This window comes from Adiantum capillus-veneris, chromosome 24 (genome assembly GCF_014529385.1).
Source record: "Adiantum capillus-veneris isolate H3 chromosome 24, ASM1452938v2, whole genome shotgun sequence".
In the NCBI taxonomy this organism is placed as follows: Eukaryota; Viridiplantae; Streptophyta; class Polypodiopsida; order Polypodiales; family Pteridaceae; genus Adiantum; species Adiantum capillus-veneris.
The window spans coordinates 140,862,077-140,934,165 of NC_140954.1; the positions used below are offsets into that span (position 1 = coordinate 140,862,077).

A 72,089-nucleotide genomic window follows, 5' to 3' on the forward strand; every position below is an offset into this window, starting at 1 on the left:
AAATTTACATTTCCACTCCATATATCGGCAACATATGTTGTGAGCATAATCCCACTCTTTTCCAGGAGCTTTTTTATTCTTTGGCTTCTTCGTACCACTTGTGCCCACATTTTGCTCCATTGCTTTTAAATTAAAACTGAAGACAAAAGAACAAGATGTTCAGTTTTTGAAAGATTTTTCTTATTTTCAATATATATCATAATTTAAAAACCATTCAATATGAAAGTAACCATGATGCACAACATGAGATTTTCAATGCACGCTAGTCAATTCACATATCGACCACCTATATTGTGAGCAACCATACACATTGCAATGTAGTCTATGCATGGCATAATAACTATAACAATGCTATGAATCTCTCTATGCAATTATTATTATAATGATTATTTATATGTCCACTTTGATTTGCAAACAATAAGACACATCTAATTTCATTTTCCACAAAAAAAACAAACAAAATCAATAAAATATATGATTGGTCATTTCATGCACTAATAATCTATCGTAATACATAATGCACTCTCTATATAAACCAATGCATGAACTAATGCAAATAAATCTTCAATATAAATACTCAATTGAGGACTAATTGTACCCAGTGAAGGATATTAGCCCACCCATGCAACCAATTCAATAAATAAAAGCTATTTTAACCCAATCAAGGATTATAACTCTTATATTGTGGAGTGACAAGTGTAAATCAACTCAAATGCAAGACTTCATGGATCTTTATATGCCCGTACACTAGTAGAGAACATCCAACCCTTAACTATTGACTCGTCATTTACATATGCTCGTCTTCTAAAACCAATTACAGCCCTCATTTGGACCAATGGCTTCTTCGCAATGAGCATGACTTTCCAAGTTTTCAGTTGTTTTGGTTTCGTACCTTTATGTCGGTAAACGAATTAAATTTTTTTTGAAGTGGTTACCGAATTAAGAATCACGTTCGGTCCAAAAAAAGGACCCGTGACTCTGTAACCTTAGGTTAATTCACAAGGAGATGACTATACCCGGCACTCGGATACACTCCCCAAAGATTTTCCTAGCTAATAGACCGGGGTTAGCACACTATTTACTATATATAATTACGCACTCCGGGCTTTTTCATTTTCCCGGCGGTCCCGCCGGGCTACTGCATATACCCGGCGGGCCCGCCGAGAAAATGAAAAAGCTCGTAGGGCTAACTGGCTCTATAGGTTTTTGCAGGTCAAAATCAAAGTCACGTTAACAATTAAGGTGATCACGTGATTTTTTCGTGTAAATACTAGAGTTATTGACGTAATCATACGATCTTGATTACGTTAATAAAATCCCTGGAACTTACAATACAATCTTTGTGTTCCTTGTGACCTAGATGATACAATGAAGATGGAAAGCTTCATGCATCACAAGCATAACATAAACTTTGAAGAAAGCTATAACTATCCCAAGCCTCAGTCCCAAGACCTCAAACACCTTCGAAGGTGGAGAGAGCTAGCAGGGAATGAGGATATGGAAGAGGAAGAAGAAACATTTCATAGGACAAAGAATTAGTCCCTCACTTATCATCACTCTTATTGATTGCATACATAATAGCATAATAATGAAGATGGGGAAGATGGCAAGCTTAAGCATTGAAGCATGGCTCTTGGTTGGATTTTCACTCCATAGCCAAGAGTGTTGGTGTAGGATCTCAACCTCTACTTGCTTGGAGAAAGAGAGGGAGCAGGAGCTCTTGCACTTTGCACAATGCACAATGAGAGTGTGTGTGGGAGAATATATCCCTCAAGCAACCCCCTAGCTTGCTTTGTTCAACGCCCCCTTGTAGCTAATGCTTGAAGCTCATTGGACCCCTCTAGGCCTAGCCAATCACAAGCAGGAGGTAGTACAAGTAACAAGGGTAGCCTTGGGATAAGTGTCCCCCTTTTCCCTTTGAGAGAGAAAGGACTTGATAAATGCAAAGAAAATTAATTAAATCTCCTAAAATATCATTGGAGCCTTTGGGTGGCCAACCAATAGGCTTCAAGCACACCATGAGGGAAACATGAGGAGGAACTTGACAAGTGTCCCTTTTGCTTTCTTTGTACCAAGCATACCTTGTTTGAGTGTAAGGGTGTTCTCTCTCATCCCCCACTCTTGTAGGGCTTGTCCCCTCCTTGTAGGGATTGACTCTTGTCTTTTTGACACCTCAAGCCCCTAAAGCTTAGGCCTGGTTCCCACTACAAGCTTGGCCCTTAAGCACTTCAAGCTTGGGCTGTGTTATCACCTCAAGTACAACCCTAGCATCTCAAGCATCTCAATCATCAAGCACCTCAAGCATCTAAGCATCTCAGTCATCGGGCACCTCAAGAACCTCAGTCATCAAGCATGACAAGCACCTCAAGCACCTTAAGATTGGGCCGGGTTCCCACCTCAAGCTCAGGCCTAGCTTACCTAAGGTCAAAAGACTTTTACACTAGTTATTGGAGGTCTCAGAATGAAGCTAGCCCTAAGGTCTTATGCTCCATTGGTTAGCCTTGCTCTTTGATAGACCATCTCTCATTTGGCCCCGTGTTGAGATAGATCTATAAGCACATGTCTATATCTTAACCCTTGCCCCGTTTATTCTTCCACATTAAGTGATCAGTTTAATATGAGAAAATCATTTGGATTGGTTAGATATTAGATTTTATGACATTACCTCTCTCTTGAAATCATAGTCGTCCTCGACTATGAGGTAGAAGAGATAAAGCCTTAATCAGTAGTCAATGTTACTTAGTGGGTAGAGGATCCCCTTTTACCCTATGACATCTTTCCAAGATGGATGACTAATCCATTTGGCTACATAGCTACCACAAGCATGTCTACTCTTTAGTCATTTTAATTCTTCCAAAGTAGAGTTACAAATTCTACTTGGTGTTTGAGAGACGTTGTCCTCACAAACATGATTCTAAGCATGCATACTATTTAAATTTGTGCACAATAAAACGATAACTAGTCTTATAAGACAAAAACATGGGTCATTTAAAAGAAATTTGTACATTTGCTTACGCTAATGTAGCATTGTAAGCATTGACAAGGTTTATACTATCCTTAAGATGTATTCCTTGAATCCATCTAGCATCTTCAAAAGGATAACTTTTGAACTTAATAAGATACCGTTCGATAATCTTACCATGTCGTAGTACCTTGTCTTCATGCCAAAGGAGCTTTGAGTTGTAGCATCTCTTCTTGGTCTTCAACTTTGGGAGGGTCTTCAGTAATTGATTCACTTGGTGGCTCTCCTTTATAGGCCTTAAGTAGGCTCACATAAGGCATTGCGTATGAGCCAATGGTTGGGCAACTTGAGTTGGTAAGCCGTTTCATTGATGGGCTTCAAGATTTGGAAAGGACCATAGTGTCTTTTTGCTAACTTAGCATAATACTTTTGATGGACCGTAGGATTTTTGCCCATCGTTTGCCTTAATCGAGCCTTAGGAAACTGAAGACCAATCATTTTCTTTGAATGTTAACTTGTAAGGCCCTTATGGGCTTGTAAGCAGAGCAGCTTTTTGCCTTTTTTGAGAGATGGATATATCCTCCTTAATCTTTTGAAAATATTCTTGTAGGTCATGGCTATAATCATGGGCGGCAAAGATCTTCCCATGTACTTTGAGTAGCAAGGGACTTTTAGGTCTACCCTCAATGATCTCATAAGGTGCTTTTCCCACAGAAGTATGTACAATATTATTGTAAGCATACTCTACAAGAGGTAATTACTTTTCCCATTGTGAGCGTTGATCTACTTCGATAACATAAGTCTTGAGTAGATCGAATATCGCAAGATTGGCTATCTCACTTTGGCCATCCGCTTATGGGTGGGTGATAGGCAGAAGAGAAATTCAATCTTGTTCCTATAGCTAGATTTCCAAAGAGACCTTTCCAAAAATTACTGGTCATTCTAAGATCTCTATTTGACATGATGGATGTTGGTAATCCATGGTGATTGAAAATCTGAGATATGAAGAGAGTTGCCATTGGTGTGCCTTAGTAGTCTTTGTGACAAGAATAAAGTGTGCTTGCTTGATAAACCTGTCGACTATTATCCATATTCCCGTATTCCCATGGATAGACTTGGGTAATCCAAAGATGAAATCCATGCCATATACTCTCCCATGGTGAATTTGGGCTATGCAATGGCTAGAGTAATCCAGGTTGCTTCCCTCTATCACACTTTGTCTTTTGGCATACTACACATTTTAAAACATACTCTTATATGTCCACTTTCATGGTAGGCCAATAGAAATATGTCTCTACTCCTCAAAGAGTAGGTTGAATACCTCTATGCTCTGCATAAGGAGGAGCATGGGATTCATACATAACTTTCTCACAAAGGGAATGGGTAACACATAGCCGATTGCCGTGGAGAAGATAACCATCGTGCAAGGTGAATGGTTCCTCTTTCTTCCCCAAAGCAAGGTCTGAAATTATGTCTCTAAAGTCAGGGTCAATAGCATACTCATCTATCAGAGAGGATAAATCATTGTGAGTAGCTATAGACACCACAGTAACTTTTGGTCGTCGTGAAAGTGCATTGACCACTTGATTGTGCTTACCAGAAATGTGAGCAATATGAAAATTAAATTGCAAAAGAAAATTTTCCACCTCATTTGTTTGTCGGAGAGCTTGGTTTGCATCATGAAATACTTGAGACGTTGGTGATCGGTTTGTAGAATGAATGGAGTCCCCAATAAGTAGTGCTTCCATGTGTCTAGGGCAAATGCCCAAGACTCGTTCATTAGCATTGAGCCTTCGGATCTCATATGCTATGGCATGCCCTTCTTGAAGAAAATCTACTCTAAGGCAATCACCACAAGCATCACATTGAACCTCAAATGGTTTTGAGATCTCGGGAAGCATGAGGACTGGTTGAAAGGTAAGCTTCTCCTTGAGCTTGTCGAAAGCATTTTTCTCCTTAGCAGTCCATGCATACTTAACACTAGAATGGTAACAGGACACTTTTATGTCCTTGGACACTTTTGTGCCCTGTTAAGTGACCATTTTTCTTGAATTATTTGAAGAGTATGAAAATGAATTTCTAGGTGCTATATATCCACAAAATTGCCTTATGAGCTGAAAAAAACTTAGCATTTTTTTTTGAGTATCGATCTCACCATTAACCTTACTCTTGCACAACATTTTTGAACCTAAACTGTGTGAAAAAACGGGTCCTATTTTTGGCTTTTTTTCAATTTTTGGCAACTATACCACTCTAAACTTCATGTTTGTGAGGTTTAGATGGCTAGAGGTTAGGCCTTCATAGTTCTGAACATGTTTTGATGCTTGTAGGGAGAGCTAAGTGTTAAAATTGAAAGTTATGACCAATTTACAAGAATTGTATAATCCTGTTTTTTGGCCGAAATTAGCACTTTTATGATTTTTTTGGTGGATTTCTTGATATCCAAATTTGATTGTGTAAGTGTAATGTATAACATAAAGCTAATCTTCCTTGAGTTTTGGGGGACCTAATATGCTATATAGCATAGTATATGATGATGGTTGAGATTTTTGATTGCTGAAGAATACGATACATTTTAGAGTAGCAAGTATAACTTTCTCAATATTACTAGTTTCTTAGGCCAATTGTGTGTATTTTGTAGGTAGTGACCATATCTAATTATAGACCATATCTTATTTATATGCAATCAACCTTAAGAAATTGCTGTTTTGGGCAAAATGCACTGGTCCATCAACTTTGGAGACTTGTAGTGACCAAGGGATGAGAAAAATTACAAGTTTCTCATTTTTTCCATATGTAGTAGTTATTGAACTATAAGCTCATGAAAGGATTTTTCAAAATGAGTGGATCTACTATGGTTTTGGAATTTTTTTCCAAAACCCTGAAAGGACACTTTTATGTCATGTTAGGTTACCATTCTAGTGTTAACGTTCTTCTTAGTTAAGTCATGTAGTGGTCCTGCTACTTGAGAGAATTTTTCTATGAAGCGTCTATAGTATGCACACATACCAATAAATCTTCTTAGATCATGTAGATTCCTTGGGTTAGGCCATACTTTTATTACCTCTAACTTTGATGAATCCATACAGATACCATCTTGAAAGATAATATGACCTAGGTATTGAATCTCTTGAAGGAAAAATTCGCTTTTCTTTTGATTGAGGAAAAAACTTATTCTCCCTCAATGCTTGAAAAATCACATGGAGATGCTGCTTATGTTCCTCCAAATCCTTGGAATAGATGATGATATCATCAAAGAACACTTCAATGAATTTGTGGTACGGATTAAAAATTTTCTCCATTAGACGATAGAACGTAGCTCGTGCATTAGTCAAGCCAAAATGCATGACTAGATATTCATAAAGACCAAACGTTGTGAAAAACGCGGTCTTTAAGATATCTTCATCCACTATCCTTATTTGATGATAGCCACTCTTAAGGTCAATCCTACTGAAGTAGATAGAACCTTGTAGCTTATAAAATAGATGTTCTACCCGAGGCACCGGAAATGTGATATGGTTTAGTGCTTGATAGTCCACACACATACGATATGTACCATCTTTCTTTTGCACTAAAAGGACTGGAGAACAAAAGGGAGAGAAACTAGGCCTCACCATCCCTTTGTCTACCAATTCCTGCACTTGCCTCATGGTCTCCTCTTGTTGATCTTGTGAGATTGATAAGGAGGTTAGCGGTGAGCTTCTTGGAAGGAGCTCAATGCGATGGTCATTATCCCCTCGTTTTGGTGGTAAGTCCATAGGGATATTATCTATGAAAAAATCTTGGAATCCTTTTAGAAAATTAGACAAGTCTAACTCTTCTTGATTCCTATCATTTACATTAATGAAACATTAGGATCTTTAGAGACTCTTTGACAAAAAGCATGTACGCAAAAACTGATCTCTTCATTGATTTATCAAAATCACGAGAATTTACAAGTGGAATGGTGCAACCACATTCACTAGCATCTATATACATGTTCTTTCCCCTGTAGGTGAAGTAGATTCAACTTTCAAGGAACTTCATATTGGCAGCCATGCAATCAAAGCATGGCGCCCCTAGGATAGCATCCTCATGTTGGAGAGGAGAGATTAAAAAGTCTTCTTTGTCGACATAGCTTTGAACATGAAGCCTCAACTTCCCAATCAAGGCAGTAATGGAGGATTGCTATCGCTTGAAAGCTGTGTCAGCCATTACCATATCTCCCATCTCAAAAGCTTGAATGCCCAACTTGGTGGCCAACTCATTGATATGAAGTTGTGAGTAGAGCCACGGTCAAACAAGATGAAGGCAGCATGCTCTCTTACCTTTCCCCAAGCATAGGAAAGTGATGATCCTTTGCAACAATGAGCATCCTCTTTTGGAGTTTTGATGGTGGAAGCCCTAGGAGTCTCACTACAAGCATTATTTTTGGAGCAAGAACGATAGCCATGTCCTTACTCCCCACACTTGAAACACTTATGGTCCTTGTGAAAAGCTTCAAGCTCTTCAGGAGAGAGTTTATTTTTGCCTTTGTAAACTCCCCTCTCCTTGGACCGATTGTTGTTGTTGTTGTTGGAAGTGCCTTGGGAAGAATTTTGAGCATTGGTTTTCCCCTTTGCATCATTTTTGTCTTTGTTTTCCATGGGATTGACATTCCGTCTAGCCCCTTGATGGAAATTGATGCGTGAAGCAACCATGGGTGGTGGATTACTTTGATGATAGAACCAGGCCGTTGAGAGTTGATGTATTCGGCCATCTCTTCAAGTAATCTCGCACATAATTGCTACCTTTGCTTGGCAAAGTCTATCTTTTGAAAGACAATAGCCTTGAGATGTAAATCCCAAAACTTGTCTGCATACTTGTGGATAGACTCATGAGAGAGAAGCTTCAAGATGCACCATTCGGTAAGCACTTTGTCCTTTGCATCGCTTGCAAGGAACTTCTTCATGATGGAAACTCGTAGCCTGTTTTCCATGTCTTTGGGGCTTCACCGTTGCCACGAAGTCTAGCCCACCATTGACGAGCTGATTTTTAGAAGTGCATAGCTACATGGTGTAGCTTGGAGGACTCTGTGAAGCCCTCATCTCCAAAGGCCGCATCAAATTGTTGGATGAAGCCAACACTTTGTCAGGAGCACTAAAGGTGCCATCATAGGTGAGAAAAGAGATACTCTTTCCTTACTACTTGAACTTCTTTGGCTTTTGTGAACTTAGCCATGCAGGATATGATTTGTGATGTCTCACCTCTTGTATTCTCTACAATAATAGCCATAGCTTTCATCGGAAGAGGAGAAGGGTGAAGAAGAAGGAGAAGAGGGTGACCTCTTTCTTGCCCTTTTCTTCCTTTGTTTCCTCTCTTCCCTTTCCGGAGTGACGAGGAGAAGGATTGTGTGTTGATCTTTTCCTCTTGGGAGGACTGGCGATCGTCTAGACCTCCATCTTCGTGGAGCCACATCTTCAGAGGAACTTACGGTTTCATTGATTTCTTGCTCTTTGGATTCTTCTTCTTGTATAAAAAAGAGTCTTCTTTTGGGGGTCTCTTCAAGAGGCCTCCTACGCTCTCTCTCCTCTTGGAGAGGAAGGGAAATCCTATAAGCGCGAAGTTGTTGAGTAAATTTGGCTTGCAAAGCAGGGTTGCACATAGCTTGCTGCAACCTAGTTATGAGATAATTCACAAACATGGAAGCATCATCATTAGCACCTTCATGTGCAAAATCAAAGCTATCAATGTTCATTCTGCTCTCTTGGTTATTGTCAGCCATGTTAACAAAATTTATGTATGTACTTAGTGTATGCTTTGGCAATTCAAAACCTTAGTTTCCACTCCTCTTAGCCTTTGAAAATCGACTCTTAAGTATCTACACCCACGGCTCGAAGTGCTTAATTATAGAGAGTAATGGAGTAAGTCTAACATAGTAGAGTTGCCGAGGGCTAGCTCCTTTTGGACTTCTAATGGCTCCATAATGGTAAAGCCGTAGGCAGCTCTAAAAAGACTCCATTATTAAGTCCAAAGCTCTCAAGGTGTGCACCATATCCCACAGAGTGGGCTCACCAAAACCGATAATAGATCCCAATTCCACTTACCCTAATATAATTAACAAAATCAACCATTTATAGGCTACTTAAGGACCTCTCTTCTTAAGCAAGAAAATAGAAAAAAAATGCTCTGATACCAATGTAATGGAATTGGTCTATTAACTTGAGAGTAGCAAAAATTAATGAGAGTACTTTTGAGAATTTACTTTGTGAGCATAGCAGATGAACATAATTGAAGATAACAACATAATCATAGCAATTAGTTAACTTGGCATAAACAATACTTTTGCAAGGGAGAGAATTTAGAGAACATGAAAACAGTTGAGGACCAGATTTATGTGGAGCCGATCCCACCTCCAATAGGCATTTGTATTATAATTTCTCCCATTAAGAGAGACTTGTTAAAATACAATCTTTGTGTACCTTGTGACCTAGGTGATGCAATGAAGATGGAAAGCTTCATGCATCACAAGCATAACATAAACTTTGTAGAAAGCTTTAACTATCCCAAGCCTCAGCCCCAAGACCTCAAACACCTTTGAAGGTGGAGAGAGCTAGCAGGGAATGAGGGTAGGGAAGAGGAAGAAGAAACATTTCAAAGGAGGTACAATTAGTCCCTCACTTATCATCACTCTTCTTGCTAGCATACATAATAGCATAGTAATGAAGATGGAGAAGATGGCAAGCTTAAGCATTGAATTATGGCCCTTGGTTGGATTTGCACTCCATAGCCAAGAGTGTTGGTGTAGGCTCTCAACCTCTACTTGCTTGGAGAAGGAGAGGGTGCTCTTGCAATTTGCACAATGCACAATGAGAGTGTGTGTGGGAGAGTATATCCCTCAAGCAACCCCCTAGCTTGCTTTGATCGATCTCCCTTGTAGCTCATTCTTGAAGCTCATTGGACCCCTCTAGGCCTAGCCAATCACAAGCAGGAGGCATTACAAGCAACAAGGGCAGCCTTGGGACAAGTGTCCCCCTTTCCCCTTTGAGAGAGAGGACTTGATAAATGCAAAGACAGTTAATTAAATCTCCTAAATTATCATTAGACCCCTTAGGTGGCCAACCAATAGGTTTCAGGCACACCATGAGGGCAACATGAGGAGGAACTTGACAAGTGTCCCTTTTGCTTTCTTTGTACCAAGCATACCTTCTGTGAGTGTGTGGGTGTTCTCTCTCATCCCCCCCCCCCCCCCCCCCCCCCTCTTGTAGGGCTCGCTCCCTCCTTGTAGGGATTGAATTTTGAATTTTTGAAACCTCAAGCCCCTCAAGCTTAAGCCTAATTCCCACCACAAGCTTGGCCCTTAGGCACTTCAAGCTTGGGCTAGGTTCTCACCTCAAGTACAACCCTAGCATCTCAAGCATGACAAGCACCTCAAGCATCTCAATCATCAAACACCTCAAGCATCTCAGTCAGGCACCTCAAGCACCTCGTTATCAAGCACGACAAGCACCTCAAGCACCTTAAGCTTGGGCCGGGTTCCCACCTCAAGCTCAGCCCTAGCTAACCTAAGGTCAAAGGACTTTTACACTAGTTATTGAAGGTCTTCAATGAAGCTAACCCTAAGGTCTTATGCTCCATTGGTTAGACTTGCTCTTTGATAGATTGTCTCTCATTTGGCCCCGTGTTGAGATAGATCTATAAGCACATGTCTATATCTTAACCCTTGGTCCCGTTTATTCTTCCACATTAAGTGATCAGTTCAATATGAGAAATCATTTGGGTTGGTTAGTATTAGATTTTATGACAAGATTTTTCAGGGGCTGGGTGTGTGCCCACTTGATAGCATTGGTATGCATGTCATCTGGTAATTTTTTGGGTTCAACCATATTTTAAAGGGCGGTATCCATTGTGGAAGGTCATTAAAAATTGACAGTATATCAATCGGAGCTGCAAAGACTCAAATATCTCGATTGGAAATTTGGTGACACTCGCTGGTAGAATAGTCTCAGGCAATTTTCTGAGTTTTTACGCCTCAATTTGCGACCTCGACAAAGTTCAAGTACGGAGGAGATGGGTAACCTCGGACTTCACCAACATTAACCTGTGATGATGATGTGGCAAATATCCCGGCAAGGCGGCTTCAGACAGGCAGTTGTGGCCTCGCAAACAAGGTTTTTGAAGGCAAACTTGATGAGGCACTAGCGTTTCTCGTCCTCGACAGCCTGATGGGTGGAATGTGAGAGAGAGTGAAAGAGAAGGAGGCCCACCTCAAATTTCACCAAAGTGGTCAAATTAAGCTACGAAGGGGTCCAATCACATGAAAACTTGCTTAAAGAGGGAGGGGCTCCCATATAAGCCCCATTTTTGCTCATTTTTATGGGCTTTTTGCCTTGTTTTGAAACAGGAGAGTACAAGAGAGCCAAGGATGAGTTTTGGAGGCTGTTTTTTTGTATAAGCTCACAATTGGTGGCGCTTGGGTGTTTGTTCAAGCCTTGACTAAGCAATTGAAGGCCATTGTCCCCTTGTTTCGGGTGCCGCTTTTCCCTTCCCTCCTCTTTTCGCTTGCTCTTTGCGTGTGTCGATGCTGGTGGAAACGTGTGTCTGCGGCCCATTTTGTGGTGCAAATAAATTGAAAATCCGAGTGGTGGTGTGTGTAGGGTGCGTTGAAGCGAGCATTGGTGGTGCGTGAGTTACATAGCGTTCTTGCTAGCGTGCGATCCAAGATAGGAGTACCTGTGTTAGAAGAAAAACAACATTATGAAAGCTCAAAGGCAACATGTGCAGGCGTGCAATAAGTGAGGTGCATACATATATTCTATGAAATACAAAAACAAATTCATGAATTGTAACATTGCCAACTAGAACAAGCGTAGTACCTGAATAAAATGCAATTGAGTTAAGGTCTATTAGGTTGACTCTAAAAGAAGTACACAAGAGCTAGGGTTAAAGTAAGTACTAGATTAACCAACGTTAATTAAAAAGTGTCGACTAAAGAGTAGTTAACCCTAAGAATGCTCGTCGAGGTCTAAAGATTAGTGATCTTGTCACTTATACAACTTAAATGTGATCAACATAAAATACAAGGAAGTTTGTGCTATTTGTTTTTTCTTTTCTTTTTTTTTTCTTTTTTCTTTTTTTTTTTCTTTTTTGTTGTTGTCATAGTTGATACAAGTAGCTGGAGGACTCGAGGTCTCAAATACCATCAGTTGAGAGACTCGAAGTCTCAAATACCAGCTTAACACATGGACTTCCACAACACAAGTCACACTTAATCATAGCTTGAACCTTTTAAGGCATGTCTACATGTTATCCCCTTTGGCTATCTGGACTACACCCTATGTGAGAAAAGATAAACACCTCTCACTCACTCTGTCTCTCCCTCCCTCCCTCCCCCCCTCCCCTCCCCACACACACACACACACACACACACACACAAACCCCTCTCTCTCTGTCTCTCACACACACACACACACACACACACACACACAAACCCCTCTCACTCTCTCTCTCACACACACACAATATATAAAAAGAGGAAATTGGAGTAACATTTCTATCACTCAAGTGTGATGGATTGGTTCTCCCAATTCCCTCTTCAATAGTAGGTCTTGAGTTCAACACTTTTTTTGAAATTGTTCTACTACGTCAAAGTCTCTCTCTCTCTCTCTCTCTCTCTCTCTCTGTGTGTGTGTGTGTGTGTGTGTCTCAAGTGATCATGCGACTCTGCAAGCTAGGCAAGTTATTTACGGTTGAGGCTTTGAGAAGTAAAGCCGAATGTAGATTTAGATACGAAGAGAGAATATTAAGAGCACTGTAGTCTAGCAAGAGCAAGAGCCATAGTGCCAGTACTCTTTCAAAAGGAAAAAAGTCAAGAGAGGGAGACAGGTAACGACTTGCAACACACGCTGGAGCACTCACCAAGGGTGACGCAACGTACTGCCATCAGTTGAGAGCGCGCGCATGGCAGGCCGGCGAGAAGGCACATCGAATTTGCACTCATTTTGGGCATTCTGCTTCTGCCGTCTCTATCTCTCTCTCTCTCTCTCTCTCTCTCTCTCTCTCTCTCACACACACACACACACACACACACACACACACACACACACACAGAGGCTGTTACACGTCTTGGGCGACTGCCTTGACCCGGGTATTGGACAACTAACCGCCCCCTAATGGGAATCATGCTCTCTTAAAATCTATCCAATGTCTTTGTTTGAATCTTGAGGTGGGAAAAAAGCTAAAAGCTATCCTTCAGTACATACACGACAGGCTAGTCAAATGTGGCACCACCATATTATTGTAGAGTCAAGCCAATGCATCATGATTCATTCTACAAGTTGCACATGCTTGAGCCTTCATTACTCTTGCTCGTAACTTTACATACACTTAGTTACTATGCTTGCAAAGGACAAATGCATGCTAGCTACTCATTCAAACTTGGTATTTCTTACAAAAACAACAAAAATTCCAATCTCTAAATAAGGTTCTCATATTTGTTGAAAGACCCTTCCATCTTAGTTTAATTAAGAATCTAGTGCTTACAAAATGAATCCCTTAAATGATCATTGCAAGAGCAAGTAGCGCTAGCCACCAATGGGGATGTCTAACGCCTACTAGTGACCCGACGTTAGAGTCCAGGTGGCGCGTGCATAGGGTCTGGGCTCGATTCTTAGTTGTGCTACTCAGCTTAGCTCACATGGGCAAAAAAAAAGTATCATGAAGTATATATATTTTGCAGGCAAATTTTATGGGAAAAGTTACATAAAGGCATTGTATATGGCTCATTGTCTCGTGAAGGAGGGTAAAGCTAGGTTGTGATTGTAGCCAACTTCCATTTATAAGCCTCACGAAGCCATGATCATGATTGGAAGGTAAGGAGTCCACACTAGAGATCTTTAAGAGGGAAGTGCGAGGTCTTGTAAGATTTACATGACGGGTTGGTGTTCACTTATGGGGAGCAAAGGATTCAATCTCGATCTCCACCTTCAGCCACCGTAGCCTGTGTATATATACGGGAGCGAGTGACCTGCAGCTTGATTGAGAGAGAGAGAGAGAGAGAGAGAGAGGATGGATGCAAACGACGACGTAGCTAACGAGCACGTCATAAACGCTCATGCGAATGTTGTTTCCGGCGAATCAGCAGCGCCCAGGTCAGAGGAGCACGCCCTCGTGGAGATCACGCCAGCGCGAGGGCTCATGATGACGAGCATCAGCGGCAACGCCGCAGCTGCAGCAGATGACATGGTGAGTACGTCGACGTGGGCGCCCAATCCAAGCACGACAGCTCGGCTGAAATGGTGTGGCTGTTTGGCCTCGTCACCGTGTTCTCACTTCGCAAATTACTACAACAGCAGCAGCAGTACTCAGCCTCAATATTGTCAGTACAGCTACAGCAGCTGGCTACCCAATTCGGGCATGCACCACCCCACGTCTAATTATACTGGTATGCGTCTAACTCACTCACTCCACGATACACCCTTCTTAACTAAGTTTGTGTTGTCAAGCAAACATGGTATGACCTTAATCTCTGCACTCTATATATTGGACTTTGGTAGAAAAATGTTCAAGCATCTACTAACATAATATGGCGGAGGCCGTGACCCTTTACACATGTCACGTTCTGCGAGATGAAGGCTATAAGCCAAAAGTGGGGGAGCGAAAAAGAGAGAGAGCTCAGAGGGGGAGCGAAGGAGAGAGAGAGCTGCATCATACAATAAATGGAGAATCGAAGGCTAGACATCCTCTTCTCCCATTAGCAACACATGCATACAATGCATTGCCCAAGGAAGCAAGTTGTGCTAGTAGTTATGAAGCACCGAAGGACCCAATCTATGTAACCACTCATATCAATCTCACATCAATACAATCCGTTTTCCTAACTTGGAAATTAAGATTCATCTTATGCTCTTGCACCGCTAAAGAAGCCTACTTGACCTATTTCTCTGGCCACACATCCTTGTCATTCCTATTTCTCATCGAGAGTGACATAATCAAGCGAATTGGGTGTCTATGCTAAGCACACTTTCTTAAACTTTAGCTAATACTAATTAACATTCTATAAAGCACCACCATCCTGCAAGAGTCCACTCCTATTCTATGACCCACTATCATACCATGCATACAAACCAACTCAAAAGGAGTCAATGGAGGTACCTAATAACCAGTTGTGAGGTGCATCAACCTAGTATGCCTCTTTAACCATATTTGAGTAATGAAAAGAAGCAACCAAGGGAATCATTTGAACCATGTATGCATATCATGCTCCTAGATATGTACACTTCAAAATAATTTTGAAAGAGTAGCTATTGATACGATCTTTGTGTGCGTGAATGTTTGTGTATACACACTTAAAATGCCTTTAGGCCTATTCAACGTCTTGCATGCAAATTAATCGTCGAGAAATTTTAGGGTTTCTAGGTTTCACAAGCACCTTGCTGAATCACCATATAATGCCCTGAGCTACCATACTAAAACTACGTAGAGTAAGCATACCTTTTAAGCTTCATCTTATGTGAGTATGGTAATACATGATCAATATGACGAACACAAGTTTTGTGACAAAGTTTTATGTCATAGGAGTAAGGTTACATCCCATTCAACAATACCTAAACTCACAACATGACCTCAAAAAACTCTCAAAATTGAAAGCTCAAATTGTGGCACATCCAATGTATGATCAACTATTATCAGCACATGTGGCATGCTTACGAGTGGCGACACCGGTTGATCATTTACAAACTATTGAAGCCCAATTAAGTACCAATGTCCATCTTGTAGCGGCAAGGTACAAATCCTTTCTTGGAAGCGATGAGCTTATACAATGTCCAGAGGATAAAGAGAAGCTCGATCGGTTCATGGTATATCTTTTACATCTTCTATATGCATTACATGTGTGTGCATGCATGCTCAGTTGTATGCACACATGCTAAAAAAATAAGTCAGCATAACAAATTATTTGATAGACTGATTTTCTATGTGTGCACTTACACAAGAAGCATCCATTCGCATGTGCAATCAAACAAGCAATTTGAGTTTTGTGACTTGAACAAGTGATAAGATCACAAGGCCTGCCTAGTGTGGAAGAAGTTAAAACTATCTCAAGTCCCATCTAATACGTTATAAAGTTTAATATATAAAATCAATTGCTTGAGGGCAATTGTTTTTTTTTTTGAGTTAATATAAACTCCCTCAACCCACAATTGTGAGTATGGAAAAAAAAAAATTGTGTTTCAACAAAAGAAACATCCTAACAAAGGAAATATCACGTGGAGGAAATCAAATCCTATGTTTTTTGCAAAGATTCTCAATAACTTATCCAAGAACGTGCTCCATGTGGGGCAGATAAGAGAGAGGATATACATGCTATCTACACACACACACACACACACACACACACACACACACACACACACACACACACACACACACACACACACACACACGAGTGCATTGTCACTAAGTGTGTGAATGAGCGACTTGTACCTCATGTAAAGTGCTAGAGAAACTTAAACTCTTGCAAGCACACATGCACACAACAAGAGACTACATGCCAAGATGGAGGCTTTGCTTCCTAGTCATTCCTACCCAAAAATGATAAGGTAAGTTTACAAATGATGTATCTAATGGGAGCCTCCTACACATTCCCAATATTCCTTGTTGGAATAAAATATTCTGTTAGGACAAGGATCCTATAGCTATGAGACGATGAGTGCAACCAAGAGTCTATAGTGTAGGCAAAGAGCCTAGTTTGGCTACGAACCTATGGGACTAGGGGCTAGAGAGCTTCCTCTTCCAGGAGATGCAAACTAGTAAAGGGGTCCTATATATAAGGACATCTTAGGGGGTTCACTCAAAAAAATGTACAATAGCATGAGAGTTCAATAGAAGGGGTTGATTTCTCTTATGAACTTACAGAAAATATACATACATAAGGGTATTTTAAATTGAAAAAGTAAAATTTTGGTATATAAGGGGTCGATTTATTAAGAAAAGTGGTACATAAGTGGTCTCTAAATACATCAAAAAAAGTAGAATAAGGGGTTCTATAAATACCTCTTGAACACACATGCTATACAAGATCTCTATATAGTGACCTCCATGAGAGGGACATGAGCCAGCTATAGCTTGGATGGTTATGTGGAGCTTCATGTGTGACTTTTAATTTCAAGATAAGGGCCCCATAGCTAAGAGCCTATGGATTGAGGCTAAGAGTCTACAACCTATCAACTTAGAGGCTAGTCCAGCTTCTAATTCTAGGAGATGTTGATGGTAAAGGGATCTTATTTATAGAGCTATACTAGGGATGTTTGGGTGGATAAGTTTAAGTTGTGTTTTCACGAGAGTAAAGTCAAGAAAAGCATCACCCGGCTAGGAGCATATGGTTTATAGCCTTTAATCTAGGAATCGAATCCAAATATGAGCAAGCTATAAACTTATGGGAATAGAGGCTAGCAAGCTATGCACTTATAGGAAAAGAGGCTAGAATGCTATGAACTTATCATGGGAATAAAGGCTAGCAAGCTATGAACTTATGGGAGTAGAGGCTAGAAAGCTATGAACTTATGAGAATAGAGGCTAGCAAGCTATGCACTTACAGGAATAGAGGCTAGAAAGCTATGAACTTATGGGAATAGAGGCTAGAAAGCTTCTAATTCTAGGAGATGCATACTAGTAAAGGGATCCTATATATAGGGGCATGGTTTGGCTATGTAAGGGACGGTTGGGTGGAGCTTTGTGTGTGCCTTTCCACCAAATGTAAAGTACACATCGCGCTTGGAGATGCAAGTTCCCTTACACATTCCTCATGCAACAAGTCTTAATCTTTAGAATATTTTGACTATGACCTATAATATTTTAACTACAACCTTAGAGACCCCCATTAGGATTGTGCAAACATTTGAGAATTCTTGCGATAGCTGGCATCAGGTCTCTGTGCTCAAGTGCAAGTGAGTAAAAAACTTGTTGGTAAGCAGTTCCACTGTAAGGAGGACCCTTCAAATAGTTAGGAATCCCCCATTAATTTGGGAAACTTCTTTGATGTACTTCAGGCCAAGAATCCAAAGGGCCTATTTACCTTGGAGTTGTCCTCTTCTTGGCTGATTGTTGTGGAGGTGGGCATCAATGCAAGCAAGAATAGTCCTCAAGGTGCTATGGAGGAGGACAACAATTTAAGAGAGTTAACAATGAATGGTTCTCCAAACGTGGAGGAGTTTGTCTCACTCTCCCCATAATGAACGACCTGCAATATATTCAATCCTAGAATGTGAAGGGCGTAAAGTCGGCCAAAAAGTACACACTTTTCTAGGAGGAGGTTAGAAAAACAGCCACAAATTGTTGGGTAATTCAGGAGCACCATCTTGATGCATCCAGTTGTAGGAAGCAGGAAATAGGGAATAAGTTGGTATATTACGGCGACGATGGCCCTCTTCGGTTTAGTGGGGTGCTCTTCATTATTGATAGGGAGTTGGAGCCACGGCCCACAAGTGGTACTCAACTAGGCCTCAGGGAGAGTCTTGGTGGTAAGAGTTAAGGGGGCAAGCAAACGTATTACCATTATTATCATTTATGCTCCTTGCGATACCAAGGGGAGAGCCAAAATCTAGGTGCATCTGAGGAATCAACATCTGGAAGGAGGCTGGTGCATCATGGGCGATTTCAATATGGTGGAGTCTTGAAAGAACAAGACGGGCTCGGCTAGCCTACTGGTAGGTTATGAAAACTTTCTGCAAAATCGGCGTTGCTTGACTTGTGGACTGCTTGTCCATGGAGCAGCTCTCTTGGCGTAGCATACACGAGCCTCCACTACGCCAACATGGATTCTCGTCTGGATAGGTGCTACGTCTCCCATCAAGCGGATTGGCTTCCCCTTCTGTGATGTTGTGTGTCAATACTTCCAAGAGTTTGTCAGATTACTTCCCCCTTAAGCTTCACATAGCCATGGCGAGTAATGATGCTTGCTTCCTAGAGGGGAAGAAGAAGAAACGAGTCTCCCAAGATCATATCTTTAAGGACCAATTCCTCAATGGCCACCAAACGATCTATTTGAGATAGAGGAAGGTCTTACTATGCAACTACCAAGGGGTATGACTCTTCTCCTTGATTGTCTCAATTGTTCTCTGCGAGCTCTTAGAGCCTCAAAAACGATCTCTTTAGAAATAAAGAGAGACTCAAAGTGGATTCTAGAAAATTCTAGATTATGCCCTTGATGGCATTAGAATTAAATAAGAAGAGAGGGATATTCTCTTTTGGCATTTTCCAGCAAAGAGATTTGAACATTTCCTTAGGGTAACCATAGGTGGGGCCATCCATCTTGCCCACCCACCATTATGTAGAGAAAAGTCTACCTCTAAGTCTACCTCTAGTTTGTGTGATTTTAGCTTGAGTGTCTTCATCCTGAAGGGAAACCTCAAGAGCTATAAGCTCATCATAGATTGTATCTCTCCTTGTTTTCTTTATCTTGACAAAACCTTTCCAAACTTAGACCAAGTAGTTCTAGATGTCTTGAATAGCCATGGACCAAGCCTTAGCTAGGCTTTGATGCACATCATGCAATTTGTTCTAGACAAGCTCTGAGTGATCTTGAACCTCCAGGACCTTGAGCATGAGAGGGATTGGTGTGAAAAAAAAATTCATAATTTAAGATGCTTTTTCATCAATATTGGTCCACAAAATGTAATGATCCAATAGCTACTGACTTCGAGTCTAGCCTTGAGTTCGTTGAAGTTGGATGCGAGGCAAAGAAAAATGTAGTATCTATATTGTATTGCTTTCTTTGCAAGACAGTCCTTGCTGTAATTTTCCCTAGTAAACTCTGCTTCTTGTCCAATGTCCCATACTTGGAGTAAAGACTTGAGCTTATTACATTTAATTTTTTGTGACCCTACAATAGTGGTGCCTTTGTTTAAGTACATATCCTCAATAGTTTTGACCGTGTTGAAGTCCCCCTACCACTATCTAATATTCTCGTAAAAATTGAAGCTCTTTCCACATCTTAGTAAGATCATTTACTAGACCACTAGAATATTCTGATATGCGAGGGTAATTGTGAAGGGTTTACAATTTTGTTTCACTCTAGTTGATCCCTTGGGCATGGTCAATGATCAAATGATCAAGGAACCTATTGTAGTGCCCCATTTCCCTAAAAATGTGAGGAGTAGGTTTGTGCGTGACCCTTGGAGACTTCACTCAATCTAGACTCTATCTCAAGACCTATACATTTGATCTCTTGCAATGCAATGCAATGATATCAACCTTATTAAGCTTGAGCTAGATGGCTATTTTCTTGCCTTGATGGGATCTATGAGCTATTGGAAATAGGGTTGCAAGGAGACACACACAGCTTGGAGAAGAAAAAGGAAGCTCAAGGCACACAACAGTAGAGAGTGTATTACTTAGTGTGCAATGGAAATATAAGATAGCCCTAGAGTGATTGGCGTATATACAAGTCATGGGGGAAAAAACCTCCTAGTGAGGGGAAAAATGCCTCGACAGTCCTAAGTGTGCTCACACACATCACTACCACATGTATATGGTAATAAATCCCCCATGGGAGTCATGTGGTGAACGAGAGCTAGAACATAGAATATAGGGAAGTGTCATACCCTAAGGACATGATCAATCCACAAAGGGGAGTAAGCCCAAGGCTTTGCAGAAAGATTTGAGCTTCTCACAAGACAATGCCTTTGTGAAAAGATCTGCAAGGTTGTCTTGTGTTGGCATATAAGACAAACTGATCTCTCTTGATGAGAGCCTCTCCCTGACATAGTGGTAATGCACCTCAATGTGATTTGTGCCAGCATGAAAACCTGGGTTCCTTGTCACTGCGAATGCGCTTTGACTGTCAATGTAGATAGTGTTGGCATTGTCCTATCCAACACCCAAATCAGCTATAAGGCGTCTGAGCCATACACACTCAACCATAGCTATGAAGACTGCCATGTACTCAATCGCACACTAGAATTAATGGCCACAGTAGGTGGATTCTTGTTCAACCATGATATGCATGAACTGATGAGCATGAAACAAAAACCACTTGTGGACAGTCGTGTGTCAACACAACCAGCCCAATCTGAGTCTTGCTGAATCTTGTAAATCTGGCGACAATGATCCCCCCTTGGGATAAAAAAAGCCAAGGTGTAAAGTGCCATTCAAGTAGCAAAAAATCCTCTTGCTAGCCTGCCAATGCTTAGACCTTGGGTTATGTATGAATCTACTGACCTGTGAGACTATAAACAAAACATTTGGCCTCATGTTACATACATAAATAAGGCAACCAACATCAGTTTAGTAAAGAATGACATGGGCAGGATCACCAACATAATGAAGACTCAATTTCAAACCTGTTTCCATGGGAGTGGCAATAGGTTTGCAATCCTCAAGTCCAAACTTACATAGCATTATCTCTATGTAACTTGTTTGACACAAGGCAATACCACCATCGCACTGCTTAAACTGTATACCCAAGTAATGATGCAACAACCCCAAAACTTTCATCTTGAAAGTAGCATTCAAATCAGTCTTAAATTCAACAATATGTCTCTCATTTGGTCCAATAATCAACATAACATCCACATAGAGAACGACAATGAGAAGTAAATTACCCTCACGCTTTACAACAACATTGTGCTTTCTATTGGACTATGACAAAAACCTCATTTGACCAAATGAATATCGGCTTTCTCATACCAAGCACGAGGAGAGTGCTTCAACCCATACAAAGCTTTCTTACATTTGCCCACTTTATTCTCTTGTCCTTTCTTGACAAAACTGCGATACTACGTTACATAAATTTCCTCACATATTTCACCATTCAAGAAAGCAGTAACAATGTCTGACTGATGTACATCCCAACCAAAATGAGATGCCAATGCACATAGAAAATGCATAGTAGTCATAGGACAAAGTGGGAGTAAAATTTTCTTCATAATCTATGCCTTGATGCTGTGCATAACCCTTTGCAACAAGTCGAGCCTTACAGCGATCAATCTCACCATCCGGCTTGCGTTTGAGCTTGAAAACCCACTTTGTACCAATGGCCTTTTTGCCAAGAGGCAAATCACATAAAGCCGATGTGTCATTTTCTATAAGTGCATCATATTCTGATTCATGGTACCCATCTAATTTTTTGAATTGTGTGCTTCATCAAAAGATAGAGGTTTCTCAACATCACATAAGCTAGACACAACCAAAGCATAACAATGTATGCATAAGATGCATGTCGAGAACTTGAAGGATTACGACTAGACAAAGGTGCATCATGCAAAGTATGCACCAACCATTTTGATGTACCTCTAGCCTACTCATTCTCACTCCTTTTCTCATCAAGTACATCATGTACTTTTGCATCAGTAATAGGTTGATCGGTAACATTTTTAGAAACACCTATAGGATGTACATTTGCCTCATTGGAATTTACATTCGAACTTCCACCACTTAAAAGAGGCAACAAAGTGTCATAAATGGATTGTGAGCTTATATTATTGTCTCTAGTACATGACAGTAAGGGCTGAACAGAATCTTCCACAAACACAACATACGATGAGACCAAGATACGCTTTGTTTGCAGATGATACATTATTGTCTCTTGTACATGACAGCAAGGGCTGAAAAGAATCTTAAACACAACATCCCGTGAGATACGCTTTGTTTACGGATGATACAACCTGTAACCTTTTCTTTCAACACTATAATCAACAAAAATGCATTTGACAACCTTATCGTCCAATTTTCTACGCTACGTTTGTGGCATCAAAGCATAATCCAAACAACCAAAAAATGCACATGTACCCAATAGAGGCTCTCTATCATGCCATTCTTCATAAGGAGTCATAGATTGAAAATCTTTTATAGGATACCTGTTAAGGACGTAAGTGGTACACATGATGGCATCAAGCCAAAATGAATGCGGCAAAGCTTGACTTTTGACCATACATTGTTCCATTTTCGTAAGTGACTGTTTCTTCTCTCAGCAACACCACTTTTCTGAGGCGTATATAGAAATGTACATTGGTGTTTTATCCCACAACTAGCCAAAAATGCATTCATGAAGCATATACTCCCCCCCTTGATCTAAAAGAAGGGTGCCCATAGTACATTTTGAGACATTTTCAGCCATAGCAAAAAATTGTTTGAAGCACATAAACACTTTGGACTTCACTTTAAGCGGATACACCCATGGATGCCTGGAGTAATCATCAATGAAAGTCACAAAGTAAAGGTAACTGCCCAAGGATGTATTTTGCATAGTCTCACAAACATCACTATGCACAAGCTACAACCTGCATGTGGCCCTAATTGAACCATCCTCTGGAAATTTTAAACACTGCATCTTACCAAAAATACAACCTTCACAAACATGTTTGGCTCGTGCCTCAAGAGGTGGCAAAGAAGCAACCATATCAAATTTCAGCAAACGCAACAAACTGGCAAAATTCAAACACCCAAAATGATGCCAAGGTTTTGTATTTGAAACAACCTTTGAATCCACAACAACATCTACAAAACTCTACCCACACTTGCCATACAAAGTGAGCTTATACAGCCCAAGGCATAAAATGCCAGATGCAACAATTTCATCACCAAAACTGAGATCATGTGTTGTACATCTGTCATCAACAAATTTGACTACAAGACCAAGTCTAGAAAGTGTAGATATAGAAAAAAGATTCTTCTTGATCCCAGGTACATACAATGCATCAACAAGTGTGAAAGAAATGCCCTTTGCAAAAGTAAGCACAACCTTTTCAACTCCGTTAACCGGATAAGACTCATTGTTGGCACAAGTGACTAAATTCCCATGAGGGACATCCTTGAGAGAGGTATACGTAAACAAGTCACGATGAGAGGTAATGTGCTTTGTAGCACCAATGTCAAGGTACCACACATGAGCATCTGCAGAAATCAACATACATGCATGATTGACATTCTACAACAAGCCCATTCTGCATCTACATCAACATCACAATCTCCTTTCATATAAGACTCAAAAATAGTTGCACTTGTAATGAAACCAACCTCTTTCTTTATAGCCTCTTTTGCCTTCAATTTTGGACAGTGCTTGATCAAGTGATCAATAGATTTACAATAATGGCAATGCATCTTCTTTTTTCCCTTTTCACTAGAATTTCTAGACAAAGTGTTACCAGTAGAAGCATTAGGAACATGTGCCTTTCCACTCGTCGAGAAGAACAATAAGAGTTGCTACATTACTGTTACCACTTTTTCTTTGAGCAACAATAAGGGCATGTTTAATTGCACACTGTTTAGAACTATTTTTTTTGGAAAGTGACTCTTGAAACAACAATGTGCATAATGCATCAAACTTGACAGCTTTTGGACTTCTGTGGGTCATAGTGTCTCCAAGTACTAGGAAATGTCTGGTAAGAATCTGGCAAAGCATCAAGAACAGTACTCTACACAATTGAGCTGTCAAAAATGAATTTGCCTGTAGAAATAAGTTGCTCATTGATATCCTTAACACCAGCAAGGAAAGTGTTCATCTCATCTTCGTCATGCATAATCTTTGACTCTAGCTCTTTACGCAGCAATGCAAATTTACCCTCATTTGCAACTTGCATAAAGACCAACCAAAGCCTGTTTTTCAAATTTTGCTAAGCAAATATGAGGAGTAATAGTGCGCGTCATAGACAACGAAATCAAAGAATGAGCCAGTGAATATTTTACATCCCAAACGAGCTTGCTTAGCCGTAGGTAAAACAACTCTGGTAGCAGCAATCCTACCACAAAAACCTGCAATATCCTCATCATTGCCTACATCATCAGAACCAAGACATACATCAATGCCCTGCACAATATTCCAAACGCCCTTTGACACAAGGACATGTTGCATCATATAAGCCCACATAGGGTAATTGTTCCCATCCAATCTATCCTCAGCACAACAAACATCTTGAACACATATGTGTTGTTGTCAGCCATGGCCAATGCTGCACCTGATGTCAAAACTTCTCGAAAAGAGGAGAAACGAAGTGGGCACAATACATGCTATATAACGGAAACTGTAGAAGAATGTAATGGATCTATTATGCAAAAAACAACATTGATAAAGATGCACAAAATGACAAAACAGCTTGCACAATATTACCTCTAATGAAAATGGAGGTTGAAATGAGCCTAAATGAAAATTCCGAGCAGACCAAGCTCTAAGAGTGCTCGCAAAGTATTTCTCTACCTATTGACGCTCGCCAAATCCAAAAAATCGGAGAAAGTGAGCAAGTTTGTGCTGGAGCTACTGGTGACTAAAGCCCGGGAGGATGCAACCTGCTTTGATACCAATTGTTGAAAATATGGTTGCAGGGAAATGCACACAGCTTGGAGAAGATGAAGAAAGCTTAAGGTACACAACAGAGAGTGTATTACTTAGTGTGCAATGGAAAGATAAGATAGACCTAGAGTGATGGGCGTATATACAATGCACAGAGGGAAAAACCTCCTAGTGAGGGAAAAATGCCCCGACGGTCGTAAGTGTATTCACACACATCACTACCACATGTATATGGCAACATGAGCCCCTTGATATTCTAGGATGAAATATTCACCTAATCTTACTGTCTTTGAGCACTTCCATGGGGTTTGGTAGGGAATCAGAGGCACTAATGCTCTCTGGTGGAGGATCCAAGGGTACATTCTCCTTTTTGAGGTCCACAAACACCTCCTATCCATTTTGCTAATTTTCTCCTCCACTTTAGAGATATTCCCTTCTATCTTGGAGGTAGGTTTCACTCCTCCATGGGCCTAGGTTCAATCTTGGGGGGGTCACTTAATAATTGTGTGACTATCGCGTTGAGTGCAGCAGAAGAGGTTATTAAAAAGAAAAAAATCTCACATTTTCACATACATAAGAGTATCATAAAATGGAATTGCAAAAAAATTTACAGATTGAATATGAAGAAGGTATATTTGATTTGTCAAAAATTCATAGATAAAGAGTGTTAAAAATAGTCATTGAATGCACATGATATATACAAGGGTAAAAGCATGTTAACGTGACACTTTTCTTGTGCTAGTTAGCATATGAAAAAAACTTGGGTGCACGGTAAAATTTTCACAAATATAATCAAAATTTGTCGAAGTTTGTACAGTTGGATTCCCTGTTTCAAGAGCTTTCTATTCATATATCATAGATCTTAGAGATCTAGCTCGTGTTATTGTAATAGTTAGAATATGTCAAAATTGTGCTAACTAGCACTGTCCGGGACAGCAAAAAGCATGACACATTAACATGCTTTCACCCACAATTTATACATACTGACCCTCCCAAGGGTTCAATGGACTCCCCTGCTTCAACTTCATTCAAATCCTCCCAATTAAGAGAGTGTCCAATACCATCAAACAATTGTGGGCTTTTCTTCTTAGGGTCCGATTTATTGGAGGGGAAGGTGTTATGCATAGCGGGGATGGGCTTCAAAAGTCTTTCCATCCGAAGAAGAAGAGGAGGGAAAGGGGGGGGGGGGGGGGGGGGGGGGGGGGGGGGGAGAATTTTCTAGGTGGCTCTTTTATAGAACATTTGTTGACAAAATGAACAAAACGCCACATAGAAAACATGCTTGTTGCAAGCATTAATGCTCTAGTCACTGCTCAAGCCTTCACTCTATTCCTCTGATGTACTTGGACAAATCCATCTCACTAACATTTGGTGATGCAAGGAAGGATTGTAGTCTTGTTTACATCGAGCACTTGGGACTTTGCCTAAGGTAGAGGCTATCAATAGAGATCAAATTCTCGCTTGCATCCCCTTAGGGATTCTCTTGCCCACCATGGTGGTGAAGGCCTTGTGATTTTAGGTGGAAAGTTGTATGTAGCTTGTTGGCCCACCCGTGCAACAAGACTTAGTGTACCAATGGGTCAAAGGTACGGATAAAAGCTAAAATAACGGGAAGAGGGGAAGGTTTGGGGATGATGAATGAACTATGGGTAGGGGATTATTAGCATCCCAAGCATTGAATAAGATAGAATGATGAAAGGAAAACCTTGTGGGAAGGAACCTCGAAAGGGATATCCCTTCCTTTGACAATATCTAAAAGGGAAGGCTATGTCATTGCAAGACTTAGGAACTCTAGGGTTTCACTCAAACACTCTGATACCTTGGATTCAAGCTACCTTGATATCAACAAGTTGTTGAAAAGACGCTTATGTAATGGTCACGCTAAATTGAAAGGATTGTAGTACAATTTAAGTGCCAAAGTCGACAATTTGAAAGCATAAAGTTAGGGAGAGAATGGATGAGAGAGAGAGAGAGAGACATTTCTCTGAACCAACCAAATCGACAATGAATTAGATGATTATACAATTAGGGTAGAGTTGCACTTATATACTAACTTGGGGGTCCTTAAGTACCCCAATTAGTAAATTGCTCAACCTAGTACCATGCCAAATAATAAAGTAAATGCCTAAAGGACAAGATAGATAATGGTATCATGTTGGATATTCACTTGCAATGCATACGCTTTAACACCCTCTCTGCAACTCATAATGGACAGGAATTTCAAGTTGATGTAGAAGCTACTATGGACACCCTAGAAACGCCTGACTACTAGCACATCAAGGATACACGTCAAATTTGCAACCACTAAATTGTCACAAAAGAAAGACATCTTGAGCATCGATTGCCTCCTAGAAAGTTGAAACATAGAGCACATGAGTTGCTGTTGAGTTGTGAACAGATCACGTCCAAGATTTCAAAGATAATGAACTTTGGAACATACTTTGTCCATAATCTGGTCAATAACAATGCATTGCGTACACATCCATAGTGGTTTTTATATTTCATGTTCATTCCTTGCCAGTTGCAATGTGCTTTTGAACTCTAATAGACGGGTTCAAACATCGATGGGTTGAAATTTGACACACGGGTCCAAACCAAGTATTGGGAGCTCCAATTAACCCTCTCTACCGCTTGCGTGCCTCTCTTTGGCTAAAGAATGTTCTCCAATGGGCTAAAGACCTAGAACATAGGCCACTATGGCCGTTGCCACAAGAGCTCATTGATCTCCTGGGTGGAAACATTGCCATTGATGCCTTTTTCAATCTTGCCTATACCTCTGTTACTTTGGGAAGCTTGAATCTTGTCTTGGCAGACTGAAACAACTTCCTCCCCAACAAGAAAAGAGCTAAGATAATCAAAATTTGGCGTTCCATTTGTGATTTACAACTGTAATGTCCTAGCCACCATCTCATACTCTTCACGCAAATTAAGTACCAAGGTAGCTAGCTGAGTAAGTTAGCCAATGCACTTTCCATAGCCAAGTTGATCCAGGCTGTCGTGGGGCTACACCTTCATGGGAAGGTCTGCAACAGTAGAAAAGACTGCCCAAAGAGGAGGATGCTCATCATAGCATTTCAAAATGCTTATATAAAGCTGTCCCAAAATAGGCCAAAAAGGAGGGCGTTTCAGAAAGCTCCTCCTACAATTCTTTGGCTGATCCGATGGCATTTCAAAATGCCCTTGAAATCATGATCGTTCCTTTGTTGGTTGATGCATGTATTTCAAAATGTACAATAAACATGTAATAGATAGTGGTGAAAAGTGGAGCTAATATTTAAGATTTTTATACTATCTCACTCAAAATTTAGTTGGGATTTTTACTTTTTCTCTTGCTCTCAATTGGCATTTTTTAATTTCAAAGCGGCACAATTGTGAGTTGAGGTAGATTTTTCCTTTTTCTCTTGCTCTCAATTGGCATTTTTTAATTTCAAAAGCGGAACAATTGTGAGTTGAGGTAGACTTGAACCAAACACGTACTATAGGCTAATGCTCCTCTCATGCGTGCTTTTTCACTTAAAGAAACACTTTCCTTACATGTGAAATGTTTTAAGGTTTTTGTTAAGCAGTTCATTCTGTAATCCTTTGACCCTCAAGGCTTGGTCTGAGCTCGAGGATTGGTGTATATTTCTGATGTTCTTAATACTATCCACTCACAATTGTGAGTTTTGCAACAAAAAAAAAAGCAGTTCATTTTGTGATGGAATAGCAAAGAACTCTTAAGATCTTTGGAATGATACTTTCAGGCAAACTATATAGTGTTCCTTCATTCGTTCAAAGAGCAGCTACATGAGCACGTTCGAGTACAGGCGATGGACGCCGTCATGTCATGTTGGGAGATTGAAAAGGCATTTGTGAGTCTAACAGGTATGTGAACTTTTTGTAGGTTTTGTTTTAATTAAAGGAGCAACTTTTAACTCTAATATCAAACTCACAGATATGAGAAAGAAAAGGATGCAATGCAGATATAAAAGTATCCAAATAGAAGGAGCATATTGCACTGGTTAATACAAAGGGTGTGAGTTGTTGTGATACAGATAGTAGCTATGCTTATAATCATATTTCTTGTCTTTGTTGGATATTCCACATTAAGAGATTGTATGGTCTGGCAATGTATGTGATCTATGTTGTATTTGTTTTTGTGGGTTTTTTCGGCTTCCTTGTAAAAAGCCGGGTATGGACGGTTGGACTTGTGGTTGTGATGCCTTGGCTCGTTTCGGAGTAGGGCAGCTGGATGTAAATTTTTTGGTTTGTTTTTAATATATTGCACTCACATTAAGTGAGTTCTGCAAAAAAAAGAAAGATACACTAATATATCTTTCTTTCCTTGGGTAGGTGTTTCACCAGGAGAAGGGAGCGGTACAACCATGTCTGATGATGAGGATGACAGAGTAAACACATTTGTGGATAATATCAATAGCCTTGACTTTTTAGAGGGGATGGATAGCCTTGGCCTCGGTCCCCTTCTTCCTACCGAGTCAGAGCGGTCCCTTATGGAAAGAGTTCGACTAGAGCTGAAATCCGAGTTGAAGCAGGCAAAAGTTTTCTTTTTCTCTTTGTCTTGTATATGTATGTATTTATCCATGAATGTGTGTGTGTGTGTGTGAATAGGTGTGCACACACACAAGCTTTTTGAAGGGCATATGCTACTAGAGCTTTTTCACACCTAAGAAGCTTTCTATTGCTTTTAAACCTATGTTCTTTGTACAATGCAGGGCTACAAGAATAGAATAGCAGATGTTCGAGAGGAAATCTTGAGAAAGCGACGAGCGGGAAAGCTCCCATCGGAAACCACTGCTATACTCAAAAAGTGGTGGAATGCACACTCCAAATGGCCCTACCCCACGGTACCTCTTCTTCTCTCACTTTGCATAAAATCATCGTGTAAGTAATGAAGTAGTAAGGGCAGCTTGATAGCTGTATAAACTATACATATAAATATGTGAAGTTTTAGGGTGGGAGAGCCTCAACACCCACGAACCCTAGCCTAGGTGGTGGGATTAGTTTAAACTTGTCTTTTTCTTTTTTCATTTCAGAATTCACAATATGTGAGTGGTATTGTATATTCATATCACCAAAAAAAACTACATTACTGACCATGCTCAACCGAGCCATGGTTGCAACCGTCAAAGTCCAGGGGAGGGGGGTAGACCCTCCCAGTCACTCATCTACACGCCATTCTGAGCCGGAACCGGAATATTTGTGTCCACCGTTAGATGCTCGCCATGTCAGTACATGGAAAGCTGGAACCAGCCAGCCAATCATTGGTTTCGTAATTTTAGCGCCTCAACAACTGAGCGCAATTCAGCCTGTGTATCGCCTGCCCTCCGTGTTGTCTGCGCAGCAGTTGGCCCCCCTTCACCTTGGCCTTTTGACTGCCGGGAATGGTTCGCTGCTGACCATTCCCTATTGTAAAGGCTCCCCCGGGGAGCCGGGAGCCAAATGGGGTCGCCTTTAAAATAGGGAATGGTCAACAGCGGACCATTTTACAATAGGGAATGGTCAGCAGCAGCGGACCATTCCCTACACCATAACCAGCACTACTCAACCAAAAAAGATCATGCCATACGTCATCGAAACCATCCAGGGGGTTTTACACAGAACCCCCAAACCCAAACAACAAAGCCAAAGCATAACAATACAAGAACCGTACCGAGGGTTTTACACGGATCTCTCAAACCCATATAGAGGTAGACATAACCAGACATAATGCCTAGATAAACCTTGGATGCTACCACGCCATAGGGCTCTACCCCACTGCCCGCAGGAGTGTCCGAAGGCAGCCGATCAACCCATCCTCAACACAACATGAAAAACCAGCATAACATCAAGCCAAAGAACCAACAAGAAGATTACCGATCCAAAGAACCAACGTGAGCCACAAATCGAGCACAAATGGAGTATGCCACCACAAACATTCCGGCCAAGATGCAGGGTGCCAGAAATTGCCAGCCAACCACCAACACCAACAAGGAGCCAGAGTCCGTTCTTCGCCCTCTGTACGCAAGCGACCATATCCGCACAACAATACCAGCGCAGGCAGTTGCCAAACCTGAGTGGCAAAAATATGTCACGCCCGACCTTTTTCTGGGAACCAAAGTGTTCGGGGCAGCCGAGGGCTCGAACCCCCCTACACTCGGGCCTCACAACCCCCACCATACCCCCTGCCATGCACTAGGAAAGCAGAAGAAGAAGCTTCGCCTTACGAAGCCAGAAGCCAGAAGCCAGTTTAAACTTGTCTTAAACAAAGTAGATATCAAGAGAAAAACGACCTTCATAAGTTGGAGAAGCATGGTGTGTGCAATGAGAGCGACCTTGGAGGATGTATCAAGGATGTATCAACTAGTAGGTAGTAGGTCATGCCAAGCGCTTTCAAGGGACTCATTAACTGGAATCTAAGGTAGATTCCGTCTGAGAATTGAGGCAAAGGGGAAAGCATAGGAAAAGGGGAGGGTGGAGGTCACCTTGGAAAGGCAGGTGGCACGTGGAGGGAGGAGAGAGGAAGAGAGATGACATGTGCGGCAAAGAGAGAGAGAGAGAGAGAGAGAGAGAGAGAGATATTTTTTTGTTTCCGACAGAGCGCCTTTCACGAGAGAGAGAGAGAGAGATATATTTTTTTTTGTTTCCGACAGAGCGCCTTTCACGAGAGAGAGAGAGAGAGAGAGAGAGAGAGAGATTCATTTGTTTTGCTGTGTGTTTCAGGAGCCAGTTGTAGCTTCGCAACTTCACAAACTCTCTCCTTTTCGCATGTTTAGTCCGGCCACAGGCTCCAGCCCTAGATTGCATGAGTAGCTTGAAGCATTGCAATTGCGAGCAAACAGGATGGAAAGAACTGGTCTTGTGCTGCAGCTCTGTGGGCGCCAAAGAGACGGACGCTCTCTCTCTCTCTCTCTCTCTCTCTCTCATCCTGTTGCAAAGCTACGGAGGGCAGAGAGAGATGGTGTAGCGTGAAATCCGAGAGAGACGGAGACATCCCATTTGCAGAGATGACGTTGTGATGGCCAACGCATAGAGAGAGAGTGTTGGCCTCTCTGATAGAGAATGTGGACAAAGAGGCGAGAGAGAGAGAGAGAGAGAGTCTGAGTGCAGGGGCGAATGGGTTAAGTGAGGTAGGGCTACGCAGAGAGCAGGGCGAGGAGTGCGCAGAGCCAGCCATCGCTAAGAGGCAAGCTCTAAAGAGCGGATGATAATGACAAGCAGTGTTCTTTTGCCTTAGAATTCACAGATTCCTTCCGAATCTAAGTGACTAATTAATGGGTTTTGAAAGTTGAACGAGTTGAACTATTTAGATGACTCTAGATGACTCAACATACTGGGTCGAAGTGGTACCCATTAATTAATTAAACATCAAGATGTTGTTCGACACTAACAGCAAAACCAACAGATCGTTTGCTCCGCGGTTCCCACGCAGACAGGCATTCACGTCGTAGGTCTTTCAGTGCTTGCTCGCTAGACATCCTTGCGTGCAAACTTCTGTGCAACTCTTCCTCGGGTCCATGCCACCTCCCTCTCCTGTCGAATGATCGCCATATCAGCATAATCTCCACTATTACCACCTCTTGAAGCACCTCGGCTTCTTGCCTCCCGTTGGCTGAGGGCAGATAGGCAGTGCCGCCCTGGCTTGATCCTTCTTCCTCTCTCTCGGTGTCACCAGGTCTGCTTCTTGCCTCATGCACACAACCTGTGCGTCCCGCTCAGCTCCAAGGCTGTCGGCTCATGGCCTTGCAATCACTGAGAGAGAGAGAGAGAGAGAGAGAGAGAGAGAGAGAGAGAGAGAGAGAGAGAGAGAGAGAGAGAGAGAGAGAGAGAGAGAGAGAGAGAGATATTGGCCTTCCTCCGCCTCTGTCTCGGCATCCATCTGCAGTGCGCCGGCAAAAAAAATCAATCCCCCTACCGCCTCAGTGCCTCCCTCTCTGTCTCGGAAGACATCTCTGCACTCCTCTCTCTTCTCCTCTCTCCTCCACGTGCAGCATTCCCTTTTTTTTGCTTGGTAGGCACGACAGCATCCCCTGAGATTCCGATTAATGCAACCTGCTTACAAAATCGGGGGGACATACTAGTTGCTTGCAAAAGTCCAATTCAGGGCTAGACAAATACATTTTTCCTAATCGAAGAAAATAAAGGCAAACTAGAAATTATCCCGGTTTTTAGGTCAAAATTTGAAGCTTTTGCCGGTAATTACACTAAACCTCGTGAAAATTTTCCGATTTTCTTAAAGGCGAGCTCAAAATCTAACTGGGATTTTAGGATTTCAGCCGATTAAAATACACTTTTTTTTCTAACATTGGTCCAATTCACTCACCAGAGTAGGCGTCGCCAATTTTGAGCCCATTTGTTTTAATGAGAATCTTGGGAGATGCTTTGGTTTTGAATGGAAGAGGAAAGGAAAGAGAAGGATAGATTTACGGACACGTGTAAAGGTGAGAGAGAGAGACAAAGAGAGCCTTTTTTTGGACACTCTGCTAGGTTGCACGACAGACGACGAAGCTGGGGGAGCTCGCTGGGGCTATTTCTCTCTCTGTATCGCACGGGCCTGGAAAGAGAAGGCTGACGAGGGGGGCAAGTTTGGCATGCATTGGTGCAGCATGCGCCATCATCGTCATGCTAGAGTGGAGGTCCCGTTGCATTGTAGAGAGAGAGAGAGAGAGAGAGAGAGAGAGAGAGGGCCTCTGATCGCGAACACAGAGAAAGAGAGAGGCAATCTTGCCATCTCCATCTAATGTTGAAGGCGCAAGCTATGCGAGTGAGAAGAAAGCAGGGGTGCAGGGAGAGGAGTAGTCAGAGGCAGCCATGGCTAAGCGGCATCTGCAGAATGGATAACAATGGCACGAAGCCTTTTTTTAAAAAACCTTCAAATTAGCCGATCGGATCAGATTCGAAAGCAATCTCATTGACATTTTTGGGAAGCTGTTTCGTGCAGAAAAAGCAAGTGCAGGCGATTTCGACCTCAGATGTGCAGAGCTAGAGGAGATCCTATTCAGAAGCAGGCCCAGAGGGGGCAAGGGTTTGTAGGAAGATAGAGGAGAGATACAAGAGAGAGGAGAGAGAGAGAGAGGGGGTCTTTTTCTTGGCCAAGGCGGGGGGATCTGGCAAGATTGTGCTTAATTAGCATGTAGACCGAGAAGGAAGGTGGCCAAAACGATTTTTTTCATTTCTTTTTAGAGGAATAAAAGGAGATGCTTAAGTTTATCTAGTTTGAAAAAGGGAAAGCTGAAGGTAAAGTTTTTCTATCTCTCTTTTAACTTTCCAGCTTACCTCTTCTAAGATGTTTAGATGGTCTAAAAATTACCAAAATACCCCTCTAATTTCAAAAAATTCCCAAAATAACCTTGTATCTAATTTGGTTGAATTCTTCAAGGTTTTCTAATCTTTATTCCTTTTTCACAATCGAGATCTGTTTTTGAGTGCTTAGCACGGAGTACCTTGCAAAAAAAAGGCGATTATGTCTGGAAATAATGAAGCGATTTATCTCCAAAGCCCACGTAACCAACCAGTCTTTTATTGATAAACAATCAGTCTTCTTATGAAAAGTTACAAACTTGTTTATATTTAAAAAAACTTAATCTCATTTTGTGGTGTCTTAGCTAAATTGGCTTGGTTTAAAAGGCAAAAGGGAAAGAGGCCACTTGGAGGAGAGAGAGAGAGAGAGAGAGAGAGAGAGAGAGAAAACGAGAGAGGGAGATTTTTATGTGTTTAGAGCCAACACCCCTAAAATTTCAACACCCCTAAAATTTTTTGGGGTGTTTAGAGCCAACACCCCTAAAATTTCAAGAGTTTCTTATCTTTATTTCTTTTTGACAATTGAAGTAATTCGTCTCCAAAGCCTGCATGACCAACTCTTCTTATGAAAAGCTAGAATATTTCCTATGCTTGAAAATTTAATCTTGCGACCGGGATATCTTGGGAATTGCGGAAAATTTGCACGGCATTTTGGAAATTTATGATAGAATATTGGGGGAGCTTTGAGAATTTTTGAAATTCGAGGCAAATAAAATGAACATATGTCACGGATGATTCTTGGCCCGGCCACAGATGGCGACAGATGGCAACGTTGGGAAGAAAAAGAAAGAGAGAGAGAGAGAGAGAGAGAGAGAGAGAGAGAGAGAGAGAGATCGATGCCATCTCTCAACACGAAGGAGGAACGAGAGCAGAACTTTTTTGGTCGCCTTTGAAGGCGCGCCTTTGAATAGAAAGCTAGCTATGAAGATGATACATTCAATAGTCTCATGGTGTCATACCACGTGAAAATCACAGTTATCCTTAGATAGTGCCCCAAGTAAGGCCAATATCAATACCAAGGTCAAGATCAATTTGTTTTAAGGGTGTTGAGAGTAGGATTTTGATTGTGTTCTCTAGTTAGAGATGCCTATTGTTGATTTAATGATTTCCAAGAATGTAAAGTGCATGGGAAGATGGGACTATTGCCACATAACTTGAAGGAGACTCATTACAAATAATGCCTCCTTGGCACTAGGTTATCGCACTAGGTTGATAGAGGCGGCAGAGGCTACCATAAGGGAGGTCATTACTAAGGGATGTTGTATATTTGATTTGTCCATTGAGATTTACATGTCTTTTTGTAACTTCATCGATGGACAATCTCTTTGAGTATAATTAAAATTAGCGAAAACTGCCAAAATACCCCTCAAATTTGTGGAAATTCCTAGAATAACCTGTAAATTTCAAAATTTCCACAATCCTGTGCTACTTTCTACAAGCAATTGCTCCAATTTCCCCAAAGATGATAAAAACACATATTTCCAGAGTTGATAATCACCCCCATCAGACCCCCATACACAAATTATGATAGCGTTTTCATGTGTTAATATCGAGCTATTTTATCTCGTGAGTCCATAATACCATCAAGAATCCACGTTCGGACATGCTCAATCTGTAGAATAGAGCTTTGTACATAACATTATCAATCATAATTGTTTTTGCCATGTTTGCTACTATTATCGCAAGGGTCAATTAGGAAATTTGGTAAATTTTAAGGGCATATTGGAAAATTTTCGTCCAAAAGTTGAGAGTTTTCAAATTATAGGGGTAACGAGATGCGGTTCCAATAAGCACAAGAAGTTTTGGACAGATTCTCACAATAATTCCCACATCATGAGCTTTTGTGAGGGAGGCATGGCATACCTAGCTAGGTATGGGGTGCCTCCCGAGCATAAGCTCATGATGTTATGCATTGTATGAAAAACACTGAAAAAGGCTCCCTTTTCCTACATGAGAAAATTTCTAAATCTTCTTGTGTAGATGTCTTGGATTATTATTGGAAAGTGTTGCATAGGGTAATTTCAATTTGCATCTGACAACATGATTAAGCAAACAATAAATAGATCAAATTATGTTCACATGGAATGATATCGAGCCCCCATCAAGCTTGACACATCCTAGTGATGGATACCCATAACCAAAAAAGAAAACCGTGCACATTTCATCGTCTTTTCAAGGTCCTCTGCTCGAATGTGAGTCCAGTATGTGTGTGTGTGTGTGTGTGTGTGTGTGTGTGTGTGTGTGTGTGTGTGTGTGTGTGTGTGTGTGTGTGTGTCCTTTTCAGTGTTTTATGGTCTGCAATATGTGGTTACCACTGGTTTAGTGCTAGTCATATGATAAGCCTACTTTTTCTACATGAATTGACGAGTTTTTTTCATGATGAAAATCTTACAGGAGGACGAGAAGGCCCGATTGGTGCAAGAGACGGGCCTAGAACTGAAACAAATTAACAATTGGTTTATCAATCAAAGAAAGCGTAATTGGCACAGTCATGCTTCCACCACATCAACTAATCTCCCTACTAAGAGTAATCACTTCCTTAATTTGTTGTTCATTCTTAATTAACCTTATCATATTTGACCTATGATGCAACTTTCTTGCTATTTTTGAAATGAACCTATATAACATTGGTCTTTTATGCTTCAATGCAAGATGAGGCATCCACATCGGGCGGACAATCCTCGAGTAATATCTCATTAAGTTTAAACTGTGAAGGAGACAAGATACAAAACCATTCTCAAGATGCTAGCCAACCAGCAATGAGCAGCTTTGGAGAAACTTTATGACATCATGTACAGATAATTTTCGACATATAATTTTTGGAGAAACTTTATGATATATAATTTTTTTGTAAAGCTATTATTTGTAATCACCTATATAATGAGGCGGCGGTCGGGCTTGTCATATTGACATTGAAGCAAAATTTGTAGGTTTTCATGTAGGTTTTAAATTAATTATCTATTTCTTGAGAATCTCCACCCACTCTCCATTTCAAAGGCCACATCAAAACCACTTTTAATTGAAATTTTCATTATTCTCATTTGAACCCATCATGTCGAAGGAGTAAGGGCCTTAAACATTTATGAAAACAAGGTGAAAATACACGGGGCGTACTGGGAAGGTATGTTGTATCGTCAATACTTCTTTACCACCTCCTCTCTCCCTCCCTTCCCTTCTTAAAGAGTGTAACTCAAATACAAAACTCACTCTCTCTCTCTCTCTCTCTCTCTCTCTCTCGCTCTCTCACTCTCACTCGCACACACACACACATAGACATACATATACCCACCATAACACATAGTTTCCCCTCTTCTTTATACTCTCTTCCTCATACTTCCATCAAAATGAAAACAATCAACTATTGAGCAGGGAAAGAATAGAAAATCTTTCAAAATGTTAGCATTTGCCATCCTCGCCTATATCTCACACGGGCATGGGAGGAGATGGGATCTACGGTGGGATGATTGAGGAGATGGGATCTAGGGTGGGATTTGCCATGCTCTCAAATTTAAGGTCTCTTTGTCATCAACCAAAAAAGACAAAGGACCAAGTTTCCTTGCAGGCTCATTAAAGGCTCACAAAAAACTTCAAACAAAGTTCCTAATTCTTCATTAAAGGCTCACAAAAAACTTCAAACAAAGTTCCTGCTTCAAAAAAGTTCCTAAATCAGGGCTCACCAAATGCATTTTCTCTTTTCAAATAAAATAAGAACAATTTAAAAACATTTCAAAATTTTAGGTTAAATTCTAAGCCATTGGCTGATATTTACAATGAAGCATATAAAATATTGCTCGCTTTCTTGAAGACGAGCTTAAGAAAACATTCCCTTGGCACCAGTGTTTGGAAAAGGTTTAGCCTTGAGCCGATCGAAATGGATGATTAGTCGATTGTAAGCCGTGGGGAAGGGAAGTAAAACGATTAAAGTATACAAGAAAATAGTGCCAAAATTCTACAAATTGGGATCTCGATTGCAAATGCATTGGGCTTTGGCTCAACGTTTGAAAAAAAACCGGGGTCCAATGCTTTTGAATTGGCTAAAATTGTGAAATCCCGATTAGATTTTGAGCTCTACTTTAAGAAAACCAAGAAATTCAAATAGGTTTTAGTGTAATTATAGATGAAGCTTCCAACTTTGGCCTTAAAAATGGGAGAGAAGCTTTCAAAAACATTCCCTTGGCACCGATGTTCGGGAAAGGGTTGCCTTGGCTTAGCCTTGAGCCGATCAAAATGGAGATTAGTCGATTGCAAGCCTTGGGGAAGGGAAGTAAAACCAGTAAAGTATACAAGAAAATATTGCCAAAATCCTACAAATGGAGATCTCGATTGCAAATGCATTGGGCTTTTGGCGTGGATCTCTCCCCCTCCCCCCGATAGGTAAGCATAGCGCACTGCACAAGGCACCCAACACACAAGGCATTGCCACACAAGTACGTACAACGCATGGGGAATTGAAATAGCATTCAAGGGGGATGATGTCAACACTAAATGGTGCAAGTAGTGCTCGTGTGCAGCAACAACGCCTAGGGATTCATGAATCAGCATTTGCGACAATACGCATGACGACTTCTGATCAAGAGAAAATCCTTAGTGGCAAGGAAAATATGGGAAATAAAATATTCCCCCAAACCAAGACACGTGTTGAAAGCCCAAAATCAAACGACCTTCACCCATAGTGCACTAAGGCCTTTACCAAGCCAAAAAGAAACTCATGTGTCCCCCCCCCCCCCCCCCAAATTCCTTTTTTCTTTCTTTTTTTTTGCAAAACTCACAATTGTGAGTGGATAGTATAAGAACATCAGAAATATACACCAACCTCGAGCTCAGACCGAGCCTTGAGGGTCAAAGGATTACAAGTTTTCTGCTTGACAGAGTGTCTTAATAATCAATATCTAATTCTTCTAAATGATTTTCTCATATTAAACTGATCATTTAATGTGGGGAAGTGCCAGGGGAGAAAAAGCTAGAATATTGGTTAAGCTAGCAGACGGGCCACAGTAGCGATCCAAAGGAGGGAAAATAGGGATCCAAAGGGGGGGCCATCTGCAAAAGAGCCATGTGCAACAATGGGCTAAAAAGACCCTAAGGTTCAGCCCATTAAGACTTCCAAAATGCTAAGGTTCCAAAATTCAAAGGTTGTGTCCAAAGGTCAACCCTAGGGAAAATTGGATGCTTTGTGTGTGCCCTAAAAGTCTTTGCACATCCCTACATGGGAGGGGGCGAGCCCTAAAGGTAGGGGATGAGAGAGAAAGCCACACACACACACACACAGGCTCCCTTTACACAAAGGGAATGAGGGACACATGTGAGCTCCCTAGGCTAGATGCCCACAAGGTGTGCCCAATTTCTATTGGATGACCCTTGAAGTGGACCAATGAGAATTAAGCTAGAGTAAATCTAGTTTAATTAATTTAAAAACATTTAATAAAAGAAACCAATGAGAATTAAGTCTCCTGGAAGACTATTGGGCAGTCTCCCAAGGGGTCCAATGAGCATTCAGGAGCCCCATGGCTTGCCTGATTCCTATTGGCCAGGAGGCAAAGGGGTCCAATGAGAGTTTAGATTAATTATTTAATTACCTAATGCTCTCACAAAAGGGGAAAGGGGGACACATGTCAGAAGGCTATCACTTATGCTGTTTAATTGTAATTGGCTTGACTTGGGGAGGGCCAATGAGGCTTCAGCAAGAGCAATTAGCAAGAGGGCTCGCCCAAGAGAGAGAGGGGGCTGATTTTTGCAAGGCATTGTCACACACACACTCACACAAGCTCATGTGTGAAGAAAGAGAAGACTATCTCCTCTACCAAGATTTAATGGAGAACTCATCACCTACTCCAAGCTTGTGAGATAGAAGCCTACATCAACACTCTCTTGGCATGTGGATGCAAATCCAACCAAGAGCCAAGCTTCAATGCATGCTCATCTCCTCTACCAAGCTAAGTACTAAGCTAAGCTATGCTAATATGAGTGATTATGTGAGGAGATGTACATCTTTCTCGTAAGATACTCCTTCTTTCTCTCAATCTACTCTCATACCCTGCTAGCTCTCACCATCTTCGAAGGTGTGTGAGGTCTTGGGTCTGAGAACAGGGATAATTCAAGTTGTGTTTATTAAGTGTTTTGCTTAGTGCATGAAGTTTCCATCTTCATTGCACTAGCTAGTCTTGAAGGAACACAAAGAATTGTATTGTACAATGTCTTTCTTGAGGGGAGAAACCATAATACAAAGCCTTTTGGAGGGGGGACCGGCTCCATGCAAATCCGGTCTTCAACTGTTGTCAATAGCTTAATTTCTCTCTCTTTTGAAAGTATTGTTGATGCTATCTAACTAGGTGTTATGCTTTTTGTTGCTCTCTCCACCCAAGCACTCTTGTAATTCTCATTAGGAATCTATTCTAATGAAATGCCCACTATGTTCATGCTCATTTCCGCTACACACAAGTTATTAGGCCATTAAATGTTACATTGGTATCAGAGCTCAAGGTTTCTCTTTTTTTGCTCAAGAAGGGAGGTCCTCAAGCTAGGTACAAATGGTTGGTATTATTAATTGCCTGTGAGTAAGTAGAATAGGGATTTTTCAGCCTTGCAGTGCGCCTGCCTTTGTGCAGTTAACGGGGCATCACCGTTGAGAGCTATGGTCTTAATAGTGGAGTCCTACGGGGCTTGCCTACGGCTTAACCACTATTGAGCTATTAGAAGCTTGACAGAAGCCGGTGCTATTTTGGTGTTGAAAGACCCTCTCTTCTATTCCTTGCAATTAATGGTATTCGAGCCGCGGGTACAGTAGCTTGAGTGCTTTTTCTAAAGGGGTAAAGAGGAGTAGCAACTAGGGCTTGAAGTGCCAAAGTACACCTAAAAAGTTTACACCTAAAAGTTGTTAGAATGGCTGACAATAGTAAAGAGAATGAAATTAATGTTGATAAATTTGATTTTGCTCATGAGCAAGCTACTAATGATGCTTCAATGCTTGTTAACTATCTTGCTTCTAGGCTTCAACAAGCCATGGGCAATCCATCTCTCCAAAGTGAAGTGCAACGGCAGCTCCGTGCTCACGGGATTCTCCAAGCTCATCACCATGACAAGAGAATACCTAGGAAGCCTCCTTGTGAGACTCCCAAACGAGGTCTCTCTCCGATTCGGGAAGAAGAAGAGAATCCATATGAAGGGCTCAAGAATTTACTTCTTGATGATGCATCTCCTTCCGAAAGGAGAACTCAAGAGCCTCCACTGAAGCAACGAGAAAGAAACGAGTCTCCCGCCACCTTGGCAGAGATGGCTCCACGAAGACGACAGGCTAAACGCTCTCCATCACCACCAAAGCGGATAAGACCATCGTATTCTTCTCCTCACCACAATTCAAAGAGGGATGATAAAAAGCAAGAGAAGAAAAAGGCGAGAAAGAGGACACCCTCTTATCCATCTTCTTCATCCTCTTCCTCTTATGAAAGCTATGGTGAAGACGACAAAGATCAGGACAAGAAAAAGGCGAGAAAGAGGTCACCCTCTTCTCCGCCTTCTTCAAATTCTTCACCTTCTGAAGAAAGTGATGGTGCAACTTTTGAACCATCAAAAAGAAGAGGCCATAGGAAATCCTATGCCGCATGGAAGAGGTCGTCCAAGCTGAAGAAATTCAAAGAGGGAGGGAAGAGCATCTCTTTCCTTACCTATGATGGTACCTTTGGTGCCACGGACAAAGTCTTGGCCTTTATCCAACAATTCGATGCGGCGTTTGGAGATGAGGGCTTCACGGAGTCCTCTAAGCTACACCATGTAGCTATGCACTTTCAAAAGTCCACCAGACAATGGTGTTCTAGCCTACGAGCCAACGGTGAAGCTCCACGAAAATGGAAAGCTTTAAGAGCTTCCATTATGAAGCAGTTTTTGGCCATCGATGCCAAAGACAAAGTACTCACCGAATGGCAAAGCTTAAAGCTCTCTCCCAATGAATCCATCCACAAATATGTAGACAAGTTTTGAGACCTACAACTCAAAACCACTGTCTTCAAAAAGTTGGATTTTGGAGAGCAAAAGCAACAATTTTGTGCGGGCTTAACCGAAGAAATGGCGGAGTATGTCAACTCCCAAAGGCCACGTACCATATCGGCGGTAATACACCATACTATGGTGGCCTCTCGAATCAATTTCCAAACGGGGGGTAAAAGAAATAATAAGCCCCCGGAAAACAAGGGTTCCAATGAGCCTAAGGGGAAGGACAATGTCCAAAAGTCTCCTAAGGGCAATACCAACAAAGCTAAAGAGAAGGGAGTTTATAAAGGTAAGAATAAACTCTCTCCTAAAGAGCTTGAGCGTTATCATAAAGATAACCGGTGTTTCAAGTGCGGCGAACAAGGGCATGCGTACCGCACTTGTCCCCAAAAGAACAACCGCCAAGATCCTCCTAGAGCTTCCTTGGTTGAAATCCAAGAGGAGGAGACTCACCAAACTCACCACAAAGGATCTCCTTTATGCCATGCTTGGGGAAAGGTAAGAGAACATGATGCTTTTATTCTCTTTGACCCTGGTTCTACTCAAAATTTTATATCTATGGAGTTAGCCACCAAGCTAGGCATACAATCCTACGAGATGGGAGATATCCTACCCGCAGACAGTGCCTTCAAGGGGCAAGAAGCTTCAGTCACTCCCTTAATTGGGAAATTGAGGCTTCATGTCCAAGGCTATGTGGAGAAAGAGGACTTCTTTATATCTCCTCTCAAGCATGAGGATGTAATCCTAGGGGCACCATGGTTTGACCGCCTGGCTGCCGATGTTAAATTTCCTGAAAGGAGAATCTCCTTTAAGTTCAGGGAAAAAGACATGTATATAGATGCTAAGGAAATGGGTAACACCATCCCCACTGTACATACACCAGCTTTCAACAAGTCAATAAAGAGCTCTATTTCCGTGTACATGATTTTTGTTAAAGATTCTCAAAATGAACCTAATGCTTTAACAAAAGAAAATAAAAGCAACCAAAAGGAATTAGAGTTATCCAATTTTCTCAAGGGGTTTCAAGATGTTTTTATTGACGACATCCCTTGTGAGCTACCTCCTAAACGAGGTAATGATGACCATGCAATTGAACTTCTTCCAGGAAGTTCACCGCCTAATAAACCTCCTTATAGAGTTTCTCAAGCTCAACAAGAGGAGATTATGCGGCAAGTGCATGAGTTAGTTGAGAAGGGCATGGTTAGGCCTAGCTCATTCCATTTTGCTCACCTGTGCTATTAGTGCAAAAGAAAGACGGCACATATCGTATGTGTGTCGACTATAGAGCACTAAATAGGATCACTATCAAGAATAGGTTTCCCGTTCCATGGGCAGAAGACCTATTTGATAAGCTACAAGGATCGACCTACTTCAGTAGGATTGACCTAAAAAGTGGCTATCATCAAATAAGGATAGTTGATCAAGACATTGTAAAGACCGTATTTCGCACTACATTTGGTCTTTACGAATACATTGTCATGCCTTTTGGCTTGACCAATGCACCAGCCACATTCAACCGCTTGATGGAGAAGCTGTTCAGGCCTCATCGAACCTTCACTGGAGTGTTCTTTGATGATATTATCATCTACTCTAATTCATTGGAGGAACACAAGTAACACCTCCAGGTAATATTTCAAGTTTTGAGAGAGAATAAACTTTATGTTAATCGAAAGAAAAGTGATTTTTTCTTGCAAGAGATTCAGTATTTAGGTCATATTATCTCTCAAGATGGCATCCAAATGGACCCATCTAAGTTAGAGGTAATAAAAGGATGGCCTAAACCAAGGAATCTTCATAAACTAAGAAGCTTTATAGGTATGTGTGCATACTATAGACGCTTCATAGAAAAGTTCTCACAAATTGCAGGACCATTACATGACCTAACAAAGAAAAGCGTTAGGTATACATGGTCTTCTAAGGAGAACAATGCTTTCGAAAATCTTAAAGAAAATCTTATCTCTCAACCTGTGCTTACACTACCGGATCTCTCAAAACCATTTGAGGTCCAATGTGATGCTTGTGGTGATTGCCTTGGAGCAGTTTTGCTCCAAGAAGGGCATGCCATAGGCTATGAGAGTCGAAGGCTCGACCCTGTTGAGCAAGCTCTAGGCATATATGAAAAGGAACTCCTTGCAGTTCTACATGTCTTAGACTCATGGAAGCACTATTTATTGGGGACTCCTTTCATTCTGCGAACGGATCACCAAAGTCTTAAGTACTTCATGACGCAGACCAAGCTCTTCGACAAACAAATGAGGTGGGCAAATTTCCTTTCGCAATTTCATTTTCATATTGCTCACATTGCTGGCAAGCATAATCAAGTAGCTGATGCACTCTCAAGACGGCCGAGAGTGAATGCGGTTTCCATAGCAACTCACAATGATCTATCTTCAATGATAGATGAGTATGCTATTGATCCCGATTTTAGAGATGTGATTTCAGCCCTTGCATTAGGGAAGAAAGAAGAACCATTTACTTTACAAGATGGTTATCTTCTCTATGGCGATAGACTATGTGTTACTAACTCACTACATGAGAAAGTAATGTATGAATCTCATGCTCCACCTTATGCGGGGCATAGAGGGATTCAGTCTACCTTAAAGGGAATTGAAACATATTTCTATTGGCCTACCATGAAAGTGAACATACAAGAGTATGTTTCCAAATGTGTGGTATGCCAAAAGACAAAATTTGATAGAGGGAAGCAACTTGGATTGTTTCAACCCTTGCCAATCCCTAATTCACCATGGGAGAGCAAATCCATGGATTTTATCTTTGGATTGCCTAAGTCTATCCATGGGAATACGGGAATATGGACGATAGTAGACAAGTTTAGTAAACAAGCTCATTTTATACCTGTCAAAAAGACTATCAAAGCCCATCAAATGGCAACCCTCTTTATTTCACAAATTTTCAAATACCATGGCTTGCCAATGTCCATAGTGTCGGATAGAGATCCTAGAATGACCAGTAATTTCTGGAAGGGTCTCTTTGAGAACTTAGGGACAAGGCTAAACTTCTCTTCGGCCTATCATCCACAAACGGGTATGGTTCCGTTCGATTTGAATGCCAAGACACGAGTGAATCTCTCCAAGATCCACCATATCAAATGCAGAAGACAATAACTTTTTTACTTGCTGAAGAGCCAAAGTGAAATAGCTAACCTAACCATTCTCGATCTACTAAAAGCCTATGTAACAGAAGTAGATCAAAGATCCCAATGGGAGAAGTACTTACCCTTAGTGGAGTATGCTTACAATAACACTGTACATACTTCCACGGGAAAAGCACCTTTCAAGGTAATAGAGGGAAGATCAAAAAGTCCCTTGCTACTTAAGGTACATGGGAAGATCTTCGCTGCAGATGAGTATAGCCGAGACCTACAAGAATCTTTTCAAAAGATTAAGGATGCTCTCTCTCTCTCTCACAGCAAAGGCAAAAGGCTGCTGCTGACAAGCAGAGAAGAGCCCAAGCCTTTAAAGAAAATGATTGGGTCTTGTTAAAGTTTCCCAAGGCTCAATTAAGGCACACGACGGGCAAGAATCCTACGGGCCACCAAAAGTACTATGCTAAACTAGCAAAAAGGTACTATGGTCCCTTCCAGATTCTTAGGCCAATCAATGAGATGGCCTATCAACTCAAGTTGCCCAATCATTGGCTCATACACAATGCTTTCCATGTGAGCCTATTAAAGCCTTTCAAAGGAGAGCCACTTCAAGAACCAACTATTAAAGACCCACCGGAGATCGAGGACCAAGAGGAGGTGCTGTAGCCCGAGTCCATTCTCCGACATGAAGACAAGGTACTAAGAGGCGGTAAGACTATCCGACGATATCTTATTAAGTTTAAGAATTATCATTTTGAAGATGCTAGATGGATTCAAGGCATACAATTAAAGGATAACCTAAACCTTGTCAATGCTTACAATGCTTCCCAAGAGTAAGCAAATGTACAAAATGTTACAAATGAACAAAGTTTTTGTCTTATCATACTCTCTTTTTCTTTATTTGTGCACAAAAATGAAGTAGTATGCATGCTTAGATCAAGTTTGCGGAGACGACGTCTCCCAAACACCAAGTAGAGCTTGTCACTCTACTATGGAAGATTGATAGGACTAATGTGTAGACATTCTTGCGGCAGCCTCAGGCTCTCAAGCGCCAAATGGACTAGTCATCCATTGTGGAATGATGTCGTATAGGGATCCTCTATCCGCTAAGAAAAGGACTCATGAATATGCTTTATCTTCTCTACACCATAGTCGAGGACGACTATGATTTCAAGAGAGAGGTAATGTCATAATAATCAATATCTAATTCTCCTAAATGATTTTCTCATATTAAACTGATCATTTAATGTGGGGAAGTGCCAGGGGAGAAAAAGGTAGAATATTGGTTAAGCTAGCAGACCGGCCACATTAGGGATCCAAAGGAGGGAAAATAGGGATCCAAAGGGGGGGCCGTCTGCAAAAGAGCCATGTGCAACAATGGGCTAAAAAGACCCTAAGGTTCAGACCATTAAGACTTCCAAAATGCTAAGGTTCCAAAATTCAAAGGTTGTGTCCAAAGGTCAACCCTAGGGAAAATTGGATGCTTTGTGTGTGCCCTAAAAGTCTTTGCACATCCCTACATGGGAGGGGGCGAGCCCTAAAGGTAGGGGATGAGAGAGAAAGCCACACACACACACAAGCTCCCTTTACACAAAGGGAATGAGGGACACATGTCAACTCCCTAGGCCAGATGCCCACAAGGTGTGCCCAATTTCTATTGGATGACCCTTGAAGTGGACCAATGAGAATTAAGCTAGAGTAAATCTAGTTTAATTAATTTAAAAACATTTAATAAAAGAAACCAATGAGAATTAAGTCTCCTGGAAGACTATTGGGCAGTCTCCCAAGGGGTCCAATGAGCATTCAGGAGCCCCATGGCTTGTCTGATTCCTATTGGGCAGGAGGCAAAGGGGTCCAATGAGAGTTTAGATTAATTATTTAATTACCTAAAGCTCTCACAAAAGGGGAAAGGGGGACACATGTCAGAAGGCTATCACTTATGCTGCTTAATTGTAATTGGCTTGACTTGGGGAGGGCCAATGAGGCTTCAGCAAGAGCAATTAGCAAGAGGGCTCGCCCAAGAGAGAGAGGGGGCTGATTTTTGCAAGGCATTGTCACACACACACTCACACAAGCTCATGTGTGAAGAAAGAGAAGACTATCTCCTCTACCAAGCTTTAATGGAGAACTCATCACCTACTCCAAGCTTGTGAGATAGAAGCCTACATCAACACTCTCTTGGCATGTGGATACAAATCCAACCAAGAGCCAAGCTTCAATGCATGCTCATCTCCTCTACCAAGCTAATTACTAAGCTAAGCTATGCTAATATGAGTGATTATGTGAGGAGATGTACATCTTTCTCGTAAGATACTCCTTCTTTCTCTCAATCTACTCTCATACCCTGCTAGCTCTCACCATCTTCGAAGGTGTGTGAGGTCTTGGGTCTGAGAACGGGGATAATTCAAGTTGTGTTTATTAAGTGTTTTGCTTAGTGCATGAAGTTTCCATCTTCATTGCACTAGCTAGTCTTGAAGGAACACAAAGAATTGTATTGTACGATGTCTCTCTTGAGGGGAGAAACCATAATACAAAGCCTTTTGGAGGGGGGACCGGCTCCATGCAAATCCGGTCCTCAACTGTTGTCAATAGCTTAATTTCTCTCTCTTTTGAAAGTATTCTTGATGCTATCTAACTAGGTGTTATGCTTTTTGTTGCTCTCTCCATCCAAGCACTCTTGTAATTCTCATTAGGAATCTATTCTAATGAAATGCCCACTATGTTCATGCTCATTTCCGCTACACACAAGTTATTAGGCCATTAAATGTTACACAGAGAAACCACAACTACTCCTAGGCTTTACTTATTACAAGATGTCATCATGACATGTATTGTTCTAGACCAGTCCTCTGAAGCTTCGATCATGTGGATCGTCGCTCTGCTCTCTTGTATGATTTCACAAAATCTTGCCGCAGCCAGATCCCCCTCAAACACGCAGAGGTTCCTTGCTTGCCAAATATGGTGAAAGAAGTACCTAATTATTTGAGTGCAGACAAGAAGAGCAGGACTTCCCAAACTGTTACTACCAAAGAACAGATCATTCTTGAAGAACTTAATTTGCCATGTCCTTTGAATCCACTTGCATATTTTTCCAACCATGTCACTGATTGCCTGGCATCCCATGAAAAGGTGGGCTAGGTCTTCAGTAGCTATTCTGGACCCCGAGCAGAGCACCCCACATTGGTAAAGCACCCCACATCAGTTTCCACAGAAACATCTTCATATATTGAGGCCACCTTGGCTTCCAGATGTTCTCCATGACCCCCTCCCACCGTTTTTTCGTCCAGTGCCTCTTCCATAATTTGTTGAGAGGGCTACACCAATTAGCCTCATGCATTAATGCATGGTAACTGCCTTTAGAACGTGGTTTCCAAAAGAGGCTACTCCCGGGCCATCTCCAAGCGTCCCATTCAAAGTTGGATTCACAAATTGGCATCACCACTTTATCAAGCTCTTTCATCACCCTGTAGACTAGTAAGATCTCAAAGCCATTCAGTTGAAATTGGATGGCTAAAGAGTCAGCAGTTTTCCAGCACTTCCTGTTGCCATCCCAGAATTGCTCTAGTTGAACGAGCCCCTTATTATTCACATTCTTGGCCATTTCTATCTAATAGGGGCTTTGTGGCGGCCCCAATATTTTAGAGAGCCAAGGGGACCAATGCAAAATGGAGTTCTTAAAGTATCTGGTTGCTTCCCCCCATTCCAAAACCTCAGCTGCTCTTTTGCACTTCCTCATTGAGAGTCCACCAGATCTAAGATAAGACCACTTCGAGGCGAGAAGTTTGTCGTGCATCACAACCCCCTTCCACTTTCCCCTTTTCGATCCCAGTGTTACTATATCAAGCATTTCCTTGGTCATGATAGCCCAAGCTTGGTCCTGTTTAGCCAATGAGACCATAAATTTGGCACAAAGGGCCTCAACATGGGATACAAGGTTAAGAATGCCGAGCCTCCTTGGTCTACCGGGCGAGCAACTACCTCCCATCTAGCCCACTGCCATGGCCGGGAGGTTTTCGTGTTGTTCTTCAAGAAACCTTTTCACTGGTTTTAAGAATTCTTTCTAGTTACACTTAGCCATCTTGAGCACGGGGCTAAGGAAAGCAATATACGGGATCATAAAAGCATTAATCACTCTAATCCGGCTTTGGAAGGGGAGGAGAACAAACTCCCATCTTCTCATTTTTTAGCTTATTTTTTCAAGGACCCATTGAAATCTTTGACTGTGGGTTACATCCACCCCTACGGGGGCTCCTAGGTGGCTGAATACACTCCCTTTTGAGATAATCTCTCCTGTCCAAACTACAGGGTCAAAAGAGTCATTCTTCGACAAGGAGATAAGCCTTGACTTCTCTATATTGCACTTGGATCCCAAGGCCACGGCAATCGTTTGCACAATCTCCAGAGCTCCTGACAACTTGAGGGCACGCCTTCAAGAATAGGAGTGAATCATCTACAAACATTTTGGCCAATAGCTGGTCATTGCCCGGTAATGCCAAACCTTGAATCTCTCCCCGCACAGCACTGGCTTCGAGCATCGTAATGAGAGGATGCGACCTGATGGCAAAAAGCAAGGGGGCCAGGGGACATCCTTGCTTAATAGATCTTTTAACCTCAAAAAAGCCCAGAATTCTATCATTAAACAGGAGCTCTGATTCGTTGTCAACGCCTAGTGTGCGTATGAGGCGACAAAGGAGAGGCCCAAAGACCAGAGCTCCCACCCAGCTCCCATGACTTCTTCTATGGAGGACCATTCTATTCTATCAAAGGCTTTGTCGAGGTCCAGCTGCAGCAAGATGGATACAGGATGCTTGGAGAAGGATGCATACTCTATTCCTACCATTGCTGCCAACATATTGTCATATATAGATCTCCCTTTAATGAACCCGTGTTGATGGGGAGAGATGATCCGACTCAGGAGGGGGGCAAGTCTGAGAGCTATCGCGTTGGAAATAATTTTGTATGCTACAGAAAACGTCGCAATGGGACGCCAATGTTTAAGTTGAGAGCAGTAGATCTCTTTGGGGATGGGCTTGATAAGCCCTCTCTTAACACTTGCATCCAATGACTCTTCAAAAACAGCTTGATTGGCCATCTGTGTGACTGGACCCTCTTGATCATCCCAAAATTCCCTGAAGAATTCAGTCGTCAGTCCATCCCAACCGGGGGACTTTTCATTGCCAAGAGCTTTTAGTGCCGCTGAGCATTCCTCCTCAGAGAAGGCCTTTTCCATGCGGTTGGCTTCCTCCTGGGGAACCTTCTTTTCAACACTCCCAAGTAAAGACGCTCGGGCTTCTTCCACTTCCTGAGATTGGTTCTCTGGTTGGCCGATAATCTAGCTGAGATAATTGAGCATAAGTCCAGCCATCTCATCTTGGTTTTGAATTGTATTCCCTTTCTCATCATCGAGCACTTGCACACGGCCTCGACTCTTCCTCACTTTTAGAGCCGTAAAAAAATGTGCTTGGTTAGAAGGCTCTAGTTGAAGGAAAGTTTTCGTAGAGAGCAATCTCGCCTTCTTGATTTCCTCCAGTTGTTCGTTGACCAGGTGAGATTTAGCTTCAAGCCATTACTTGTGCTCATCCTCGATAGCCATCCCGACAGCCTTCCTAGAGGCTAATTGCTCTACCTCCTCTGTGAGATGTTTGATATGTGCCTCATTGGCTTTTTTAACCCGAGGACCCGAAGTTTTGATATCTTTTTGTACACTCCGAACAAATTTTATTCCAAGCACTAGGTTTATTCATCCCCACAACTTTCTTGAGCTTTCCCAACGCTTTCTTGGTGATGCTTCTGAGAGAGGGTCTTTGAACAGGTGTGTCCCTTTAACCAGAAGCTTTTTCTCCCCTCTCGGGGATTGCCCCCCCCCCCCCCCCCCCCCCCCCCTTATCTTTCTTGAGTTGTAAGTGTAATGGCATGTGATTGGAGAGGCTTTTTGTTGAGATTACCTTCATCTCTAACGTTGATGAGATCCAGTCAGTTTGATGAGAGTAGTAGCATCTGTCCAACCAAGAGGCAGTGTGGGCATACTGAAGGCTTGTGTAGGTGAATCCAGGCATGTTGTTCCATGGGCTCACTTCCCACAAGTCAATCATAGCCCATTTCTCACATAAGCTCAGCCATTTAGACTTTTTTGAGCCAGCTAGTATACTGGTGGATCCTGTTCTGTCCTTGCTTTTCTCGACCATATTGAAATCTCCAACCATCAGCCACTCCCCTTTGATCGGAGTATCCCTGAGCTACATCCACAATTTAGCTCTATCCTTTGCGTTGCAAGGGCCGTAAGCATTTACTATGGTGATAGGTTGGTTGTCCCATCTGATTCTAACACCAAGGACTCGTCCGAAGGGGTGGTTCACAACCATCTTTGGCTCCAAATCTCTGGCAGCAATGAACAAAACACCACCGAAACCATCATTTCCTTCCCTATAAAAGATAAGTTTTTTTCCTACAGCTTGTTTTCTCTTGCTACGAGCAGCCAAATGGTGCTCTTGGATAGCACAGTGTTAAGGCGGTTACGCCGCTAGCGGAAGCTAAATAGCGAGAACTCAACCAACTAGAGCAACACTATGTAAGAACAACACCCTAAAGACTTGAACTGCAAAATCAACCTATAACCACTCCGTGCGGTAAACGCGTATGAAGACAGGCCAAAAAATACAGGCCCGATGGTACTAATGTGTAGCTCTACTCGTTGTGGTTCTATAGATATGCTGCACGCTCCATTCCGACACACGAGTTGGAAGAAAACTCACACCGAAGCTCGTAGGAACTTACCACACATAGAAGCCGATAGCGCGCACTCTTGGTATCTGTGCGTAGCTCTCGCCGTTGCTAACACAATGGCGGTGTCGCTTCTCCAATGGCAGCTCCGTAGCTCGCGTAGCAAGTAGATAAGACTCTCACTCTCTCTCTCTCTCTCTCTCTCTCTCTCTCTCTCTCTCTCTCTCTCTCTCTCTCTCAGACACAGTCACGGCGCTCAAAAAACTCACTTTGATTAATAATCTGAATCCCCCTAGGTTACAAAAACTTTGGCTTATATACCTCAGCCTTGGAGGTGAGAACATCTCTAACTAATTACATCAGCAAGTGAAATTACTTCGGGATTACAAGCTGGAAACTCAATTGAGTCCCGTTACTTAATGAATGGCGCAAATCAAAATTAATGTCGGAAAGACATTTATTACAATCAATGGTTACAAAATGATGAGTGTGAGCAAAAATGTGGGTGTGATCCTCTGCTGGCTCAACACTCCCCCCCTCCGCGTTCATGTCGTCCCTGACATGAATTTTATGCTTGGTCAATAAAGTCCTATCGTCTTGAGCATCTGCAAATGTGATTCGTATCGTAGGTTGCCGATGGTCAAGGTTGGGCCGAATATTTTGCTTTCGTGGGTGAAAAAGCCGGTGTAGAAAGCTTCTTCGAATGTTTGCATGTGGAAGCTAGGCAAAAACATAATCCTTTGGTATAGGAGGTGTAACACTTTTGGAGAAGGCTGCAATGAAAGATCGTACATCATATCAGTCACCGTGTCGGCCGTCGATAGTAGACTCGAGGTCGTGGCTTTATCTGGCGCGAACACTTCAATGCAAGCTAAGAGAGTCCTGCAAATTTTCTTGAGCATCTGACATGAAAGGTCAGGAGAGCCAGTAAAGAGCTTGATGGTGCCCGTTAGGGTTTTCACCATGTAGGCTTTACCTATTCTCTCTCCTGCCTTTGGTCCTGGCATCCTGGGATAATTAAGCCAATTTGGCTTCTTTTCTGCAATCCTGCCATGCTCTTTCCAGTTCCTGACTCTTGGCACTGGGCAGAAGGTTGCATCCTCCTGAATCTCCTTTGGTGTCTCCACCAAGTAGATGAGGTAGGCTGGGTATTTGTTCAGCCAACCTTTCCTCCATGTAGGTTGTGAATCTACTATCTTCTTTGATTGTTCCTCCTTTGTGATGTCGCCTTCGTAAAGAGCGACATACTGCTCCTCCTCTATTCTCTTTTTCGTCTTTAGCACTTTAAATTTCATCAAAGGGAAAGGCAGACTGGGTTGCATCCACTGTTCATGGAGCACTTTTGTGTCTAGTCCCTGAAGTCTAATGGAGATTAGGAGTCTCCTCTCCCATTCCATTTCCGCCTTGGCACTCTCCTCTGCTGACTTTTCTATTTGGTCATAGAGCCTTTGTTCTTCTTCTTCAGAGATTCTTGAAGTCGAGGCCACCTATTGAGCTGGGGCTGGATCTTCAATTGTGGTTGCCTCTCCAGTTTCTGGTAGCTCTATGGCTGCTCCACCTGATTCTTCTTGTGGTGTCTCTGTCTCTCTTCTTTGTTGCTCTTATAGATCTTGGAGCTGTTTGAGGAGGGCCTCATTCTCTCTCCGTAGTGTTTGATTTTCTAATGTGAGCCTCTCCTCTGTGGCCAATGATCCCTCCGCAATGTGCAACCTTTGCACTTGCTCTAATCTTTGCTCTCTTTGTAAGCTTCGAACCTGGTCTTCCAAAACTGGTACGATAGCTCCCTCTTGTTCGGTTCCTGCTCTGCTAGCTCTAGGGGTAGACCTGAATCTAGTGATTGTTCTTTCTTGGAGCTCGACTCTTTCCCTTAGCTCAATGAGCTCATCCTTAGCCGCCTCCAACTCATCCTCTATCCGCTCCCTTGCTTCCTGTGCACTTATTACTTCTCTTGAAGCCTCGGCTAGCTGGAGTATCAAGCCGTCTCTCTCGTTTTCCGCGTCATAGAGTGATGCTTTATGACTTTCAGATTCAGTCATAGCATTTTCTAAATTTCTCTGCAACTCCGCTTCCCTTTGTTTGGCTGTCTCAATCTCTACTTCCTTTGCCTTGGACCTTTCTTTTATCTTGCTGAGCAGTTCATGCACCATGTGCATGTCTTTTTCATCATCATCTGTCAACTCTAAAGCTCTTTCCGCCACCACCTCCACTGGCTTTGGCACTTCTAGTATTTTCGGTTCATCTAGTTTCTCTTCACTTTCTTTTTTTCTCTTTGTCTTTTTCTCCGTCCCTCTCCGTTCATCTTGTTTTTGTAGGGTGATCCCATAAACTGCCTCAAGGGCCTCTTCTTCGGTGTATCCTATCTCTACCAGATCCTCATAATCATTTCTCTTTTGTTGAACTGGATCTCTTCTTTTCTTTGGTCTCGGCTTCTGGCTTTTCCAAAACATCTGTGTCCACCTCTACTGTGGTCTCTTCCACAATTTTTTTCGTCTTCTTCGGGCTTGGTACATCAGTCATAGAGGGATGTTTGTCCTCAGCTTCCTTGGCTTTCCCCTTGTCGTCTTTTTTCAGGTCAGCTTTTAATTGTTGTACCTCCTCTTCAGTGTATGGCTCGACAGGTTGCTGCTCCAAAATAGCCTCTGACTCCTCATAAGATGTAATATATTGATCGTATTGATCAATATGTGGCCTGGCCGAGCTAGTTCCGACTTTAGTGGGGTCTAGCACCCACTTTTCTTCAAAGTCACCCTTTAGAGCTCTTTCCGCTCTAAACTGCTCCACTAATCTTTCCATTCTTGCCGCTTTCTGACTTTTGGTTTGCTTGGGAGCAACCTTCTTCTTTACTTTCTTCTTAAGTGGCTCGTCCACATCCTCTTCAGGTTCTGAAACTACTTCTAGTTTCCGGCGTGCTCTTGTGGATGCCCTCTTGGATACTTCGGGCTGTTCTTCCTCCTCGTCGGATTCTCTAAGCCACTCATTCTGGGAGGGAGCCTTTGGCCACTGATCTCTAGCTCCAATAGCTTCATAAGCTATTCTTGTCAAAATTTCCGCTCCTCCTATGTATTTTGGCTTCTCGTTGTGCATGGCAATTACTTACTCGTGGATGTGTTGAGCGTAATTCACCTCTTTTGGCATATTGCTCTTTAATGCCCATGTGATGGTGGTCGCAATGGCATGGGGTGGTGTCGTATACTTTTGCGGTCTTTTACTGCAAACATGAAGAAATTGGTTGTACAGTCGGCAAAGGGTTGCCGCTCTTGGGTCCTTCATATCTCCATAGGTCGCATTCTGTTTCTTGGACTCATAGACCTCTATGGCCTCCCTTCTTTCCCTAACCGAGCTCCCTTTGTTGTGCAGCTTCAATGCATCTGCAATTAGCTGTGGAGTGATCTGTACTTCTATCTTCTCTCCATCCATGGCTGTCAATGTGGCTTTTCCATCCTTCTGAATGGATGTTGCCAACTCGTACACTCTTCTTGTATCCACACCTGATGGTCTCGAGGTGAAGAAACTGTGCAAGTCTGCCCTTTCCATGTACCTACTGATGTCTTCTGACCTGCTATAATCTACCAATTCTTGTGGGATCATCGGTACATCCACCGCTTGCCCTTGAGGATCTCTAAAAGTCCCCTGGTAGATCTTTATTCCCTCTTTCTCCAATACTGCTTCCTCCACCCAAGTTTTGGTTGGCTTGAGGGTTTCTACTGGAATGTCAAATGGTTCCGCTTCTGCAATAGCATCTTTGATTGTCGGTCTTTTTCTCTTCGTTGCCGATGACTTGGTGGAATCCATGGATCCTGTAACTCCAATTTCAGAAGTTAGCGTCTTTTTAGTACTGAAAGCCGAAATGAAGCTTTTAACTATCCAAATGACTTGAAAATTGAAACATGAGCTATTCAGGGCCTAAGGATGCAAGGTAGGTGAAAAAATATGTAAAATGGGCTCAAAATCATGCTGGAGACATCATACGCGTATGATGTCTTTTGTGTCAAAATGACTTCATATTGATTGTGCTTGTAGTTGATAGTGTATACATGATTATCATATGCTTGGATTTGAGTTTGGATCCCATTTGGTCAAGTTTTGGCCAATGTAGTCCAGTTCCGGCTCTTGGCAAAATTTTGAAAGGGAATTGGATTTTATGATCCAAATTGGATAAAACTTGGTGGTTCACTTTCAAATGGCATGTAGATCACTTCTGTTTGGTGGTTGAAGCCCTGAGGTGCCAAAATCACATAGTGAGACATCATACGCGTATGATGTCTTTTAGTGTATTTTTGGACCAAATTTCTCCATAAGCTTGGATTTGGCTTTAGATAAGCTTATTCAGTGGATTTATGAAGTTTGGATAGATTTTGGGCTAAAAATGGCTCTGGAGACATCATACGCGTATGATGTCTTTTTCATCAATTTTGCATGGGCTCCCATTTTTCATCAATTCTTCATCAAAATGGACTCCCCATGTACTAGTGAAGGACTGTTCCTACTCAAATCTTGGTTTGGACTTGAGTATGTTGGATTTGGGCCAAAAATAGGCTTTAGGTGAAGGATTTTCCCTCAATTGGGCTACTGGGGTGATCCTCTTGACCAAATGGTTCCAAATTTCATATGTAGCATGTATTAGATATATATAATGGATGTATGATGACAAATGAGCAGTTTTGGCTTTGTAAGTGCAAATAGACATCATACGCGTATGATGTCTTTTGTGTCAAAATGGTGCTTTTTGGTTCCAGATAGCTTGTAGATGTGTTTAACAACAATCCTACAAAATTTCAATGAGTTTGGAGTTATTTTGACAAAATTAGGACCAAAAATCAATTTTATGGCCTACTTTGCGTCTTTTTGGTTTTCCTTGGGTTTTCTAACTCCAATTCTCATGATACTTGGTTCATAGGATGTGATTAACATGTGGAATGAGGCTATGCACTCAAATGTTGAAATGGATGTGAAATTCATGCTGTGAGACATCATACGCGTATGATGTCTTTTCTTGAAATGTTGGTCCTTTTGTGCAAAGAATGCTTTGTGCTAGTGTCCTAAGCCCTGCTAACTAGTTTTCAACTTAAAAAGTCATCAGTTTAGCTAAAAAGCCCCCTTATAGGCATTTCAGTGTCCGAAGTCGTCTTTTTGCCTTGGAGTTGAATTTCTTCAACTTTTCTTCTCGAGAGTTGCATTTCCAGCTCATTGGATATGTTGTGAAGCCATCTATTTGGTTGAACTTGACTTTGGCTCCCCGTTCTCCATCTTTCTCCCTTTGGTTGCCCGAAAGCGTCTTTTTCACCATCGGTAAGTGAATCAGCTTTCTTTTGGGTTTTGCTTGCAAACATAAGTCATCAATAGTTACTTGAAGCTGCTTGTGAAGTTTCATTTCATTCGGTCGTCAATTTCAGCCGTTATGCCAAAATGACGCTTCGTGTGTCTGTCGTCGAATCGGTTGTTTTGACCCACTTTTGGTGGTCCAAACCTGGAGATACTCCATGGTTGCATTGCCCTCGATGTTGTTAAGCTTCCTGAGAAGTTTTGTGTCGTTTCGACAACTTTTTCCTGTTTGCCTCTTGCAGGCTCTGTTGACCTAAGGTTTTTCCAGTCGTTCTTCCTCGAGCTTTGAGTGTTAGAAACCCATCTTCTATACTAGGGTAACCCACCTATAAGTTCTTGCAAGGTTTGGTTAGGCAGTTGTGCCACTACCTAGCATTCTACCTCATTCCCCGTCTGCTCTTCTTTCTTGGTTTTGCTCAGTTTTCGCGACAAAAGTTAATGATAAGCATCAAAAGCTTATGGCAACGAGTCTACCTCTCATGTCTGGTGTCCTCTGAGCTCTCGTAGCAGTCGTAGAAGGCTGTAGAAGGTTGGATGCTCCTGTGTGCTCTTTGCTCTCTCCAAGTGGGTAATAGTGCAAATGAGCCTTTAAGTGAAGTCAAAAATACTTAACTTTGGACTTCCTGGATCACTTGTTATCAAATTTGACATGTGCTCCTATCTCGTCGTGAAATGCACTTTAGGATTTGAAATTTCTCAATTTGGACTCCGTTTGACCTTTTTCTGAGAAATCTGTCCACTTTGCCAAAATTCTGTCATTTCGGGCTTTCCGCAACTTTTCCCGAATTGTACTCAATTTTTACCATGGGTTGCCCTTGTCATTAGGATCATCACCATCTATTCTTTTCTTTTTTCTGATCTCGTTTCACCTGCTTTTTTATTTTTCTTTTACTTTTATCAAGAAAATCATAAAAAATAAAGAAAAATAGCAAATTGAAGCCAAAAAATTCCAAACATACACAATAAATAGCTGGTAACCCTGTGTATATGAATATACACTTATTTGTGATTTCTGTACTTGGATTACCACTTTTTCCACTTTTTAGCTCCAAAAACACTCTTATTTAGTGATATTTACACGTCTAGAGACCCAAATTCATCATTTGATCTCTTCTTGTTGCAAAACAAGGTATATAAGGGCATAAATATTATCAATATCCGCAATCAAACATAAAAATTGCGAAATCATGTAAGACATTGCCCTTGTAATATAATTTTTATTTTTCTTTGTTTTTTTTTCGCTTGTAGCTGCTTTGTAGCTCCTGTATACCTGTATACCTCCCCCCCTCCTAGTCTGAGTCCTCCTGGACGACTATGAAGTGTCTGTGGGTGAAGCATTGTAGTTGTTTTGGTCATAAGTTCCCAATGCAATTGTAGAGCGATGATACAACAGTCTTTCCAATAAAGCTGCTCTTTGTTTGATTGAAGGATTGGTGGTCGGGTTTTGGGTTGGTTTTGGCACTTCGGTAGTAGAATCAGTAGATGGATTCTTCTTTACCTTGTTGTTCTTTTTCACAATCCAAATCTGCTTCCGCTTCGCGTGTGCTTGCCACAAACTCTTTGCGACCCAAACCTGCTTTGTTCTTTGTGTTGATTTCCTCGCCTTGAAATACCTAGGAGTTTCCATGGATTGTACTGAAGGGAGTTCTTGTTTACAAATCCTTGGGATCCAAATTTGCTTGCTATAGCTTTGTGCCGTCATGAACTTCTTTGGAATCCAGATCTGTTTCATTGTCCTTGATTGTCTGGAATCACTCTGTTGTCTGGTATTGAAGACTCTGTTTTCCACCTTTGTGTTCTCTGGCACAACCTTTTTTGGTCTCCATACCAACTTTGACTCCATTTTTTCCCAAGGTTGAGCTGTTATATTATTGCTTGTCTTCCTTATCCAATGTTGAGAGTTCCTCGTTGAAGAGCAATCCAGTTGTATAGAAACTTTTGGTTGCCATTGCTTCTTCTTTTTCTCTGGTTGTTGTTTACCTTTGTTCTTGGATTCTTCCTTTGGAGTTGGCTCTGCTCCTTTGGTGAACTTAACTGATTGACTTTCACCTTCGTATTTGATAAGCACTAATTTAGAACTCCAGTCAATCATTGCATTGTATTGCTTCTGCCATGGTTGTCCTAGCAATAATGGATGTTGTGTAGCTTGGTCTTCAACCACGTAAAACATATGAGGATACACATACTGGTTAATCTGTATATGTAAAAGTGTGCATCCGATAGTTTTGATTGAATTCTCAGAGTAACTCTTTAACTCTTGCTTGGCAGTTTGTAATTTAGTGTCATTTGTCAATTGTCTATACAAACTGAGTGAAAGTAGGTTAGTTTGAGCTCTTGAATCCAATAGTGCTCTGGCTTTGATTTTTTTGGTTCCTACTTTGCATTCAATGATGGGTTCTTCTTTGTCATTATCCATTTCTGTTATACTGACTGCGTTTATTTGTATTGATCCTTCATTGCGCTGTTTCTGACGTAGTAGTCTTCTTTTCTCCATTCTTTCCTTCGCCTCGGCTTGCGCTTCCTCCACAATCTTTTTCTTTTTCTGGACACGCAGCTTTTCTTGATGTATTTTGAGAAGCATGTCTTGGGTTAGCGGAAAAAGATACTTTTTCACTCTGCATCCACTAATCCAATTGGGCATTTCTTCTCCGTCTAGTGTAGCAAGCTTGACGACTCCACTTGGTGATAGATCTTTAATCACCAGAGGTCCCATCCCTCACTTTTTAAGCTTCTTAGCATGCTGTTTTAGAGTGTAAACTAGGACATAGTCCCCAACCTTAAACTCTTTAGTCCGCACATGCTTATCAAAAAATTCCTTTTGTCGCCTTTTTTGAGCGTAGATAGAAGCTACTGCTTTTAGGCGAAGCTCGTCTAGCTTTTCCAGGTCATCTATTCTATCAGAAAGCTCGTGCCCTGTCCACTCTAGATCCTTAGCCACCCTTAAGGTTGAAATCACGAATTCTATTGGTAAGATAGCATTTAGCTCAAAAACCATGTTATATGGGGTCGTTCCTATTGATGTTTTATATGCTACCCTATATGTCCATAATGTTGAATGCAACTTCTGGTCCCAGTCAGTTCTCGACTCAGATACAATCTTCGTAAGGACCGTGCATATGGTTTTGTTTGTTGCTTCAGCTTGTCCGTTTGCTTGTGGATGATACGGGGCTGATTTCCTATGGATTACCATGAATTCATCTAGAAGGATCTCTATCACTTCATTTATAAAATGTGTGCCTCGATCACTCACAATTTCTATTGGCAATCCATATCGTACAAAACGTATTCATATAGAAATTGTGCCGTGGTCCTGGCATCTGCTTTTTGAGTTGCCTTTGCTTCGACCCACTTTGTTAGATAGTCTGTAGCCACAACGATGTATTGTGCATGAGTCTTATATGCAGGAGGTGAAATGGGTCCGACATAATCAATCCCCCATTTTGCAAAAGCTCTTGCCCCCATCATTGGTCTAAGCGGCATATCATCTCTTTTAAGTGGTATTTTGGTCCGCTGACAGTCATCACACCGTTTAACGTATTCCTCAGCGTCCATATGTAATGTTGGCCACCATATTCCTGCGGCTAAGACAAGTTTTGCTGTCTTATCACCTGAGAAATGGCCTCCACCTACTCCTCCATGAGCTTGCTCCAGGATTATCACATACTCAGACTCTGATGCGCAAATCCTAAGCTGGTTGTCTTTACCTCTCTTATAGAGTTGATCTCCTATTAAAGCGTAATCTCTAGCTTCTGTCTCTACAGATTTCTGACGAGCTTTTGACGTTCCTTCTGGGAAAGTTCTATTTGTGAGATATTCAACAATATACTGACTCCATTCCGGAGCGATCATTATCTGATATAATATCGAATACTCTGCTAGCGGTTTTGATGAACATACAATACATTCAGTGACATATTCATGTACGCTTTCTTTCATTCCTGGCCAATAGACTCCCAATTGTAACAAATTCCTATATGTGTTCCTTCTTGAACAATGAAATGCACATTCCTGAACATGTGCTTCGTGCAAATATAAATTATATTCCTCAGGATTGATGCATAGTCGTAAAACATGATCATTTCCCAATTGATACAACCTTCCTGCAACCAATTGAAGATTCTTGGATTGCTGAATAGCAATATGTTTCTGGTTGTATTCTCTTCTATCAAACTCTCCTCCATAGGTTAATAGGCTAACAACATTTTGAGACCACTTCGGTATCATTTCTATGTTGAACAAGTACGCGTCTGGCATGTCGTCATCCACTCCTATAGGGTCTTCTCCATTCGTCAATCGCGAAAGATGATTAGCTCTAAGATGTGTTTTTCCTTTCTTTACTACTACCGTGAAGTCGAATTCCAGTAAGATAATGAACCATCTCACTATTCTCCCGGTATTGCATGGTTTATTCACTAGGTAGAGCAAGGCTTGGTGATCCGTAAAAAACACAAACTTGTTGGCTAGAAGATAATGCCAAAATTTCTTCACAGCATATATCATTCCTAATCCTTCTCGCTTTGTTGTGGTGTAATTCTTCTCTGCATTGTTGAGCTGTCGACTAGCGTAACAGATAGGAAAATCCATGTTTCCTTCTTCTGGCTGAGCCAGAATGCATCCTATTGCATATGCCGAAGCATCTATATGCACATGGAATATCTTCTCCCAATCTGGTGATTTCAAGACTGGAGCAGTAATGAGTGCCTCTTTCAATTTCTTGAATGATTCCTCACACTCCTCTGTCCATTCAAAGTTCACTATTAGCCTCTAAAGTGGTTGGCCTATTATAGCGTACATGTAAATGAATCGTCTATAATATCCGCAATGTCCCATAAAGCTATGTACTTGTTTCGCATTGGTTGGTCTAGGCATATCCACTATAACTTTTATCTTCTCTAAATCCGTGGATATTCTGTTTTGTGAGATAATATGTCCCAGAATTCTGCCTTGTCGGACCATAAACACACATTTCTCAGGATTGAGACAAATGCGATATGTCCTACATTTCTCAAATACTTTTTTTAGGTGTTCTAGATGCTCATCTCTCAGAAGAGAATGTACACATAAGTCATCCATGTATATTTCTAGAAAGAACCTTAAGTATTCTTTGAAAGCATGCGTCATCAGCCTCTGGAAGGTTGCGGGAGCATTGGTTAGACCAAAAGGCATAACCCGATAAGCATAAATTCCCCACTCCGTTGCAAAAGCTGTTTTATGTTGATCTGCCGGTGCTATGGCTAGCTGGTTATATCCTGAAAAACCATCAAGAAAGGAGTATGATGTTTTCCTTGATACACGCTCTAGAACATGATCAGTTATCGGCAGGGGATAATTGTCCCTGATTGTTGCAGCATTCACTTTCTTTAAGTTGACACACACTCGGAGTTTTCCGTTCTTCTTGGGTACCACCACAATTGGAGATACCCAATCGGTGTGTTCAATCTCGTATATGAATTCAGCTTCCATTAGCTTATCTATCTCTTCTTTGATTCGCTTAGCAAACGTATCATTATATGTGTATGGTCTCTGTCTGCTAGGCTTTGCGTCTTGTTTTAGTGGGATTGTGTGTTGGCATATTGATGGGTCAACTCCTTTTAATTCCTTATAAGACCATGCAAACACATCCCTGTACTCTCTGAGAAGACTCAAAAGTATCTCTTTCTCGCCTGGAGACAAATCTGTGGCTATGTACACCGGTCTAGGTGTCTCACCTGGAGCTGCTAAATCAACTTTTTTTGCATCCTCCGGTCCGTCATAAGATTCGTTCTCCCTTCTCTCTCGAATAGGTTGGGTTAATACCACCTTCCTATCCTCTATTGTGAATTTCCTGTAGTGAGAGGGAACATCCATGTTTTCCTTGATTTTGGCGTTTTCGTCCTCTCCACTCTCAATTTCTGTCGTCCAAACTTATTTCAGAGTTTTCTTGAGCTCTCTGTACTTGTTTCTACGTTCTAACTTGGACTCCGTGTGTTCTCTATTGCGCTTGTTCTTTTCTGATTTTTCTGTTTCAGTTTTCGTTTCATTCTTTTGAACTTGATTTCTTGAGCTTCTTTTGTCTTTTCGTAAGCTCTTTTGCTCATTGCCTCTCATTCTTCCAGAAATCTTGTCCTTAACACAATCTTCCGCCTTTACTAGCATTAGGAATTGATTTTTTCCTCCTATTCTAGGCATCGGATTGGTTCTAACCCCCTTTGTTTTTCTCTTTGCTCTATAGCGTTTCTGGCATTGTTTAGTTTGGTTCGAAAAATCATAAAATCGGACATCCGTTATAGTTTCTTCGTTTTCGCTTGAATTGTCCGTTGACTCGTTGTCTGCTTCATTTCCCCACTCTGGATGATCAAGAATGTCGTGAAACACCTCTTCTTCATCTTCCTTTTCCAGTGTATCGTTCTTTTCAGTTTCTTTTTCGAGTGTAGTTCTCAGCATGAAGTACGGAACCACGTCGTACCCGTCCTTGTCGCAAAATTTCGTTGTGGGACCATCCGGAATTGCACAAACATCTAGGGTTGCTAGAATGTGTGTCCATTCTAATGGTTCAAGCGTGTCCTCTGGAAAGGGTTCTCCTATATAAGTTTCGTCTTCGATAGCCCTTTCTAAAACATATTCTTCTCGCCTCAGACTTCCACATTTCGAGGCTCCACACATCCATAACTCCTTGGGCTTACCTAACCAAGCTGGAAATTCAGATCCCGCCAATGTAGTTGAATCAAACTCCTCTACCGGTGTTCGGTTCACATCTTTGTAGCTATGGTCTCTCAGGTTCACACGTGTAGTGGTTTCCATATTTCTCAGGTATATGTGATCGTAGCCCCAATCCTGGACCATTTTCAACTGTCTCATGAATGGTCTTCCCAGTATGATATCATAGTTATTTTCCTTGCCAAAATTGACAATAGCAAAAGTATGTTCGTATTCAATGCCGCAAGAAGTCACTACGACTTTCTCTAATAACCCCATAGGTTTCTCCATGTGTCCATCTGCTAATTGGAGTTTCAACCTAGTCTTCCTTATTGCTGGTTTCCCCCATTTTTTCCAGATTTCTTTTGTAGCAATGGCTACCCCAGCTCCGCTGTCTAGTATTGCCATCGTGTTCACTCCTTGGAATTCAACTGGTAAGGTTGTATTCCCCTCTTCACCTTCGCAATACTCTCCGACCTTGTTTAAGGGTACAGGCTTAGCGTTCTTTTGTGGTTTGCTCAGCTCTTGTATACCCTCTTGCAGTCTCGATGTTGGGTCTTTTATCCCAAATTTCTCCAAGCATTTTCCTACGGTGGTCCACATATGTGGTCTTAGCCTCAAAAGCTCAGCTAGAGTGATAGTGCATGTCACTGGTGTTGACAAGATCTCTATCAATCCTTGCGAGTCCATGACCTTTTCTGATGAAATTCTTCGTGAGGGAAGTGCTCTAATCTTGGATTTTTCTTCATACTCTCCTAAGTATGAAGGTAAGGTATTCAGTGAATGAGGTTTGCTCTCCATTGTTCTAACAGAGCCCCCATCTCCCCAGTAAGATTGCAGATCTAAGTCCACTTGAGATCCTGCCTCAAATTCCACTATGGGAGGATTCCTGATGTCCTTTTCCCAATTTTTCTGATTAGCTTGGCAACTTAGCTCGTTTGCAAAGTTTGCCTGTCTCACTTGTTTCCAAAATTCATTGTAATCCTCATCTCTTCCGTAAGACCTCTGTATGACTGGATGAAAACTCTCTATCTCGTGATCGGTTGTGTTCAATACTATGAGGTCATCCTTGTGTGTATTTTCAGGCTTTTGTGCACTGGGAGTCTTTTCAGCTACCTGTGAAATGATAGTCTCTTGCTGAATTGGGTTTTTCGTTCCACAATTCATTGTTTCTCTTGGTGGTTCTAATAAGGCTCGTGCGGTCTCGATCATTCTCTGGCACATTTCAAGTCTCTGCTTTTCCAATTCCGCGTTTGGGTATGCCATCCACCTCTGTTCTTGTGTTTGGTTGTTCTTTAACCTAGCTTCGTAAGCTCTCATCAGTGCGTCCAATGGTTCGTGTACTTTGTCAACTAGCACTGATCCCCCTGAGCTTAAGCTCGTTGTCTCTTTGATACTCTTTTGTTTCGTTCTTTCCAGGCTCATCTCTCGTTTCCCGTTTTGACTCTCAAGTTTTTCTAATCTATCTTTAGTTCGCTTTAGTTCCTCATCTAGAATAGCGTCTTCACGTTCTTTTCTCAACTTCATGCGTGCTTTTCTAGCTTTCCATGTGTTTCTCTGACTCCGCAGTCCTTGACTAACCACTTCAGTCGCTAACTTTCCATTCTCAGGTTCTCTAGTGGTTTTCTTAGCTTGAGCTCTAGTAACAACTTGCGTTGGTATCAGAGTTTCATTTTCAGACCCACTGCTGGTCGGAATAGTTTCTAGCATATTCAATGTCGTCTTTTGCACTTTGTTTGGATTCTTTGAACAATCCTCAATGAAGTGAGTAACCCCACACTCAGTGCAATAAGCATTAATTCTAATGATTTTCGTATGTGGACAAGCATTCATCAGATGGTCACCTCCACACTTGTAACAGGGTCCTAGTGCTAGTCTTGGTCCCACTTGATTCGTCCTTTGTGGATAGGATGGTCTTTGTCCTGTTAACCCTGCATGAGCTATGAACATCAATGTTCTTGCGTCCAAATTGTATCTCTCTTCATCAGAAGCACTTGTAACTGTTGGTGTTCCAACATTCCCAATCATGCCCCATGGTTCTGGTTGTTTGGGTTCTTCTGGTGAGTAATACACATTTGGAGACTGCACCAGATTCTTCATAATAGGCTTGAACAGGAACTAAGGCTTGTTCTTCCTGATTCTCTAAGGTTGGTGCATATCTAATGCCCACTTGTCTTGCTCCTGGTAAAGGTGGTTGTTGTCCCAATACCGGTTGCGGTCTTTCTATCCCCATACGTCCTGTTACATTTCCCGTTGGGTATCGAGGTACTGGATATACCTGAGGTGGTGCTAATTGAGCAGGAGGTGCATACTGACGCTCCCTTACATACCCTTTGTTGTAATAGCACTCCTCCGTTGGATGGTTTGTCCATTTTTGTTCAATAGCACGCCATTTCAGTGGTTTTGGCAATGGTTTTTCGTATGGAGCCATCCTTTTTAGAGCATCTTCTATCATTTGCTCTACATTTGGCATGGTTGTTGTTTGAACATTCTTTTTAGTGGTAGTCTCGCTCGCTACAGAGGAAGAGCTACTGGATGCAAAATCTGTATCCGCTGACACCTCTCCATAAACCGTACAGTTATCCACTAAGTACAATGCTTCTCTCGTTACTTGCTCGAAACTTGTACAAGCTTTCAAGTGCAAGTCCTTCTTGAGAGTGTCGTTTCTCAATCCTTCAATAAAGAGAACAGATAGTCTGTCATCTTGTGGTCGTTCATGTACTGGACATCTCTCAATGTATTGTTTGAAGCGAAGTGAAGCTTCCTTCACTTTTTCGTGTTCTCTCTGTTTAAAAGCATATATTTGTGAGACCGTATTGTGCTTAATCCCTCGTTTTGAGAATTCCTCAGCAAACTCTCTTAGCAAATGGTCAATGTCATGGAATCCCCCTCTGTTCAGTGGTTGAAACCATGTCAATGCCGTACCTTCTAGAGTAAGACCAAATCCCTCGTATGGAAATATGTTATCTGCTCAGCTCTTAAGACTTGCTTAAAGAGTGACACATGTGCATACGGATCTCCTGAACCACCATACTTCTTTGGCATACACTTGGCTACTTGAGATGGTCTCATACGTCTATGGTCTGCTACCAATCTCATTGCTCCTGTGTCCCGGCTAAAGCTTTCTCTAGCATCATGGACTTCATGGGTTACCCTTGTCGGTTCCCCTGCCCTGAGTCTACTACTAGGAGGTAAATGTGATGGTTCCGCTTCGAACCTTGGACCTGGAGTGGTATATGTGGGGATTGGAACTGCACTACCTCGATTCGTATCCATTGACTCTCTGGAATGTAATGATCCCATTGGTCCGGGCTTCGAGTACTGAGGTTGACTGAAAGAGTCAGCAGCCTGAGTTCTTTGTCCTCCTGTTGTCATTGGGTTTTGCACTCCATTTGTTGGTGCTGATCTTTGTGAGCTAGAAGTAACATAATACTGATGTAGTGGTCCCCCAAAGTATGTATATCCTTCTAATTCTTTCTTGCCCATTGTTGAGTATTGCCTCCCATACTTGTCGTAAGCGGCAATTTTCACTTCCGATCCCTCTGTGTAGGTAAAGACATAAAGTCTTTTTTGGTCTGTCAACTCTCCGGTGTAGGGTTCTTCACATCTATAATAGAGATCTTGCTCCCCATTATTATATTTGTATAGCCCCACATAGATGTTATCAGTGTTGATCCTTGTAGTTTCATTCTCTCTTCTTAACCTCGCATCAGGGAAGTTCATTATTGGTGCTTTCTCCTCAAGTTCTTCATCTACTTTGGCTTTGGTGCCCATCAATCCCCACTTGTCCACAATGTTAGGGTTTAGGACTACCAAGTACATGGTACCCTCGTCATCTAAATATCTATCTCCGCTATAGCTCACAGGCACTAAGTCCTTGAACTCACTAGGTCTATCTTCTATCTTTACACAATAGCGGTTCATTCCATCTTTGTAGATCTTGGCACCTTGCTCATTGTCGTATTGGTATTTTATGAACAATAGCTTCATTGTGGCGGAAGGGTTTGATGATCCTGCTGCAATATTTTCTCTGTTGTTCAGGTTCAAGTGTTCCAAGTGTTCGGTGAAAATCTCGTAAGATCTCTCCGAAGAAGTATCAGAAACACTTCCTTCAAAGATCGGCTCTAATGGTTGCACCCAACTTTGGTTTACACTTTCCTCGGTTAATATGACACTTGCTTGTTCCCCTTGTTTTGGTTGGTTATTCTGGAGATTCCTGCCCGATCTCAAATTCATCAATTCCCCTAAAGGACTTTAACTTTTCCGTCTCAGCAATTTGTTTTCCCAAGTTTTTGTGGTCAGAATTGATCCAAACTGATTGATACTTGGTCAATCGTTTAATCTTGTCAATTGGACAACTTCTATTTCATCAAGTGAGAATTTTGTTGCAGTTATGCTGAAAAAGACATTATACGCGTATGATGTCTTTTTTCACAGATTTGGACTATTTTGGTTATGCTCACTCTCAGTAGCCCCCTTATGCTCTGTCCACTCACAAAATTCAGTTTGAACTCTGTTTGAGCAAGTTATGGCTAATTTAGGCTTTTCTTGGCAATTTTCCACTTTTGACTTGTTTTGGGTCAATTGTGATCCAAATGGGATGAAACTTGAAATATAACCTTTAGACAGCTATTACAATGGATCTGTGTTGGCAAAGTATCAAAATATGTCCAAAATTAGGTCAAAGACATCATACGCGTATGATGTCTTTTTCATCAATTTGGGTCAAGACTTGATATTTATGCTTTCTACAGTGTTTGTAACAATCTTGTCAGGTCAGATATCAAAAATAAGCAGTGGATGTGCTAAAAGACATTATACGCGTATGATGTCTTTTGTCCCAGATTTTGACTATTCTTGGTTTTAAGCCTTCTCCAATGTTTATAATTGAGTTTCAAGTGTTTTTGTCAGGTTTGAATGTAAAAACAAGATCTGAATCCAAAATTTCCTATTCTTTGCGTTTCTTGGACTCCGACTTGTCTTTTTGGGTTTCCTTGAGTGTTAATGCTCTTGTTTTAAGTTGAAATTAGGGTATAACCCCCCTTTTGAACACTCTGGTAAAGTCAAAATTTCTGTTTTGGTCTCTGTTTGGTCATTTAGACATCATACGCATATGATGTCTAAAGTTGCAGATTTCTAGTTTTTTGGCACAGAATCCTTCCTAAAGCTTTCTCAAGTGCTTAGCAACTCCCAGATACACAAAAAATTTCTCTGACTTTTGTTTATTGCAAGTTTCACTACTAACTCGACGGTTTAGTGATCTAACATGCAATCAACCATATCAAGAAAATACTCCAATGATTACTAGCTCTAGATCAGGATCAAATGAAGTCCTACCTAAGCTATTCCTAATCATAAAATGGGTTTGGTAATTGTGATTTTAAAGAGATCCACTGCCACTCACGGACTAGCAAATTCTTCTTCTATCAACAACTACTCAACACCAACAAAACAACAAACAAATCTAAGCTAAACTAAAAATACTGTCAACACGGAAGACCCAGGAATACCCCACTTCCTAGTATATCTCGAGATCTTCAGAGTCCACCACTCCTAGATCTTTTCTAACTAAAGTATACAAAGTAGTTTATACGACTCACCTCGTAGGATTAGTCTAAGGTCACCTACTTAGGGCTCTCGTCCCCGGCAGCGGCGCCAAATGTTAAGGCGGTTACGCCGCTAGCAGAAGCTAAATAGCGAGAACTCAACCAACAACAGAATTTGTCAGACGAGGACGGAGCTTGACCCGCAGGCGCATGGAAACAACTAGGTGGGTGTCAAATCACCTACTCGACCTTCTAATGACAATCACTACTAAGGAAATCAAATCTAAGTTTTAAAATACGCAAGTGACTGAAATCCATACTACGAACGAATGCGATACGAAACAGGATCTAGAATCATTGAATCGATCTCAAACTCAAGGGGAAGTCTATACACTAGGTAAGAACAACACCCTAAAGATTTGAACTGCAAAATCAACCTATAACCACTCCGTGCGGTAAACGCGTATGAAGACAGGCCAAAAAATACAGGTGATCGAAACTTGACCCCGATGGTACTAATGTGTAGCTCTACTCGTTGTGGTTCTATAGATATGCTGCACGCTCCATTCCGACACACGAGTTGGAAGAAAACTCACACCGAAGCTCGTAGGAACTTACCACACATAGAAGCTGATAGCGCGCACTCTTGGTATCTGTGCGTAGCTCTCGCCGTTGCTAACACAATGGCGGTGTCGCTTCTCCAATGGCGGCTCCGTAGCTCGCGTAACAAGTAGATAAGACTCTCACTCTCTCTCTCTCTCTCTCTCTCTCTCTCTCTCTCTCTCTCTCTCTCTCTCTCTCTCTCTCTCTCTCTCTCTCTCTCTCTCAGACACAGTCACGGCGCTCAAAAAACTCACTTTGATTAATAATCTGAATCCCCCTAGGTTACAAAAACTTTGGCTTATATACCTCAGTTTTGGAGGTGAGCACATCTCTAATTAATTACATCAGCAAGTGAAATTACTTCGGGATTACAAGCTGGAAACTCAATTGAGTCCCGTTACTTAATGAATGGCTCAAATCAAAATTAATGTCGGAAAGACATTTATTGCAATCAATGGTTACAAAATGATGAGTGTGAGCAAAAATGTGGGTGTGATCCTCTGTTGGCTCAACACCCAGCAATTGACTGCCTTCTATTTCTTCACTTCTTCCCAAAAGAGAATGCCCTTCTTCCGGGTTTTTAATCCCTTCACGTTCCAAGATTGAATAGTGAGAGAATCCATCATTAGGAAAGGGGGACAAATTCTTCTTCCTCCAGGAACTCTTCAACAGAGTTCCCATTCAGGTTGTCCTCTTCCATTGGCTCCTTTTCTGCTGGAACCTGCATGGTATCCAGCTTGGAAGTAAAAAGGTCCTCTTGATTCTTCTTCCCCAAAACTTCGAATATGTTGTCATATAGGAAAGGGGGCTTTGGGAAATCCGGCAGGAGACCTTTGATTTGTCCCAAGGCCCTAGCCTGCGCTTTGAACCGTTTACATGAAATATGAGATACTTGTTGCTAGCCCTCATCTTTTGACCTAAGAGTTGGAGACATCACGATCTTCTGCATTACTGGGGTGGCCGTTCTTTGTTGAGCGGTGGATGAAAAGCGGTAGCTTTGGGTGGTCTTGCCCTTACCCCGATTGCCATGATCTTGTTTCTCCACATCTTTATCCGAGTTGACTTTATTTTGACCACCCTTTGCCTTGCCAAGATTTTTAGTATGCTTCTTTGTTGGATCTACTGTAATTGTGCCACCCTGTGGAGTAGCATGTAATTCACTTCTCTCCATCACCTGGTCTGTAGGCTTTAGCACCTCAGCGGGACGCGCCCTTGCATAATGCCCGAATTTGTTGCATTTGAAGCATACCTTGAAGAAGGTGTTAAAGTTCAGAGGAATGATCTTTAGTCTTGCCCCAACATTCACCACCAAGTTCTTTGGATGTGGCTTCCGTAGATCCCACCAAATACAAACCTTGTTTGTTGCTACACCCGAGGCTCTGGCAGATGGGACAAAAAGTGGATCACCAAGCAAAGCTGCGAGGTCCTCCAAGTTCCATCACCTGGTCTGTAGGCTTTAGCACCTCAGTGGGACGCACCCTCGCATAATGCCCAAATTTGTTGCATTTGAAGCATGCCCTAAAGAAGGTGTTAAAGTTCAGAGGAATTATCTTTAGTCCTGCCCCAACATTCACCACCAAGTTCTTTGGATGTGGCTTCCGCGGATCCCACCAAATACAGACCTTGTTTGTTGCTACACCCGAGGCTCTGGCAGAT

At 41.7% G+C, this 72,089-nt stretch overlaps 1 protein-coding gene across 1 annotated transcript; it reads left to right on the forward strand.

Annotated features, from left to right (window-relative positions):
- Positions 1–13,160: 13,160 nt before the first annotated feature.
- LOC147427262 (homeobox protein knotted-1-like 7) lies at positions 13,161–37,450 on the forward strand. Its single transcript, XM_086498868.1, has 7 exons — positions 13,161–14,363; positions 15,497–15,777; positions 28,946–29,066; positions 29,535–29,734; positions 29,915–30,046; positions 36,873–37,005; positions 37,131–37,450. The coding sequence occupies exons 1-7, from the start codon at positions 13,988–13,990 to the stop codon at positions 37,262–37,264; spliced, it is 1,377 nt and encodes a 458-aa protein (XP_086354994.1). The 5' UTR covers positions 13,161–13,987; the 3' UTR covers positions 37,265–37,450.
- The last annotated feature ends 34,639 nt before the right edge of the window (positions 37,451–72,089 follow it).

Bases quoted from the DNA above. Each gene is read 5' to 3' on its own strand.
- LOC147427262 (XM_086498868.1), top strand. From the start codon at position 13,988: ATGGATGCAAACGACGACGTAGCTAACGAGCACGTCATAAACGCTCAT. The intron at 14,364-15,496 runs GTATGCGTCTAA...TTTATGTCATAG, and splicing joins CCCCACGTCTAATTATACTG to GAGTAAGGTTACATCCCATT. The intron at 29,067-29,534 runs GTATGTGAACTT...TTCCTTGGGTAG, and splicing joins GGCATTTGTGAGTCTAACAG to GTGTTTCACCAGGAGAAGGG.